Raw genomic sequence first — 72,089 nt, 5'->3', positions numbered from 1 at the left:
TCGCTCGGAGGGACCAAATAAATATTACAAATTAATTAACTACGCAAGCTAATTAAATATTACAAATTAATTAATTAACAAATTAACTAATTAATTAAAGCAGGAAAACGCCTCGGGAAGCGTGCCACCATGCGCAAGCTGCCTCTGTTTTCCTTCCTTTCCTCCTCTGGAGGCTGTCAAAGCCTCAGGACTGCATCCTTGGACAGAGGGGATCATCACCGGCTGAATGAAACTTCCACCGGCAGTGTAGTATGGCCATCGGCACAAAATAGGGTCTGTCGGCAGAGAAAATTGTGCCGGTCGGCACATTACACTGCCGGTCGGCAGAGTATTCCTGCAGAACCTGCAACTCACAGCAACAGAGGGCAAAACAAGGCATGACAGCACAATTCAAGGCATGTATGCACCAAACATGTCTCTTATCATTGTAATGACTCAAAGGGACATGTGCCTCGGTTCTCGGGCCACCAATCACGCATTTCCATGCATGATGGCCCAAGGAACCAAGCATGCAACTTTGGTTTCAAATGCATGCAAACCAATCAAACAAATTAGGCCCAATTCCTATCACCAATTCAAGGAACAAGGCATGCATGCAAGATGCAATGCAACCTAGGCATACAAGCTAAGGATGCAACATGGCATGGCAAAACACTTATGCAAGCATACAAGCATGCACATGGCAATACAAATGAGTGCAAAGATGGACTTAAACATGAATTAGGCGACTCTAAAATAGGCCTAAAACAGTAGCCAAAAGTGCTAAAGAGTGAGAGCTAAATGGCATGCACACACACATGCACATAAGGACCAACACTTAAGCATGAATCAAACAACATTCAAGCACACTTGAAAGGAGGGATCATGGACTAATTAGCATGCAACATGAGCCCTAAAATCATGTTATAAAATGATGCCAAATCAAGTTATAAATCAAGCCAAAACATACAAAGAGTAGTCCAAGTGTTCAAGGCAAATCAATAATGCATTGAACTACACTTATCATGACCAAACATGGCATGCATTAAACAACTAAAAACAGATTTTTAGCATGTTAAAACAAGGCCAAAGGACTCCTTAGATGGCATCTAAGTGGCCCAAATACAAAGGCATACACCATGGCCAAAACATGGAGCATTGCAACACATGCTTTCAAAGCATTAAAGAGACATGCAAGGCAATCCAACAAGCATGGAAATGGGACTGAAATAGCATGTAGGATGATTCCAAATCATCAAAACAATGCAAAGATGGCATGCTACACATGCACATACTCAAGGCCAACAAGCCCAAATGCAAAGGAGCTCTATAATGCATGCAAAGATCAACCCAAACGATTATGGACAGAGCTAAAGCATGGAAAAATAAGCACATAATCTTCACAAATGCAAGCCTAAAACATGCTCCAACTAAGGCTAACAACCTAGATCATGTTAAGGCACAAACATGGCATTACATGGCAACTATGCTAAACATGCATAAGGTTCCAAAACCAACTTTAAATCATGTTATATCATGGATATATAAGCATGAAAAACAAACCAAACATGCTCAACACACACTCAAGCATAGGCTTCCTTAGGAAGGCCAAAATGTGCCCTTTTCAAGGACAACAAGGAGAGGGGGTGGCCCTCTCCTTCTTGGGACTTCAAAGGATCATCTTCACCACTGAAATCCCTCAAGATTTCAGTGGTGAAGAGACCTCAACACCAAAATCCCGGAGCTAGCACAAAATGGCTCAAAATGAGGCCTTTTGAGGCCTAAGGGTGGTCAACACCCCTCAAACAACAAAACACTCTTAATAAACAATAAAGAGGGCCTAAAAACAGAACTTTTTTATGTTATACAACAAGCACGAAAACAGCTCTAAGATAGGTATAAAATCAAAGCGAAAATAAGGGAAAAAAGGGACTAGTTTCTTACCCTTGTAGTCCTCTTCAACAATGGTGCTCCAATGGCCTTCTTGAGCTTGAATCTAACACCAAAATCTCAAAACACACTCTTTGGAACCTCAGCTCCAAGAGGAAGGTGAAACACTAGGTGTTTGTGTGCAATAGTAAGGCACAAAACACCTAGTGTGCAAAATGAGAGGGAAATAGAGATAGAAAGTGTATATCTAACCCTAACCCTAGAAAAACCAGAGCTCTCCTCTGTCTTTTCTCTCTCAAAAATGTCTAAGCCTCCCTCTTTTGCCTTAGAGAGAGTCCTCTCTATAAGCCTCTTGTAAAGCTTACCAAACAAGCTTTGCAAGAGGGAGATCCCTCCATACACGTGTATGGAGGGGAGCAAAAGTTATACAGCTGTCCAAAAATATCTGCAAAAGCAGATGAACAGCAATCGGCCGGCAAAAAATGCCATCTTGGCCAAACAAAGTGCCGACCGGCACAAAAAAGTGCTGACCGGCAACAAATAGTGCCGACCGGCAAACTAAATTGCCGGTGGCAGCAAAAACTAGCCGGTGGCATCTAGCCACTGCCGGTGAAGGGTGGGGATGGTCTACAAGCCCCACTCTGCCTCTCAAAGGCAAGATGCAAGTGTTTGGTGCAAAACCAGACACTAAACGGTCGAGTTCGGGGATCCTGAGGCGGGGCGCGCGAGCCGAGACCTCCGGGAACTCCAAACGAACACAAACATGGATAATCACCGAGTGTTCAAACGGTGACGTCCAAGTCTTGAGGACGGTCAAAAATGGGGTGTCTACAGTTGCCCCTCTTTGACAGAACTCGAAAGTCATAACAATGACGGGAGTGAATGTCAAAGCCCAGAGACGACCCATTTTTGACAAGGCCGAAGACTTAGACAAACATGCAATACAAATAAGATATGCGCCCGGAGGCAGGGGCAAAATGCAAGACAATGCACGGAGCCGAGCATAACTTATGATCATGCAAAGAAAGCTGTAACGAAGCAAACATGCAACAGTTTTAAGCTAGCATACCAAACTACACTACAATGCAGAAAGGATGTAAGAGAATTATGGAATTCTCAAAATGTCTCACTCGGGAGATACAATACCTGTCCGGTTCGTCTGGTCGCACTAGCTTCAAATGAACCGTACATACAATATCGTGCCTGAAAAGAAAACAAACTTAACAGGTACAATATCGTTAGCAACATGCATGACAATGCAAAATGGATGCAAAACGAAATGCAATATATACAAAACAATGTATAAACAATGCAAATGAAGATGCAATGTAATTGAAACAATGCAAGCTACATGCAAAGCAATTGAATCGTGATCCAATCACGAACGGTTCGAAACCACACCTATGTCAAATAGATTGATGGAGGTAACAAGTCTGTCTACCATAGAACGGTCAACTGAACTATGAGTATTGTAGACAGACGCAAGAACAAGTATTGGGTGGAATGACACAAGTGGGGAAACAACCCGCTGGAGAAAGGACTACGATCCTAATGCCGGATGCAAAAATTACACTACAATGTAATGGGTGGATATGGCACGCAGGCCAAACCAAATCTTGCCTAGGAAAGGCATGCATACATACAAGCCATGTGTAACACAGAAAAGGTGCCGCAACCCTCAACCAACATATCAACGTGGAATCGGCGCGATACACATACAGAACTGTGTTCTAACATGAAAAGTAAGGGCACATACCAGACCAAGCTCAACATGGAAAGGCGCAAGCCAAAGGCGGAAGGTGATGCAATGAATGCATGCAATCTACAATGCAATATTTACAAATATGCAATGGAATGGATACAATGGATATGGCATACAAGCCAAACCAAATCTTGCCTAGGAAAGGCATGCACACATACGAGCCATGTGTAACACAGAAAAGGTGCCGCAACCCTCAACCAACATATCAACGTGGAATCGGCGCGATACACATACAGAACTGTGTTCTAACATGAAAAGTAAGGGCACATACCAGACCAAGCTCAACATGGAAAGGCGCAAGCCAAAGGCGGAAGGTGATGCAATGAATGCATGCAAACTACAATGCAAATGCAAGACAATGCAAATATGCAATGACTATGATTGCAACTTTCCCTATCTTACCAACAGGGTGATATACTAGGTTGGTTCAGTATCCAGAACTGAGGCGTAGACATGCCGCCTCAACCTATGGGGCTTCCATACAGATTTCAAGCCGAGGGTAAACCTCTGGGTATTTAAACCAGACTTTAGTCTCGGAACTCCCGAACCTTTGCGTTCTAGGCATAAGTCGTTCGAACTCTAGTTTCCACCGTCCCAGTTGGTCTTCTAGGAACTCATCGCAAGCATAGGCAGGTGGCTTTACCAGACCACCGAAAGTCGTTCGGGCACGACAAACACCAAAGGAATTGCACCTTCAGAGGATTTAAGGTCTCCTAGACCGTGCGTGTTTAAGGTCTCGCCAGATCGTGCGTGTTTAAGGTCTCGCCAGACCGTAAAATACCTGTCCGGTTCGTCTGGTCACTCCGGCCTCAAATGAACCGTACAATACAATATCGTTCCTGAAAAGAAAACAAACTTAACAGGTACAATATTGTTAGCAACATGCATGACAATGCAAGAATGAGGCACGCATGCCGTATGGAATGTAAGTTGATGCAAATGGACTTATATGCCAAATAAAAAAAAACGTGCACATCAATGCACCGGAGGTTTCGCACCTCCCAAGGATTTAAGGTCTCCTAGACCGTACGTGTTTAAGGTCTCGCCAGACCATGCGTGTTTAAGGTCTCGCCAGACCGGGGGTATTTACAAGACGCGTGACAATGCGCTGAAGGTTTCGCACCTCCAAAGGATTTAAGGTCTCCTAGACCGTGCGTGTTTAAGGTCTCGCCAGACCGTGCGTGTTTAAGGTCTCGCCAGACCATGCGTGTTTAAGGTCTCGCCAGACCGTGGGTATTAAATGTATGCATGTGTGACACGTATGCCACACGGAATGCAAAATTTTGAAAATTGGACTTACACGCTTCGCGAAGCCGGTTCGTATGCGAAACAATGCAATGTACTAACAAGTACATGTGAGGTGCGCAAGATAGCGCGATAGAATGCATGCAAAATGCAATGAGATGCGCAAAACAGCGCGAAATTGAAATGCACAAAACAGTGCGGTGCGCAAAACAGCGCGAACAATTCAATGCACAAAACAGTGCGATGCGCAGAACAGCGCGAACAATACAATGCACAAAACAGTGCGATGCGCAGAACAGCGCGAACAATTCACTGCACAAAACAGTGCGATGCGCAGAACAGCGCAAAATTTGAAATACACAAAACAGTGCAATGCGCAGAACAGCGCGAAATTTGAAATGCACAAAACAGTGCAATGCGCAGAACAGCGCGAACAATACAATGCACAAAACAGTGCGATGCGCAGAACAGCGCGAACAAAATACAATGCACTAACAAGTGCAAGTAAGGTGCGCAAGATAGCGCGAACAAATGCAATGCACTAACAAGTGCAATTGAGGTGCGCAAGATAGCGCGAACAAAATGCAATGCACAAAATAGTGCGATGCGCAAAATAGCGCGAAGAAAATGTGATGCACAAAACAGTGCTATGCCGAGTGTGACGTGCATGCCACACGGAATGTAAATGGGCTCAAATGCGCAACAACGCATGTATTCGGGAATGCATGACAATGCATGGAATGGAAATGCAATGATGATGCATGAGAAATGTGCACGACAATGCAAAGGGGTGCGTGTTGCAACGCATGTAACACGTGCATAACAACGCAAATGTGTGACGCACGACAGCGCGATGTAATGTACCGAAGTAGTGTGATGAGTTCGTGCAACACACATGGGGCAACTTTTGAATTTAAAAAGGATACAAAAAGGATACACCTTGCACGAATTCGAGTGCCACGCACTGAAGACACGGCCCGAAGTCAAAACAGAGGCCGGTTGAACGTCGGAGATGCACTTTCTTGCACTTTCTTCAGCTATGAAGACCCAAAACAATTCAAATGGCCTAAACAAGGCTGTGGGAACCCCACCGGAAGAAAGAGGAGGCCACCGGCCGGCCATCGGCACAAAAACAATTCCATCGGCACAAAAAAGTGCCGGCCGGCACAAAACATTGCCGACCGGCAAACAGTTGCTGGCGCGGGGCAGTTTTGTCTTTTCACCTTGGGTGTTATAAAATAGGGCTTCATGCCCTATTTCTTTACTTTTCCACCGCCGAAATCCTTCACTCTCTCTCTCTAGAGTGCTTCTCTCTCATTTTTCGCCCGTTTCTTCGCGTTCTACGCTCGTTTCGTCGTCGGATTCGCGATCCTCTTCGCGTTTCGGACATTTTCCACCGATCACATTCTCGTTTCGGTGCCTCGTTCGGCGTTCTCGCCTTCTCGGGGTTTGTTCCCCTCACTTTCCTCTTCATTTCCGTGCCTCTTCACATTCCGGCCTTCCCGGCCATTTTCGAACCTCTCAGGAGTTGACTTTTCGGTTGACTCTTCGCATTCCGGCTCGGTTTTCCTTTTCCGGCCATTTTCACACCACTCTCTACATGGCGGACGACATTCCACATGTCGGGACTCCCCCGGACCACGAGATGGATCCCGGGGTCGAGGTCTTACCACTGACCGAGCGCCCGTTCGACCCGGCGACCTACCGGCCGGCGATTCACGTTCTGCCCCCAGACGGCCTGCGTCAGTTCCGGAGCTTTGAGAGGTACGCGGCGCCTGAGCTACTACTACGCGAGCCTACCTCCCACCTTTCATTCGGCGCTCCCGAGGTAACTCTTCATCTTCTGCTTTACTTTCTGCAATGTAGGATACAAAACTGCCATAGTTAGCTGTATTCTTTAATTGCTGAAATCTGATATGCCGTAGACCGTAGTTGACTGTAAACATACATACAACTGATATCTGCTTGAGACTGACACATGCACACACACTGCACTAGCCCTGAATCACCCGAACACACGGCACTCACTGTATTCTACTGTACATACACTGGCACCCAGTATTTGTCTGAATCTGTCAAACTTGCATACATGCCATATCTGTTCTGAAACACCCAAACATGCTGACACAGCACACGTATTTTCTGTAAGCACACCGGCACCCGGTATTTGCCTGAATCTGACAAACTTGCATACATGCCATATCTGTCTTTTCAAAACTGCATTTTGAATGTTGTCTTGCCATTGTTGTTTTCTGTTTACAGGAGGGTTCCCATACCATTCGCGGGTATGGGAATACTGGTGCACGGGAGTGGTATGACGAGCTCCCTGATGCGGTCCAGCGCATCATGGACCGAGCGGGCTTCGGCACCTTCTGCCGAGGGCTCTCTAGGCTCTCCACATGCAGACCTCTCCTTGCTGCTTTGGCGGAGAGGTGGTAGGACACCACCGATTCTTTCCATTTTTCTGCTGCAGGGGACATGACGATGACCCCTTATGACTTCTCGATGCTCACAGGCATCGGGGTAGGGGGTGATCCGATCCCCTTCGACATAGCGATGGATGAGTGGACCGCCGCTCAGGTTCATCTACTGGGGGAGGCCCCTCCGCTAGCTCGCCCAGGCTTCGTCCGCTATTCCTGGTTCGAGGCACAGTTCAGGGTCCTGCCTGCATTGGGGGAGGAGACTCAGATGACCGAGGAGGACGTGGAGAGGCATGCTCGGGGCTTCCTCATGTTCCTGTTCGGGACTACTATCTTCGCCGACCGGGCGAACACCGTGCCTCTCTGCCTTCTCAGCGCACTGGTGGACGTCCGAGATATTCTGCACTTCGATTGGGGCGGCGCTGCTCTGGCCACCTTGTACGGATATATGAGCTCGGCTTCTCGCGGCAGCGGCCAGCTGCTTGGAGGTTACTGGCGGGCTTGGGAGGTACATTTCTTCTCCACTTTTCATTTCTGTCCGATATTCTCTGCACTCTGTACACTGCACACACTGCGGTCTGCTTTACACTTGCTGTACACTGTACACACGGCACACACATACATTCTGTTTTACACTGACTGTACACTGCTCACACTGTACACTACAAACAATACACTGCACAACATACGGCTCTGCCATTTCTGCTTTATTCTGTATATCCTACTTTATCTGATGGTCATACCGACATCTGTTTTGCAGTTGTGGGTTTACGCCTATTTTCCTAGGCTTGCACCCGTACCAGTCGCGGAGCCTCCTCCGGCTGTTCCTTTCTCGAGTCGCTTTGACGGGGGATGCACCCGGCGACCACGGGAGACGTTCGGCTTCTTCCGCCGATATTTCGATACCATCACCCCCACGGAGGTATGCTTTACTTTCAGTTCGTTTAGCTTCGCTTTCCCACTGCATGTTTCAATAACAGTAGATAACAAACTGTCTGTTACTTTCAGATCACATGGCGGCCATGGGCTTCCTTGCCGTCGGCGATGCGGGGTCGGTTCCCTGGTGCTGAGGAGACCTCGCGTTTCCGGATCTTGCTAGAGGGCCCGGTCTGTCGGGCTTGGTACCTGGGGGAGCGTTTCCTACGCCAGACCCGCGGGTTACCTGAGCAGATAGTCCCGGTTCACCCTCCTGCAGAGATGAGGGAGACCGAGGGGCTGACCACTGAGCAGTTGGATGATTACTCCATCGGCTGGGAGGAGGCCGGCTTCCGAGGCACCGGCGACTATCAGGAGTACGTGCGGACGTACCTGATGCGACCTTTGAGCGGCCGTCGAGCAGGGGGGGCGAGGCCTGTAGCATCGGCGGCTGGGGCCGGAGCAGGAGTAGGGGCCGGATCTTCGAGGAGGGCCCGGGTCCGTGGCAGGGGCGGAGTGCGGGGTGGACGAGGAGCTGGGTGGCCTGCCCTGCCCGCTGTGCTGACTTTCCAGGGGCAGGGTGGGGCGACCTATCAGATCCCCTTCGCCCCTCCACCGGCTGGGCATGAGTTCACTGACATCCCCGACCTTCCGCCGGTATGTATCACTGCACTTCGTACAGTTATTTCATTTCAGTTTACTTGATATTCCACAGAATACTAATGCATCTGATACCTTTGCAGGCTTCTTCTGAGTACACCCGTCAGTCGTTGGCGATCAATGCCTCGATGATGGGGATGCTTCAGCGGACATTTGACCTCCTGGCCGTCTACAGCATACCGGTATGTCCTTCTGACACTGGCCTCAAACCATTCATTCACTGCTTTACATAATCTGACGCACGGCACAACACCCGATACACTGATCTCGCAGCATCTGACACACTGCATACACTGCATTCTGCACTGTACTCTATACTGATAAACTGCTCACGGCATTCATACCCTGTACTCACACATTGCATTCTGCACTGATAAACTACTCACGGCATTCATACACTGTACTCACACACTGCATTCTGCATTGCTAAACTGCTCACGGCATACTGATGCATTTCACTTTTGTGCACTTTTTCAGCCTCCTTTCCAGATTCCTATGGCAGGAGGTGCTCCAGCTAGACCTGCTGTCCCTGCTCGGGGGAGAGATGAGGAGGGCAGGATATTTCCCCGCACTAGGGGTGGGCGTACTCACGTCGGGAGCAGCTCGCGAGCTCCAGCCCCGGACGACGACGACGACGAGGAGTCAGAGGCGGAGGCAGGGTCATCGGAGGAGGAGACCGGAGACGGTTCTAGCTCGGGCTCTGATGACGACGCTGTTGATGCTCCTGGACCCTCGTCCAGGAAGAGGACCAGGACAGACTGACGGCCCTTCGGAGTGCTTGACACAGATGCAGATTTTTGCTATCTTTTCCTCTTTGTACTTTTCTTTTTGTTGGTAGATAGATTACCTTGTACTGCCACAGGCAGATTTTGTTTTCAAAGCTTGTACATTTGAAAAGATAGTGAAATGAAACAGACTTTTTATCTGAAAAAGTGTTTACATTTACACATTTCATGCATTGCATCGCATCTCATCATGTTACACCTCAATGTAAATGGAATTGATTGGTTGTCTGAAAATTGAACACTTGCACTGTAATAATCAGATAACTTAAACAGCCAACAGCAAAATAACCCAAGCAACCCACTGCCTGATTCTTGACACACGGCCCTTACTCTGTTGGGGATTAATCTGTATACAGCCCTTAGTACAGCATTCGGTTCATCATGCACACAGCAAATTCCAAACAAACAGCCCAATCTGACAAGACGGAGCTCAAAGACGGAATCGGTTGGAGTCGAAACACGCTCGAATGTAGAGAATGGCACAGCATTCTGAGCATAAATGATTTTTGAAATCAAATGAGGGTTTTTCAAACCGGGATATCGAGCCTACCACTGAACACAGCGGAAAGGACTCAAATAAAGGTACACGACCTAAACACAACGAGACATGCTCGGGAGAGACTCAAAACAAAAGACGAGACCGTCAAATGAAAGAGACACGACACACAGACGCGCAAACGAAGATGGGGGACCTCGGACCACGAGGAGCCAGTTCAAACTGGGTATTGTTTCCCACTTTTTCTGATTTGTGATTCTCACATCACTCGGCTCTCAAGCTCGGATTTTCTCTCAAAACCCTTTTCCTCACTTTTCTCTCAACTTACACCTCTCTATTCTTCAATCTCTCATTTTTCATCCCTCCCCAGGGTGATTGATGGATGAACAGGAAGTTGCGGGTTCACGCCCGATGCCGTTAGCTCACCGCTATTTCTTCTGGCGGGCAGAGCGCTCTTCTGGCAAGTACGTCGGTGACGGGGAAAAGACAGAACGCCTGGCTCAACTGTGCCCCTAGTTCATCATTTTAACCATTTTTTGTTTTTGCTTTCTACTAAAAACAGTTTTGATCAAAATGAGAGTCGGATTAACGTACTCGTTCGATTTTTGATTTGAAAGGCATGCAAGTCAAGCTGCAAGCACTGAAAGTTTTCCTTTTTGGATCCAAGACAATGGTCCAGTTTTGGAAAATGAAATAGTTTTCGAGAAAATAGTCAACCTCAGTAAAAAAATTTCAAAAACTATTTTTCAAACAACTGATGCTCAACAAGCATGAAACTTACCCTTCGAGATGCGCAACCTCGGATCGGAGGCAATGGAAAATTGCCCCTGGTTTGAAGGAGGGTGGGAGGCAACGGAAAGTTGCCCCTAGTTTGAATGGCGGCTCGCGGCGGGTGGTGGCAACGGAAAGTTGCCCCTTGTTTGGGATGGTGCCGCAGCAATCCGCAGACAGTCTTCATTGGCGGTGGTTGATCTCTTGGACACAGCGATGACGAAGACGGTCACAACAAATATATGGACACAGTCACCTTGGAAGGTGTTGGCAACTGGACCTTGGGATGAAATCGAAACCATTGCATGGACTGAGACGCTATGAAAGCGTTGGGGGCTGGACTTCATGATGAAGTTGCCTACGTATCCCAAACATGGGAATCAAGCCTTACGTAGTTCCGGTTAAGGTCCACTCGGGTATTTTAACCTTCACTTTGTTTGGCTCTCACTTTTGCCAAGGCGCCCAATGCGGGTTTTCGACCTTGCGAGCTTCTTTTCATTTTCTTTTGTTCGTTTCTTTTTCTTTTCTTTTTTTCTTTTCTTGCTTTTTTTTTTTCAATCTTTCTTTTTGTATTTTTCTCTTGCTCTAACTTTTGCCTGGGTCGCCCTTCCGGGTTTTCGGCCCAGCGAGCCTCTCAAGGGTAAAAGTATAGCAAGTCCATGCCAAATGGTTTCTTTTTTGAAATTGAATTGAAGCCTCTCTGTGTCCAGGAGAACGGCTGTTGAACTGATTTGCGGAGAATCCATCAGGGTTACTCTACGAGCTTCTTCCGGCGAGATCTACTCCTTCTGATTCGGCCTTGGTGCCTTCTGCTCGAGGGCTGTTTCGAAACCGGCCACGCGGGCCTTTCATGGCGTTTGTCCGTTGAACTTTCTGAACATTCTGAACGGGTTCAAATTCGGAAAACAAATAGGTTGAATCTTGAGACTGAGAGCGATCCTAGGCTGCGCAATCTCAAGAGTGATTCCACACAGGCCTTCGCAGGGCTGCGTAAAACATTTGCTTTTGAAAGTTTTTAAGAAAGCGACGAATCGCTCGCGCCGAAGATAGTGTGGAACCAATCTGGATCAGGCCAGGGTCCTTCTCAGTACTCACGCCGACAAGCATGATTTCATTCATAAAAAGGCTTAGCACGCCTCTCTTTCTCTCAAAATGATCAAAATTTTGCAAAACCCGAGGAATTCCTTCCCCTTCGTTTTCATCACCGCAGTGTTCAAAAGTTTTTTTTTGAAAAACTTAGGTTAATGCTATGAGTTTGGCGCGCAGGAGAGCAGGCGAGATGTACTGTCAGCCCATTCAAATTCTCTGGTCCTTATGCTGAAAGCAAGCATGAAGGTTGAGATAGCAACAGCTGTTTCAATCGGCTTTGTTGGTGCGACTGGCCCCTCGGTAGAGACAGACTCAAAACAAAAACAGATAATTACAAAACAAAACGGTGTTCGAGGCAACAACCCCAGAATCACCTAGTATTATATACAACGGGGACTGACTCGATACAACAAGACAGACCCTTAAGCAAAAAAGACTGACTCAAAACAAAGAGACAGACTCAAAACAAAAGACTGACTCGACATCTAAGCCAAGATTTACAAAACTCGATTTCACCGATGCTCAAAAATGCGTGCCAGACGCTTCATCCAAAAATGTACCAAATGTTGCCCGCAGGCGGTTCACTTTACATACTCGCAGTATCTGAGCCCTCGAAATCCAGCAACTGGGTGGTAACGGGCTTGCCTGAGGTGGGTGGTAGGATAACCTTGTTATTGATCAAATCCTGCACTTCATGACGAAGGCGGGAACATCCATCGGTACTGTGACCGGACTGCTGATGGTACGCGCAGTACAAGGTAGCATCATGGGTGGCGGGGAGATTCTTCGGGAGCGGCCGGGGCTCCAAAGGCTTAAGATGCCCATTCTTCGCCAATATTAACAATGCCCTAGACAAAGGCATGTGGAGGTCGTGAAAGACCCTGCGCCCTCGGGGCAGGTACTTTGCAGTTTGAGGATTCTTGCCAGATGCGCTGGCGAAAGGATCGGCTGGCGCTGCCTTGGCTTTTTGAACCTTTCCCGGTGCAGGGTTGGGAACAACAGGAACTGTCTGGGCATGACGGGGCCCATCCCGGTTTTCTGCCTGGCTTGAACCGCCTTTGGTTGGAGCGGGGAAAGCATCATCTATAGCTTTGGTCACTATTGCAGATGTTTGTTGCTTGTTCATCCCTCTGGCCTTCAGAGCCTCGACTGCCCACAGCAGTTGTTCAATGGGGTCGGCGTCTACCTTTGCCTTGTCCTTTCCCCTGGCCTCAGCCTGATCGAGGGTCTGGGTTGGTGCTGACATGTCGTGGCTATAGCCGGAAGTTACATCTGGCTGGCTGAGCTCTATCACAATCCGCCCCAGTAGCGGGGGCTCCTGTGGTACAAAATTCCCGGCATACGGTGCCGCTGGCGGTGAAGCCGACATTCCATAGGCGAGGTCTGCCACAGACCTTTGGAGATCGCCTATCATCCCCATCAATTCGAAGGTGGTGGGCTCACGAGCCTGGTATAACTGGGGAGCCCAAACCGGGTGCACAACGGGCGACCTGGGCGGGTATGACATACTGATATTGGCCTCACTCTGCGGAGCGGTCCCCTGCTCCGATACAGCTGCCATAACCATAATTTCTTCTGAACTTTGTGCCGCCATAAATCTTGCCTCAGCAAAGGGGGACACTGGCTATTCTGTTTCAACTCTGCGACTCTCTGAACTGAAAGGAAAAACAGACAGCATTTCAGCCCAAACTGATCAAACACGGGTGTAGCTAAACAACTGTTCCCTTCTACTGATCACTGTTCCCAGAAATTACTGTTCCCGAAAACTGAACCGATACCCGCGGATAACTGATTCTCACAACTGATACTGATACTGGTGTCCCCAGGTTTGATACTCAAACTTGCAAACTGACATGTGCGTTCCTGTAGAGCAACACTCTAAAAGCACATAGCAAGTGAAAGAGAACAAAACACCCCTATGTTGGGGTAGGGTTTCCCTGTCCTATTTTGTCAGGAGCTAGGGTTTCACTACGCACACAGCGGTTTCAAACAACTTAGCATCGGGTAAGCAACCTGTCCTAGCTTGGAATGGTCACTATGGATCCGAATATGCACTAGGTCGAATGGTCGAAAAGGGGTGCCCCGGTAAAACCGAGGTTTGCGTTCCCATACTGTCAGAGCCCATAGCCGGTCAGCCTTATGGACATGCCTTGACAAGACAAGCCTCCGGCAAACCGTTCAGGAATGGCAGATGGCAAACACCGTGTTCCTAGGCGCACCAATGCACATGCAATGCAAAGAAACACATAAATGAAATCAAAACAGGATATCACGAGTTCAAGTCAAGCTCTCTAAAACTCCCCAGCAGAGTCGCCAGAAACTGTAGACGGCGCCCGCGTGGGGACCTCGTGCTACAGTTCGGACTCGACTTGTGTCACGGTTCTTAATCTGAACCAAAGAGTCCAAATCTGGCAAATCGTTTGAGAAAACAGATTTTGTTGAAAAAAGTAGTGCCAAACATGGACTGCTTTGCCAGATACAGAGTCGCCACCTAAATATTTTAAAATGGGGGAATTTAGGAAACCCTGACTCGGTGCCGAAGGCCACATGTCCGTCATCACCGGAGTTGTCTCGGCTCGGGAGCTTGGGTACGATCGGGGAAGGTCAGCTATGAGCACCCCCTTTCGCCCGGTCCGAAGACCGGCCTCTACTAACCGTGATATCCAATTTTGAAAACTTTACGTGTTCTCAAACCGATTATCAGCCTAGAATTACTATGTTATGCGCACAGCAAACAAGTATAGACTAGATTGCCTAATTTGGAAATAAACATTGCATATCCGTTCGGTTTGAAAATGCTTTGGAATTTGCTACTCGCAAGTAGGCTAAAATGCGGATTTCAACGAGTCTTTCCAACTCAAACAATCCAACCTTCACCCACAGGCATTCAAAACAGTTTAACACATAAGCATCTAGCCACATGTTAAGCATGCTGTTATGGTAACATTCACACTCATGCGATATGCTAAAGCGGAAATACTTACCTAGTACTCCGTGCCAAAACAAAGAACTTGTTAGCAAACATGCATGATCCAAGTCCATGTGAAGTGCCTAATGCATCGCATACAAAATGTCGCTAAGATAGGCTCGGCTAATCCTAGACATGTCATGTGAAAATGCACAATTATCACATATTCAATTTGGAATTGAAGTACTGATGCAGTTAGCATGATGTTCCGAGCCTAATGCATGTCAACAAATGCATGAATGCACGCATGCATAGCATAAGGTATGCTAAAATAAATGTGCCCTAATCTACCATCATAAGCAGGTAAATAAAAGGGAGGAAAGAAGTGGGGATTGGAAGACATTCACACCACCCACACACACTTATTACAGATTTGCCCTCGCTCGGAGGGACCAAATAAATATTACAAATTAATTAACTACGCAAGCTAATTAAATATTACAAATTAATTAATTAACAAATTAACTAATTAATTAAAGCAGGAAAACGCCTCGGGAAGCGTGCCACCATGCGCAAGTTGCCTCTGTTTTCCTTCCTTTCCTCCTCTGGAGGCTGTCAAAGCCTCAGGACTGCATCCTTGGACAGAGGGGATCATCACCGGCTGAATGAAACTTCCACCGGCAGTGTAGTATGGCCATCGGCACAAAATAGGGTCTGTCGGCAGAGAAAATTGTGCCGGTCGGCACATTACACTGCCGGTCGGCAGAGTATTCCTGCAGAACCTGCAACTCACAGCAACAGAGGGCAAAACAAGGCATGACAGCACAATTCAAGGCATGTATGCACCAAACATGTCTCTTATCATTGTAATGACTCAAAGGGACATGTGCCTCGGTTCTCGGGCCACCAATCACGCATTTCCATGCATGATGGCCCAAGGAACCAAGCATGCAACTTTGGTTTCAAATGCATGCAAACCAATCAAACAAATTAGGCCCAATTCCTATCACCAATTCAAGGAACAAGGCATGCATGCAAGATGCAATGCAACCTAGGCATACAAGCTAAGGATGCAACATGGCATGGCAAAACACTTATGCAAGCATACAAGCATGCACATGGCAATACAAATGAGTGCAAAGATGGACTTAAACATGAATTAGGCGACTCTAAAATAGGCCTAAAACAGTAGCCAAAAGTGCTAAAGAGTGAGAGCTAAATGGCATGCACACACACATGCACATAAGGACCAACACTTAAGCATGAATCAAACAACATTCAAGCACACTTGAAAGGAGGGATCATGGACTAATTAGCATGCAACATGAGCCCTAAAATCATGTTATAAAATGATGCCAAATCAAGTTATAAATCAAGCCAAAACATGCAAAGAGTAGTCCAAGTGTTCAAGGCAAATCAATAATGCATTGAACTACACTTATCATGACCAAACATGGCATGCATTAAACAACTAAAAACAGATTTTTAGCATGTTAAAACAAGGCCAAAGGACTCCTTAGATGGCATCTAAGTGGCCCAAATACAAAGGCATACACCATGGCCAAAACATGGAGCATTGCAACACATGCTTTCAAAGCATTAAAGAGACATGCAAGGCAATCCAACAAGCATGGAAATGGGACTGAAATAGCATGTAGGATGATTCCAAATCATCAAAACAATGCAAAGATGGCATGCTACACATGCACATACTCAAGGCCAACAAGCCCAAATGCAAAGGAGCTCTATAATGCATGCAAAGATCAACCCAAACGATTATGGACAGAGCTAAAGCATGGCAAAATAAGCACATAATCTTCACAAATGCAAGCCTAAAACATGCTCCAACTAAGGCTAACAACCTAGATCATGTTAAGGCACAAACATGGCATTACATGGCAACTATGCTAAACATGCATAAGGTTCCAAAACCAACTTTAAATCATGTTATATCATGGATATATAAGCATGAAAAACAAACCAAACATGCTCAACACACACTCAAGCATAGGCTTCCTTAGGAAGGCCAAAATGTGCCCTTTTCAAGGACAACAAGGAGAGGGGGTGGCCCTCTCCTTCTTGGGACTTCAAAGGATCATCTTCACCACTGAAATCCCTCAAGATTTCAGTGGTGAAGAGACCTCAACACCAAAATCCCGGAGCTAGCACAAAATGGCTCAAAATGAGGCCTTTTGAGGCCTAAGGGTGGTCAACACCCCTCAAACAACAAAACACTCTTAATAAACAATAAAGAGGGCCTAAAAACAGAACTTTTTTATGTTATACAACAAGCACAAAAACAGCTCTAAGATAGGTATAAAATCAAAGCGAAAATAAGGGAAAAAAGGGACTAGTTTCTTACCCTTGTAGTCCTCTTCAACAATGGTGCTCCAATGGCCTTCTTGAGCTTGAATCTAACACCAAAATCTCAAAACACACTCTTTGGAACCTCAACTCCAAGAGGAAGGTGAAACACTAGGTGTTTGTGTGCAATAGTAAGGCACAAAACACCTAGTGTGCAAAATGAGAGGGAAATAGAGATAGAAAGTGTATATCTAACCCTAACCCTAGAAAAACCAGAGCTCTCCTCTGTCTTTTCTCTCTCAAAAATGTCTAAGCCTCCCTCTTTTGCCTTAGAGAGAGTCCTCTCTATAAGCCTCTTGTAAAGCTTACCAAACAAGCTTTGCAAGAGGGAGATCCCTCCATACACGTGTATGGAGGGGAGCAAAAGTTATACAGCTGTCCAAAAATATCTGCAAAAGCAGATGAACAGCAATCGGCCGGCAAAAAATGCCATCTTGGCCAAACAAAGTGCCGACCGGCACAAAAAAGTGCTGACCGGCAACAAATAGTGCCGACCGGCAAACTAAATTGCCGGTGGCAGCAAAAACTAGCCGGTGGCATCTAGCCACTGCCGGTGAAGGGTGGGGATGGTCTACAAGCCCCACTCTGCCTCTCAAAGGCAAGATGCAAGTGTTTGGTGCAAAACCAGACACTAAACGGTCGAGTTCGGGGATCCTGAGGCGGGGCGCGCGAGCCGAGACCTCCGGGAACTCCAAACGAACACAAACATGGATAATCACCGAGTGTTCAAACGGTGACGTCCAAGTCTTGAGGACGGTCAAAAATGGGGTGTCTACACACGAAATACTGAAACTGTGAAAACCCCGCTCGAGCGCAAGAAGACCCGCTCGAGCGGACCATTCAAAAACTGGGCAACAACAATGGGAGCTAAAGCTCTAACAACCTGAAACAACCGAGCCCAACACATTCTAAAACTCAAACAAAAGAGTTTAAAGGTTGACAACATGATAGGTACAACTACCAACTCCACGGAACCGCGTCCGGAAAATGACAGAACAGTAAAGGGATAACCGGGATCGCTATACTTGTGATCCTTATTTGGAAACTTTTTCCTTTGTTTATTTGTCAATTTCACAACAATGAGATTTATAATCTGCAGTGCAAAATATATGAAATTTATGAATAGGCAAAGTAAAGTAACTTGGATGATGGAATGGTAGCAAATAAAATAAGAGAAGGAGAAAAGTCTTACACACGAGGATATCCACTGATATGGTTTCAAGGACCACAATTCCTTCCGCGTGGCAGATTGTGCTTCCACGTAGTGCAGTTTCATCCGTACAAGACATTCCCTAGCACATGGATAACTACGTGAGTTAGAAGGTATAGTACTTCATACATAACAAGTTAAAGGTAGTCAAATTGTATCCTTCTGAAAGAGATTCATCAAATGCATATCGTAGAACGAGACTGTCATGGTCATTTAATGGGTCTGGCAAAGGCACGAATGACTTGTAAAGGTATTGAGAAGAATAGTGCATAAAACAAATCAAGCTTGGTTAGTGTATGTTCATGAAGATGGTTAGTGTATGTTAGCGCAAAATAACCACATATACAAAAGATACTATAATAGTTAGTTCCAAACCTTTGGGATTTCAGGAACAACATTACCCCCAAGTTGATCAAGTAAATTATCAAATAGCTGATACAAGTAAAAGAAAAGTAAGAAACAAACACTATTTGTTACACATATATCAAATATGTTTTGAGACACAATCATTTAGTTTACTTCATCGAGATTGTCATGAATATTATTGTCAACGTTGTTGTCAGTTGATGATGGCTTCAACTGTGGTCTTTTCTTCTTTACATCAAATTTCACAAAAGGTGTACGCAACCACTGACTGGCTTTGCAATTCTGGGTCCCTCGAGTCTGAGGACCACGAACAACACTACATGATGATGACATTGTTATAGCATTCATTTCGACTGCCTTTGTATCGCTCTTTTTTGCGCGCAATCGCCCCTTTTGTGGAATAGAAAGTTGTTCATTATTTAATGCTTTCCCACCAACCAATTTGGCTCGTTTCTTTGCAACTGCCTTTGCATTTGGTGGTGTGAGGATTGGTTTTGTTTTTCTCAAATGCAAAGTTTCCATTGGTTTTTTGTCATTCATATTCCTTATCTCATCCTTATCTACAAACTTCGGGGAATTGGCTGCAACCTTTTCGATACCACTATCATTGAGACCAACCATTTCATTGTCAATTCGATGCTCCTCATGTAGTTTTCTTGGTGGTGTTTTAACATGTCCACCATCAACTGGAATGCGTCGTTCTAACAACTCAAGAATTTGACCAACTTGGTTCTCCATTTTGACCAGTCGCTGCTCCGTAAGTAGTTTGCTTGGTGGTGTTTTAACTTGTTCTCCATCAACTGGCATGTGTTTTTCTAACAACTCAAGAATTTTTTCAACTTGATTCTCCACTTTGGTTAGACGTTTCTCATCCTCATCTTGCCTTGTGTCCTTGTGACCTTGGACCAAAAGGGCATGAATTTCAATGACTTGTTTCTCAACTTTAGCCAATCGGGAGTCATCATTCTTGTCAATTCTTCCCTGGCTAAGAGTTACTGCATTGGACTTTTCACCAATGTTAGGCAAAGCCACCTATTCACAGATATACAATAACTTGTTAATGTCACAGGTGTAATGTAAATTGAGCTATAATTATAAAAGTCATGTGTTGTAAATATTTACCTCAACATTTAAATATCCTCCCAAAGCTTTAATTTGATTCAAACCCTGCTTAATTTCTGAATTGCCCCAATAGGATAAGAGAGGAATGGAGTTGGAAGTAGCCACCAACTCCCTTTTGCGAGCAAATTGTTCCAAGTAAAATAACTACATGGGAAAAAAAATAAAAAAAAGAAGTCATTTTAATGTGTGTTAGACAATATACAATAAAAAATAATAGATGAAATAATTACACATCAAGGGGAAGTACCATTAGAAGAAGCAAACAGCCGCACATAGTAGACCGCTCTTTGACCTTGGCAATAGCAATGCGGTCGACAAGAAAATCAAGGGTGTGCTTTGCCCAATTGAATTGACTGATGGACTCAACATTTTTAACCATTTTAATGAATGATTGGTGTACGCATGCCTTTGTGGTGGGGCACAAGAGGGCTCCAATGATGTATAAGACAAATTTCCTTTTAAATTCAGTTCCAGCATCTTTTGTTTCAAGCAGATAAGATTTCAAAGATGTGAACGGAACAAATTTATTCTTCATCGCAAGTTCATCACATAGGTTTGTAATTTCATCTACGGACTCTGTTAACTTCACAGGTAGACCATTGGAAGGTAATCCCATCAACTCATGAACATCTTCTACGGTGAGAAGCATTCGAAGACCGTGGACATTCAATGAATGAGTTGAAGGATCAAAGTTCTGAACTAACCAATGACACAAGTCATGATCTATGTGCGTGCACCTAAGGCTTAGGATGCCATGAAACCCCATATCACTCACTGCTTGTTGTTGTGCTTTGTCCAACCTTCTAATAATCTTACAAATTGATGTAAGCTCAATTCGGGTTTGAATTTTTACTTTTGGAGGCTTTTATTGGACCACAGTTTTTAATTGGGCATATTGTTCAGATTGCAGCTTTCCCATTTGTATATACTTATTTTTTTCTTCTTCAGGAAGTTGATTCCATTTGTCCCCAATATCCTACATTACATGCATAAAATCATACGAACAATTACATACAAGCTTACAAGTACAAAAGGAATACTACAAACAACAAGAATACGTTGCACTTACCTTCACGTCTACTTTCATTTGGGTTTTTTTTAACTCCATTGATTGTTCTTGGCTATAAACATATGAAAATGAATATAAGAATTCATATAATGGAAAATATATAACTACATACAAATAGATATTAACGAAATACCAAAAGAAAATGAATGGAGTGATCGGGCGCTTTGGAGGATCAGTCGGCTTATCCATTAGGCTTCAATCAGAATTCCTTGTAAAGAAAGACAAGAAAAATAAACTCATAATATCTTTGATTAGGAAAAAAAACAAACAAACAAAAATCTTAAAGGTTATAGTACATTCATCAAATGCACGACATGCACACATGAATGGATTTGTTTTATAATAATGTAGTTAACAAAGACTATGTTTCCAATGTAAAAAGGAAAGACACTAAAAAAAATTCTAATCATAAACAAAAAATGATACCCCAGTAGCTTAGGTCACATTACCATAAAAAATAGATTAAAGAAGTTAATTTTTTTGGACAAAATTTGTAATTTGGTAAGGAAATTTTTTTGTCGCAAAAAGGAGCCAAATATTTTGGCACCATATGAATTGATAATAAAAACGACATTGTTTTTTATTTTATTTTTGGGACTATTGTAGAAAAAAATAAAAAAGGATGTCATGGTTATGTATAGCTCCTTTGCTCCTTCAAGTCTCACTTTAGGTGTACAGTCAGAAGCTTGAATATCTTTATTAACTGGTTTTACTTGCTTTGGTTTTAACTATGTTGTGGTTCACTTTCCCATATTTTATCTTGCTAATTTTTTTTTTATTCTCTGCATGGGTTTGGGGATGGCTTGAACCACATAAAGCACTTGAAAATTATAAATGTTTAGGAAAGAAATTTGTTTTTTAGAATACAAAATACAAGAAATTAGAAAATGGGAGAATGATTTGATACAGTTGTATTCAGTAATATACATACACTAACTAAAGATTTGATGCACTAAGGACCCTTGCATACTGCTATACCCACTACCACTCACAATTGAATCTTGGGTTGTGAATAGAGGTTCTCTTGTATTAATGCTATGCTTATTATTTGATTTTATTATTTATATTTATTCTGTCATTGATACTTTAGATTCATAATAAATAATACTAATATATGAGCACTACTACAAAATTGGTTAAAGGTCACAATTTTTAACTTTGACCTTATACTTTTAGTCTTAGTTTTTTTTTTTAATACAAAAACTGTGATGAATGAGGGTGTGACTGTACAAGTTATATCATAAATATTTTGCTTTTTAATTTGGCCATCACGCATACCATATAATTTAAATATATTGAAGCATAGAGGACCTTGTAGGAAAAAATATGTACCTGTCGAAGAAGTAGTTCAGCAACAACACAACCAGCAAACCAAAAGTCAATAGCTGTAGTGTACTCCGTCGATCGAAATATAAGCACAGATGTAAGAGGTATTGGCCTCTCCTTTTACCTGCCAAAAATAAGGAATGAAGCATTTCAACCAAAACACAAAACTAAGGGAGAGGGGAAAAAATTAAAAGACATAAACCAACATGTCAAAACTTTAAAAATTCCAAAATGAAGTTGTTATTTGTAAAAGAGTTAATGAGGTGGTGGGAAAATAGCATATATGAAAGGGCATCATTAGTGATGAAAAGATGTAAAATAATTACAATTACACATGAGGGTTTATAGAACTCTAATAAGTATATAGCGTATTAATTAGGATACATGTTAGAGTGTAAATCCTTTGGAAATTAGGCCAAATGTTATAATTTGCATATGGTACACATCTCAAAAGGGGTGTAGTAGCATGACCATACATACCACACATAAACCCATATAAACTCTAGTTTGGAATGAATCAATAAATCAAAGACCCCAAAAATAGAAGAACAATAATTTTTTAAAGGCATTTTTCTGTTTCATGTATCTTCATGCTTTTGTAGAAAAAGCCTTAAACAACAAAGAAGGGGGGGGGAGAAAAGAAAAAGAAAAATAAGAAGTAAATTAATAATTTAGTGTCTTTGAAGTTTGAGGGTTTTGAATGAAAATAGGTTTTTCTCGAATCAAGTAATTTTGATATTTTTTTAATTATTTAATGGAAAATCAAGATGTGTGTATTTGCTAGTTCGATATGCGGTCAGATGTGTTATTTGACATGAATGTTGGAGGTAATCCTATCATCACTCTATTTCAATCCAGATGATTTTTTATTTTTTTATATTTTCTTTATTAATTTGCTTGTGTTTATCATTATTACTTACCTTCAAAAAAAAAAAAAAAAAAAAAAAAAAAAAAGAAAGAAGAAGAAGAAGAAGAAAAAGAAGCCAATGATGGTTGCTAATCCTGCTAGGAAGAGTGGGAGTAACTAAGTTGGAAGTGGGAGGGGTTTATCGAAGGTCATTATCTTTTGTTGTGCTTTTTGTTGCTCTTTCGTTCCTTATGGTCACCTTGGAGGATTAAGCTATCTCTCTCTCTCTCTCTCTCTCTACTTGGGTGATAAAAAAAATAAATTAGACCATGTAATGCCAAAGGGATGGCAATGAGGGGAAGTAATGAAGGCGGCGGTGGTGGAGGTGGCAATGATGGGTTGACTAGGGATTTCTTACGTCTTAGAACAATCTCTCATAGAGGGTTTCCAAACATGGTTGGGCTTGATCATATGATAGTAGTTATGACTAATATGGTATTGGTTATGATATAAAATCATGTAAGTTCATAACTAAATGTATGGTACATCTAAATGTACCATAGCATCACCCATGATGTGATGAGATACCTCCATTTAATGATTGTTATTGATAAAAAATTACAACGTCTAGTGAAATTGAAAGTTTAACCCCTGAAAAAACAGTAATCACTATTATCCACCTGTAATTCATTAATTGCAGAGTCTAGAAAGAGGAGCACGTAAACCGATAAGATTCTCTGTGCTGCAAATTCTCTTTCTCGCATCGCAACAGCTTTTTTTTGGGTTTCACTTTTTGGTGCCTCTGTTTTTTTACTGGGTTTGGAGCCAATTCTTGTCGGTTGGCTCTTCTCTTCTCTTTTGGTTAATAAAAAGAATAAAACCAAACCAAACACACCACACAATTCATATATATATATATATATACTGACACTAGTGTATCAATTCAATTCAAGCCCACTTCTTATTTCTGTAGAAGACTATTGTTTTATCAATACTGGGTTTGGGTTTTCAAAGCTTGTTTATATCGAAATACTCATCTGGGTTTTATTCTCTATCAATAAAACAATTTATTCTCTATCAAATTTCCCAATATATTCCTTGTAATTTAATTAAATTAATTATTATTATTTATTTTTTTTTTGGGGGTTTCTCTGTTATTTCCATATAATTCTTAGAATTTCAATGGTATGGTATGTTTAACAGAGGTGCATAATGGCCAATGGGAGATTAGGACAATGGTTGCAAATGCTAGTTTGTGTACTAATATTGCTCAAAACAGAAGGCTTCTATGTTGGCATAACTTATGTTCAGAATGCTGTTGCAAAAGGAGCAGGTTAAAATCTTCTTCATAATAAGCCAATTTAAATTTTTTTTACAATCTTGACTATAATGTGTTTGGGATTCTGATATTGTGCAGTTTATTTGGATGGGTCTCCCCCGGCTTACCATCTTGATGAGGGGTTTGGAGCAGGAATTAACAATTGGTTGATTCATTTTGAGGTTGGTCCTTCATTTACCATTTTGTTTTACAATACAAAAATGATTTGTTTGTTGTTACGAAGATGATTGAAAAGAAAAATAAGAATTGTGAAATCATATAAGATACCCAATTTTCTGCAGTTTTATTGGAAATTGAATTGAGAACTGATTTTGTTTTTTTTGAAATGCCAATTTTCTAGTGTATTTAGGACATGAAAATGTAGTCTGATAAGGGGAGGGGAAAATGTAATCTCTATTACACCCTTTGTTACTTGTCACTAAGTAGATTGATGGTGGAAGGAAATGAAGTTTATACAAAGTGCTTACAATCCCTCCAGATATAAATGTAGAATATACATCTTTTATCTATCTATTTGGGATGATAAAGTAGGAGCTTGAAATGTAGATTTAATGAATTTGGATCCATACCTGTTATATTAGCAACCTATATATATGTTTGCATATAAAATTTACTAAAATTAAAAACCGAAGAAAAAAATGGGAGCCAAACAGGGGTAGTTAATATCAATATGCTTCAAGAATTATATAGAAGCTTACCTTCAAGGATTATATACTGTCTTATACCAGTATAGAGAACTAATTATAGAAGTATAGTAGTCTATTGAATATTTTCTAAACTAACCGAGCAGGATGTCGAGCAGCCGAAGTGATGTCGCAGCCGGAGTGAACAACGGTAAGAGTGGTCAGAGTGATCCACGGGAGCTCTGATGAAGGCAAAAGCTGAGAGAGGAAAAAAAAATTCAAGAAGAAGTTAATAATACTTTTCCATATATGTATAGATTGGTCTGTGCAGAAGTTAAAAAATTCAAGAAGAAGTTTAGCTTATTTTATGTTTGAATTCAAGTAAAAGAAAAGAAAAGAAATGTAACGCCCTCAAAATTAACCCATTATATATATCATTGACATTCATTATTTAAAGAAGACAATCTATTAATTCATTCATCAGAGTATTACAAAATAAAGCATTACATGTATCATCGAATAAAATGCCCTACAGGCTTACATCTTTCCAAGCCAACACTTGGATACAAAAATATGAGTTCTAACTCAATACAAGAAAAAGCCCTAGGCTTGAATGTTTACATGTACTAATAATTTAAGACAGTTAACTAAAAGTAGTCTTCTTCAATCCAGAAGCCAAACCCTCCCAAGCTAATTCCTTGGAGGTAGTTTATCACCTGAACCTGAAAATGATGTTCCCATAAAGGGTGAGCCACAGCCCAGTAGAAATATACTAAACCACATATAAGCAATGAATAAAGCAATAGCATTCAACAGATGGTTAACCAAGATAATCAATTACTTTATTTTACAGTCTCATGACACTATTGTCTAAGATACGTTTTATTTTCCAATTTTATCAACATGGCTCAGAACCTGGCCAAACTTACAACAGTGAATCACATATATCATATTCACATCCTTCCAATATCAACAAACAAATGAGACTCAAGCTCAAATCAAACACTTCATACTTCCAGATTGATACACATTTTAGTGCTGTATCAATAAAACACTTCAATATAAATAAGCACACATAAAAGTGATGCTAATGGAGTCCATCCCCTATCTCCTCCCAAACAAAATCCGGTTTAGAGGTCCATCCCCTATCTTCCCCTAAACCGTGGAGTACATCCCCTATCTCCTCCCACACACAAACAATGTATGCAAATGCAATGCTCAATCAATACACGTATTTTCTGTATCAATGCCACAGTCAAAATTAATGACTTAACCCATGTGATTAGTTCCAGTTATTCCTAATCCACATGCAATGTCTACAACAATCATGACTATCCTCCACCGATAGTCCAAAACAGTTATTTCTAAACTGAAAATAACTATGTCCACAATTCAATAGACAAATTATTCAAATTATCCAATTATGCCATTTAATCAATGAATTCCCCAATTCCATGATTTTAACCATCTTTTCCCAATTCCATGAATTACTTATACAAATCAATTCAACTAAGGTTTTTCCCAAAATTTACCAAAGTATTCCCAACATATTAAAATACCAAAACTTAGAACATAACCTATAAAATGGAGTAGGAAATCCCTACCTCAAAGAAAACAACCCAAAAAGGTGAAGAAAGAGATGAGTGCCCAAAATACCAAAGTGCTCCAAATCGTCAAATGCTCAGATTAAATGGTAGCCCTTGCCTCACTCTATCTTTTTAATGAAGGATCTAGGGTAGAAACACACCCTAAGTGGATCAAATCTAAGAAAGAAGGTGAGTAGGGAGAGAGAGAAGTCGAACCTGGGGTTTTGAATCAAAAGAATATGAAAAAGACTGATCAAATCCCGCTGCTGTGTATATAAACTGGACAGGCTCGCTCGAGCGAAGACTTGGTCGCTCGAGCGACCAGACACAGAGAAACTACGCTCGAGCCAAGGAAGCCTTGCTCGAGCCAACAACTCAAATGCTCGCTCGAGCGAAAGAAAGCTCGGTCGAGCGAAGAACTCAAACCCTCAGGTCTGAACCCAGACACACGCTCGAGCGAAGGAACTATAGCTCGAGCGAAGGATGAACTAACTCGCTCGAGCGAAGAAAAGCTCGCTCGAGCCAAGAATGCACAGCTACAGGTCCAAATCAAACACTACCTCTCGCTCGAGCGAACAACTCCTCGCTCGAGCGAAGAACCAAAAACCTGGACAGCAACACTTGGTTTCTAAACCCAACCAACCTGAAACAAACCTGCCCAACACATCCTATAATTCCAAAAGAGAAAATAAGGAATAACAACAACAACCATTATACAATGACAGAATCTACGGAACAGTCCGGATACAATAATTAAATGGGAAAAGACCGGGGTCGCTATAACCTCCCCCCCTTCAAAGAATTTCGTCCCCGAAATTAGGCACAAACTTGAAAACAGGTTTTTTTTTTTTTTTTTTAATACCCAAAGATAGTATATAACAATAATAAACAACTTGACCCAATACTGGTCACTTCATCTTTTATCAAGAGGTATCCCATAATATATATAAAACAACATATATTTCAACCTGCACCACTATTATGCATTATTCCCTTCAATGTTAACAATTTCCATATCATATTCAATTGCATGATATATATAACACATCCAACAATGTAACCAACATATACAATGTTACACTAATCTTCTATAATGAAACAAGTTTCAAGATACAACCAATTACCAAAACATACTCAATGTTTTACAACTTAAGACATATGTAAAGCTCTTAAGTTCAACAATATAACAGAATCTAGTTATAAGATTACAAATCAACAAACATGTCCGGATATTTTTCGCGGACTTCAAATTCACGTTCCCAAGTGGCTTCCTCCACTCCGTGGTGTTTCCACAAAACTTTGACCAAAGGGATGGTCTTGCCTCGCAAGACTTGATCCCGCCTATCCAATACCCGAACCGGTCTCTCCTCATACGAAATATCCACATCAACCACTAAATCGGTCCAATCCAACACATGTGATGGATCCGGCTCATACTTCCGAAGCATACTCACATGAAACACGTCATGTACTCCAGACAACTGCGGCGGCAAAGCTAAACGATAAGCAGCCTCGCCAATCCTCTCAAGGATCTCAAACGGACCAATGAATCGAGGGGACAACTTCCCACTCTTCCCAAACCTCATCAAACCCCGTCTAGGTGATATCTTCAGAAAGACATGATCACCCACCTCAAACACCAAAGGTCTCCTCCTACGGTCGGCATACGATTTCTGACGACTCTGTGCTGTAACAAGCCTCTTACGGATAAGCTCAACTTTCTCCGTAGTTTCCCTCACCAACTCTGGACCCAACAGAGGTGCATCACCCACCTCGGCCCAACACACAGGAGATCTACACGGTCGGCCATACAAGGCCTCAAATGGTGCCATACCGATACTAGACTGGAAACTGTTGTTGTAGGCAAACTCCACCAACGGCAAGTGCCTCTCCCACGACCCACTAAAGTCTAGAACACAACCCCGAAGCATATCCTCAAGTATCTGAATAGTACGCTCGGACTGTCCGTCAGTCTGAGGATGATAAGCCGTGCTAAAGGTCAACTTAGTGCCTAAGGCACTCTGCAAACTCTGCCACAACCTAGCAGTAAAACGAGGATCTCTATCTGAGACGATCGTCACTGGGACCCCGTGCAATCTCACTATGTCCCGAATATACAAGTCGGCAAGATGATGTACCGAATCTCTCATGCGCATAGAAATAAAGTGCGCCGACTTAGTCAACCGGTCTACAACCACCCAAATAGCATCACTACCCCGCTGAGTCCTCGGAAGACCTACAACGAAGTCCATAGTGACATGCTCCCACTTCCACTCGGCAATAGGCAAGGGTTGCAACAAACCCGCTGGCCTCTGATGTTCGGCCTTCACTTGCTGACAAGTAAGACACTTAGATACGAAAGCTGCCACATCTCTCTTCATACCCCGCCACCAGAACTCACGACCCAAATCCCGATACATCTTAGTGCCTCCCGGATGCACCGCAAGGCGTGAATGATGAAACTCTCGGAGTACCTCCTCTCGGCAAGACTCCGGCACAAACGGACGGTCTCGGTATCTCACACTCAGGTCGGAATACACCGTCAAACCTTTCTCAACCTTTCCACTGGAAATCTTCTCACGGAGAGATTCTACCTCAAGGTCACCTCTCTGAGCCTCTAACACTCGAGTCACAAGTGTAGGCTGTGCAACAACAGAAAACAAGGCCGCAGCCTCAACGGATTCGCCCATAAGTAAATCAAACTCCCCAAGTGCACCCAACATCTCCCACTCTCGGATGGCTATGCTAGCTATGTCACCAACAGGTTTCCTGCTAAGGGCATCGGCCACCACATTGGCCTTTCCCGGATGATAATGCAACTCAAAGTCATAATCCTCTATGAACTCCATCCACCTCCTCTGCCTCAAGTTTAAGTCTTTCTGTGTAAATAAATACTTCAAACTCTTATGATCCGAGAACACCTCGAATTTCTCACCATAAAGATAATGCCTCCAAATCTTCAAGGCAAATATCACAGCTGCTAACTCTAGATCATGTGTAGGGTAATTCTGCTCGTGAATTTTCAACTGACGAGAACCATAGGCAACTACTTTCCCTTCTTGCATTAACACACAACCCAGACCCTCTCGTGAGGCGTCACAATAGACTGCATAACCCAACCCTCTCTCTGGAATAATCAATACTGGAGCGGTAGTCAGTCTAACTTTCAACTCCTGAAACGACTTTTCACAAGTCTCACTCCATACAAATTTGACTCCCTTCCGAGTCAGTTTAGTCAACGGTGATGCTAACCTGGAGAAATCTTTCACAAACCGACGGTAATACCCAGCTAACCCCAGAAAACTGCGGATCTCAAATACACTCTTAGGCTGTGCCCAATCCTGCACTGCCTCTACCTTGGATGTATCAACAGACACTCCTTCACCGGATACCACATGGCCTAAGAATTTGACTTCTTTCAGCCAGAACTCACACTTCCCAAACTTGGCATACAGCCTATGGGCTCTAAGTAACTCAAGCACCACCCTCAAGTGTGCCTCGTGCTCCTCCTCAGAAGGCGAATAGATAAGGATGTCGTCCACAAAAACGACTACAAACCGATCCAAGAATTCCCGGAAGATCCGGTTCATCAAATCCATAAAAACTGCCGGTGCATTGGTGAGCCCGAATGGCATCACCAAAAACTCATAATGGCCATACCGCGTACGGAATGCCGTCTTCGGAATATCCTCTTCCCTGACCCTCAACTGGTGGTAACCCGATCTCAAGTCTATCTTAGAGAAACAACGGGAACCCTTCAACTGGTCAAACAAATCATCGATACGAGGCATAGGGTACTTATTCTTAACCGTAGCCCGATTCAATTTCCGATAATCTATACAAAGTCTCAAAGCACCACCTTTCTTTTTAACAAAGAGGGCCGGTGCTCCCCACGGTGAAACACTAGGACGTATAAAGCCCTTAACTAACAACTCCTGGAGTTGGATCTTCAACTCAACTAACTCGGCTGGGGCAAAACGATAAGGTGCCATGGAAATCGGCGCCGTGCCGGGCACTAGGTCAATAGAGAACTCAATCTCCCGATGCGGTGGCAAACCAACAAGATCCTCGGGAAAGACATCCGAGTACTCACAAACCACCCTTGGCAACACAATCTGAGTCTCATTATCCTCACTAATCAAAAGGTTAGCTAGTAGCCCACTAAGCTCACTCCTTCCTCGCCGAACATACCCCGGTGGCAACACATCACCAACCCGGTCCCCCAGAAAATGAAAATACTCTCCGCTCACGGTACAACAAGTGACCCTCTGGCGGTAGCAATCAATCACTGCCCGGTATGATGATAACCAGTCCATACCCAAAATAACATCGAAACCCCTCATAGGCATAACTACAAAGGAAAATGGGATTCTATGATAATCAACCTCTATATCACAACCCCTAACGCCTTGTTTCAAAATCAATTCACCCCCAAGAGGTGATACTACACATATAGGAGATGCTAACTGTGCTAATTCCAACTCCAAAACAGATGCAAATGCAGCAGACACAAAGGAATGAGATGCACCCGTATCAATCAAAACATTAGCAACCGAGTTGCAAAACAAGAAGGTACCTCTCACAACTGATGGTGCTGGCACAAGATCCTGTGCGGTAACAGCATACACGCGCCCAGACGACCTCTGATCAACCTGCTCAACCCTAGGAGCATAAGATTGCTGCACCGACTGAGACGATGAAGCCCCCTGATTGGCCTTTGAGGCCTGACCCGACTGAGCTGGCTGCTGACCCTGAATCGGCCTCAAACCAGATGTGCCAGATGTGCCACCCAACTGCGGGCAATACCTCTTCATATGCCCTTGCTGACCACACTGATAACACGAGAGTGGCTGACCTCTACCCTGACTCTGGCTCTGAGATCGAGCCGAAGAAGATGCTGCTCTCTGAACTCCTCCCCTCTGAGGACAAACTGGAGACTTGTGGCCCAGCTGGCCACACTTGAAACAGGTAATGTCTCCCTGGCTGCCTTTCCCCGAACTAACACTCGGTACAGGAAAAGTCGATCGAGAAAAGCTACCCTGAGACTGCTGGGGATTAAAACCCTTCTGTCTCCTACCATCATTCTGACCATCCTGACTCCTCTTGGAGCCCTTCTGCCCTTCCTCCTCCTCCTGCATCATGATCTCCATATGGGCTGCAGCATCAACCATACGCCCATAATCTCGAATCATAGTTCCCCCAACTCTCAGCTTGAGGCCACGCCTCAACTTCTTCTCAAACTCAATACAACGGCGTTCCTCAGACGCCACCAACTCAGGTGCAAACCTGGACAAACTAGTAAATGCAGCCTCAAATTCGGCCACTGAAGAACTCGCCTGCTTAAGCTGACAAAACTGGTCTCGCAGCTTCTCCTTGACTGCCGGAGATAAAAACTTCTCCTGGAATGCATTCACAAAAGCCTCCCATGTACCTCCTATACGCCCCTTAGTAAATTTCCACCACTGACCCGCATCCCCCTTCAACTGGAAAGATGCCAAGGTCACTTTCAACCCCTCGTCTTCGATGCCAAGCATCTCAAACGTCTTCGTTGTCTGTTCGAGCCATTCATCTGCCTTAAGTGGCTCTTTAGGATCACCCACAAATTCATCCGGATTGGACCGGAAGAACTCCCTCTTCAGAAAGGAAGGTCCTGCATCCGCAATACCAGCCTGAGCTTGATTCTCAGCTCTAAGAATGCCTACTGACTCCCTGAATGCCCCTGCTATCTCTCGGGCGAGAGCGCCCATAGCCTGCTGGCCTACTGGCTCGGCCACATTGACTTGGCCAATTCCCTCCTGAACTGTCGGAATCTCTTCTGGCACAGGCAACTCCTGTCTACCCGGCCTACCACGCCTACCGCGTCCTCGTCCTCGTCCTGACATCCTAATAAAGGAAACAAAGACATTAGCACATTAATAAATGTGCCGAAGCTAAACACTCGCGTCCTAATTCAATGGACAACAATAATTCATTCCACGTAAGCACATAATCACATAAGCACCTACGAATTTCATTCCCGGATAATGATAGTCCCAATGCGTTACTATAGTTCCGGTTGGAAGCAGCAGTGATCAAGTGCCTTTCCAACAAGACTACAAGAAACTCAAGGGTCCAATCAACATCCTAGAAACTACATTCCATACCCACATAATCACATAAACATGTTATCACATAAGCATATAACATTACACTAAGTCTCTATCAAACGAGACGAACCCAATGTGATACTAATCACTTCCACGTACCCAAAGTATTCAAACCCGGTACGCTCTGATACCAAGTTGTAACGCCCTCAAAATTAACCCATTATATATATCATTGACATTCATTATTTAAAGAAGACAATCTATTAATTCATTCATCAGAGTATTACAAAATAAAGCATTACATGTATCATCGAATAAAATGCCCTACAGGCTTACATCTTTCCAAGCCAACACTTGGATACAAAAATATGAGTTCTAACTCAATACAAGAAAAAGCCCTAGGCTTGAATGTTTACATGTACTAATAATTTAAGACAGTTAACTAAAAGTAGTCTTCTTCAATCCAGAAGCCAAACCCTCCCAAGCTAATTCCTTGGAGGTAGTTTATCACCTGAACCTGAAAATGATGTTCCCATAAAGGGTGAGCCACAGCCCAGTAGAAATATACTAAACCACATATAAGCAATGAATAAAGCAATAGCATTCAACAGATGGTTAACCAAGATAATCAATTACTTTATTTTACAGTCTCATGACACTATTGTCTAAGATACGTTTTATTTTCCAATTTTATCAACATGGCTCAGAACCTGGCCAAACTTACAACAGTGAATCACATATATCATATTCACATCCTTCCAATATCAACAAACAAATGAGACTCAAGCTCAAATCAAACACTTCATACTTCCAGATTGATACACATTTTAGTGCTGTATCAATAAAACACTTCAATATAAATAAGCACACATAAAAGTGATGCTAATGGAGTCCATCCCCTATCTCCTCCCAAACAAAATCCGGTTTAGAGGTCCATCCCCTATCTTCCCCTAAACCGTGGAGTACATCCCCTATCTCCTCCCACACACAAACAATGTATGCAAATGCAATGCTCAATCAATACACGTATTTTTTGTATCAATGCCACAGTCAAAATTAATGACTTAACCCATGTGATTAGTTCCAGTTATTCCTAATCCACATGCAATGTCTACAACAATCATGACTATCCTCCACCGATAGTCCAAAACAGTTATTTCTAAACTGAAAATAACTATGTCCACAATTCAATAGACAAATTATTCAAATTATCCAATTATGCCATTTAATCAATGAATTCCCCAATTCCATGATTTTAACCATCTTTTCCCAATTCCATGAATTACTTATACAAATCAATTCAACTAAGGTTTTTCCCAAAATTTACCAAAGTATTCCCAACATATTAAAATACCAAAACTTAGAACATAACCTATAAAATGGAGTAGGAAATCCCTACCTCAAAGAAAACAACCCAAAAAGGTGAAGAAAGAGATGAGTGCCCAAAATACCAAAGTGCTCCAAATCGTCAAATGCTCAGATTAAATGGTAGCCCTTGCCTCACTCTATCTTTTTAATGAAGGATCTAGGGTAGAAACACACCCTAAGTGGATCAAATCTAAGAAAGAAGGTGAGTAGGGAGAGAGAGAAGTCGAACCTGGGGTTTTGAATCAAAAGAATATGAAAAAGACTGATCAAATCCCGCTGCTGTGTATATAAACTGGACAGGCTCGCTCGAGCGAAGACTTGGTCGCTCGAGCGACCAGACACAGAGAAACTACGCTCGAGCCAAGGAAGCCTTGCTCGAGCCAACAACTCAAATGCTCGCTCGAGCGAAAGAAAGCTCGGTCGAGCGAAGAACTCAAACCCTCAGGTCTGAACCCAGACACACGCTCGAGCGAAGGAACTATAGCTCGAGCGAAGGATGAACTAACTCGCTCGAGCGAAGAAAAGCTCGCTCGAGCCAAGAATGCACAGCTACAGGTCCAAATCAAACACTACCTCTCGCTCGAGCGAACAACTCCTCGCTCGAGCGAAGAACCAAAAACCTGGACAGCAACACTTGGTTTCTAAACCCAACCAACCTGAAACAAACCTGCCCAACACATCCTATAATTCCAAAAGAGAAAATAAGGAATAACAACAACAACCATTATACAATGACAGAATCTACGGAACAGTCCGGATACAATAATTAAATGGGAAAAGACCGGGGTCGCTATAAGAAAAGAAAAGAAATTCTGCTGGAAAGAAATTCTATAATATTCAAGTTAACTGCTGGAAAGAAATAATATTGAGATACATTTTTTGCAGCCTGTTAATATTATAGATTTGAAATCTGTTAATATCAATAATGAAGGCTGCAAAAGAAATTCAAGTTAACACCATAAGAAATCTGCTGGAAATCTGCTAAAGTCTTGATAATGAAAACAGATATTAAAAATCTAATGCATTTCATACTTCACATTCCTTCTATTTAATAGATTTGTACACCATACTTTTGCTAGAAAGGAGTTTATTGTGGTAGCAAAATTTTAAGGTCTTAATCCACACCTTGAACTGCAAACTACATTCTATTCAATTGGAAATTTACTCACAAAACCAGTAGTATAGAAGACAGTTTTCTTACCAATCAACAAAAGAACATAAAAAAGCTCATCAAGATAGCAAACATTGAAAGTATTTAAATAACAGCACATGTAAAGTACCACCTGGCACCCCTGGCCCAAGAATGCAAGGAGTTTTGGGCACAACTGGCACTGCCAGGTGATTTTTGTAAAGTTTCCTATCAATGGTCATCCGTATAGGCAATTTTCAGACCATAAGTGTTTTGATTAATTTTTATTTTGATTCATTAAACCCAGAATTTCATCATAATGAAGTACTTAAAATTTAATCTTTTTTTTTTTTTTTTTTTGTAGTTGAAGTGACATACTGCTCACAAAACAACATAAGGAAGTTAGGAAGAATTAGGATTCCTTAATGTTGCTTCTAGTCCAAAAGCTATAGGAGAGGAAACACTACTAAAAAAAACACTTTTTGCGACCGTTGTAAACCGTCGCAAATAATAAAAAAACAGTCACAAAAGACTTTTTGCGACGGCCCATGCGACGGCAAATGGGGGTGGCGAATGTGGGGGTGGCAAATACTTTTGCGACCGCCTAAACTACTTATGGTGACCGCTATTTTGCCATCGCAAAAAACAAAGAACAACACATGATTTTTGGCGACCATCTTGTTACAGTCGCAAAAACAAAAAAAAAAGAAACATAAAAGTGCAACGTTAAGCACTCTAGGAATAGCAATGACAAGAATTTAGACAATATAGCATTGTAGTTTAATTAGGCATTCCATTTGAGTCTCAAAATTGGAGCCATATGTGAAAGTTATTACAACTAAAACCTTGGGAAAAGTTCTTTTATGAAAAATATACAATCCAGATAAAATGCTAGTAAAGTCAAAATTTACAATGCTGGTGTTCACCACTGTACAAGGTACCAGTCGAGTTCTAATTTGTAACCATGGAGATATATGTTCCTCAAATCCAAGCTTGCACCTGATCAATACACATTATGAGGAGAAATAGATCAGAACATAGAGTATCCAATTTCTAGATCTTTCTTTAGACATAAAGCCTCAAGCAAAGCGGAGAAAAGGCAGAGATTGCAAATAAATAAAGAAAACTTAATAAAACAGCAAAATAATTCAATGCTTGTGTTCACTATTCTAGAATGTGTACCTTAAATCTTCTTCTTAGGTTCCTAGAAAAGTTAAATGCTATGTATGTGGGCTAAATCCAAGCTGCCCGATTTTCATCCTGCCAAAAAAAAAAGAACAGAGCAAGTCAATTTTCTACTAATTTATATCTATACTTTGGGGCATTCAAATAATAGTCCAAGCACATAACCCTATCAGACACCATACAAATGCTGAATAAATTTGTATTTAATCACTACCTAGAGCTATTAATATCATAATGCAGCCTTATGTCATATATATGGGGAGTTCAAGAAATGGTGATGGATGAGGCAATGCCACTGTTGCAGAGTAAGTAGCACATCTGCAACTATTATCATCCATCATTCCAAGGTTGTTAATCTTGTGATCTTTTTACAATAATGAGAACTAAAAATTTGGATGCATTAATCAACTAAACACATTGCAACAACTCAAAAGATTAATTTGCATCTTGCAAAGTGTATGGTTAAGGAAGACACCTTGCATGGAAAATTAGGGTCCAAAACCCATCCCCACAAACACAACTATAAAATCTCACGATTTCATTTCACGAGAACTCATAAACACAACCATTCCAGTAAGAAGTGTTGCCTTTGAACAAAAAAGCTGCCAAAAACAAAGTTCAGGTTGCATGTACTCTGAAATACAAGATATTTTCCTTGTCTTTTCTTTTTTTCTTCTTTTTGAGTTGGTACAAATGCAAAATCCATGCACACAAAGAACAACTCCAAAAGCATAATGTTTCTTTTTTCATAAACATATCAAATGCATTGAAAAAACAAAATTAAAAATAAAACCACATCAATACATGAAAATATATTAAATAACAATAAAAAAGAAAAGGAAACAAGGAAGGTAGAAGCCTGTAAAATTCAACAGAGAAAATGAAATATGACAGCTACCCTTTAAGAAAGGTGCTAAATATTGAAACAACTACAATTGTATTGAAAAATAATCACCAGAACAATGTCATTGATAAAACAGCTCACCTTGAGACAGCAATTTCATAGAGAAAGGAGACACCTTCAAGATTCGGTATGGGTGGAATGTGATCTTTTTTCCCATTCACAAATTTTATTATCTAAAATAAAACCTCATGAAGAGATGCTTCAAGTGCTGCCCTCCGATGACTTCTCTCATCCAGAGCACTCTCTACCATCATTCACAGGGAAGCATACATCATTATGAGTTATTACTAAAACATTAATAAAAAGAGAGCAACGCACTGCAATGAACGTACCTCCCGGGTCTACTACTAATTTGGAATGATGAGAAATGACAGCGAAATGAATCAAATAATCATGTCAGCGAAATGAATCAACTAAACATGTATTGTTCTATTACTTCAACTTTCTGTTACCATATAATTTGACAATCCATGTTAGAAGTATAAATTAGTTGATCATTTCAACTTTCTGTTACTTCAATAACGTCAATTGTTACACAGTGCCAAATGCCAGTGGGCAGTGGTCACTTTCTGTTTGATGCATTTCAAATTTGAGAATTTATTTAGTACAAGCCTTTCTATAATTTGATAGCAGATCTTTGAAGTACTAGAATGAAAACAAATAATCAGCAACAATGAGAGCTAAAAGAATTTCAGCTAACATGGATTGCTCCACCAATAGCAAGAAATGACAACGAAAGCTGAACTCCTAATCATGTATCATATGGAACATTTCAAAACTAATCACATTTTTCTCTAGTCTCTACTATAGGAGATAGCTAATCCATAAGCATTTCATGGTGAATGATTGCAACTTTTAGCTTTAGAATCTTAGTCCAGGTGAGATGAATCAGTCCAATAGTTTTATCCGTGGGAGAAAAAAATACAAACCTAATTTCAAAATCTTTGATCATATAATATACATAATTATGTAGAGTACTAGAAATATGAATCAAATATTTAGTGAAAGGTTTAAAACTTGAAGCAAGAGTGTTTTACATGTTTATGAGTTCATAGCCCACGAGGTTAATCAGTCTGTTGCAGACTAGTGAACTAAGGTCAGTTTTGGTGAGTATACAAACATATATATATTCATATATATATATATATATATATATATATATCATTTGTTTTTTTTCTAAGTGGGCTCGTTAATCAAGCTTCAATTCAATCATCATAAAGGCACTAAGTAGTGATGCAGAGTGATATCAAATTGAATGAATTGAATTAGGTGTTTCAAGTTTTGGTTTGGGCATTTCATTTTTATTAGGGATTATTAAAATTTACACTTAAGTGAATGGCCATTTAATTGCACTTAAGTCAATTAAAAGCTTAAAATTAGTTTAAGGTCATCCTATTATGAATATTTTTTTTTTTTTGGTATGTGAGAATTTCATTAAAAGAAACAAAGAATACAAAAATCAAGGGAGGCATACCTTTCAAATACCAAAATCAAGAAAAACACGAAGCAGCTAGACTAATTTGGAGCAAAAATTCTCTCACAAATCTACCAGTTTTTACACAATAGTAGATTAGAGTAAGATTGCTTAATAGATGCAAACTGAGAACATTGAACTCTAATATTAGAACTAATCTGATTCATCAAATATGTAGGCCTATGACATCCTTTGAAAGCCCATGATTTCTCTCTTGCCAGATTTAGTATACCGTTGCAGCCTAAACAATTTTCCTCACTATATGGAAAAAAAAAATTCCCACTAAATTGGTTAGCAATCCATGATATCTAATTATCCCTAGAATGTTGAGCCTTAGAAAAGCAGCAAATCTGCTCCCAAATTGCTCTAGAGAAGGAACAATTAAAGAAATATGAGGAAGAGACTCATCGTCTTTGTGGACAAACGAGACAAGTAGTGAATCAATCTCCCCCCAATCTTTGAGCCTGCCTTAGTCCTAAGCCTGCCTCTAATGGCCATCCAAAAACAAAGCCGTGTCTGGGAATGTACTTAGGGAACCAAATAATCTTATGCCAAATCACAGAAAGGGAATGAGGCTTGATAGCATCCCAAGTGTTGTAGCTTTGTATTTAAGAGAGGAGGAAATAATGCACTGAACCTCATCATCTCTAGAACAATTGGGCTGAAAGAAAGGCATTACAGAGGGAGGGAAAAGCCAGGTCCAACGATATCCTTAACAAAAGGTCTGGCAATGGATCTAAGATTAAGAACCTTTCTCCAAGTCCAGGAGCAGTCAGAAAGGACTGTAAAAGCCCAAAAGCATTTGCCTCTAATAAGATATCTATAGCACCATTGAATTTATGGGTGTAAGAAAAACCAATGAAACTAGACTGACTGCTCAAGATCAATTGAAATTTTGGTTTGTGATCTATTTTTCATAACGTGCGATCTGTTGTGGTTTTAAAATTTTATACACTCATACAAACTAAAATGACTGAAATATTATATTTAAAAAAATTGAGCATTAGAAGATAATTGACTAACAATACACAATTTCTAATAAAAATTAAGGAGGAAGACATTTATAGAGCAAATTTCACTATTTTACTTCATTTATTCTCAATGTGTGATTGTACAAGTTTTTATAAAAACCCTTTTAAAATCTCATGTTCCCTTCTCTACACCAAACCGAGAAAACTGAACCGTAGAATGTGGTCTGCTTTGGTTCCTTAACCAACAAAACTGAAAGGTTCGGTTTGGTACTAAACTTTCCCTTGAACCAAACCGCTTACACCCCTAATTGAATTCACAGTTGAATGATGTTTAGAGTAAATGATCCAAATATGCTTGAGGAAATAAGAATGGTTCCAATCTAGAAGATTTCTTATGCCAAGACCTCCTTCTATTTTGGGCAAGCAAAGAGTCCCTCAAGCGAATTTATTAGAATGAAGGTAAGAGTTGGTCCCTGTCCACAAAAATCCTGAGCAATTGCTCTATATGCAAGCATACTGACTTGAGGAGGATAAAGTGCATAGACCAAAAAACTTGCTGAAGAGAATAGATTGGATAATGTGAAGTCTACCAGTGTAGGAAAGAAACTAATTTTATCAATGAGACCTTTACAATTATCAGCTGAGAGCTAACTAGAAATAAGGGGCACTCCTAAGTATTTGACCGGAAGGGAACCAAGTTGAACCCGAATTAAATTGCAAAAAACTATCTTAGATTGATCATCAATACCAATAATGTAAATCTTGCTTTTGCTCTTTTTTGGCGGAAGGCCAGAAAATTTATTGAATTTAAGAAGAGCATTAAAAACTATGTAAAAGGACTGATCATTCGGATAACAAAAAACAAAGAAATCGTCTGCAAAGCAAATGTGCCTAATGTTCAATTCATGAATCATGACACTTTGGATGAGAGGAAAACAAGCCAGAACTGATATGGTTATGAAAGATTATGTAAAAAACTCCATAACGAGGATAAATTCAGTATATTATGAATTTATTTACAAAGAAGTTAAAAGTTTTTATTTTGGTTAGTCATTTTTAAGCTTTGTGGAAATGTTCCACAAATAAAAAGGTTGTGCAGAGTTGAAGTAGCCGAGGCTAAGACGACAACACATTTTAACATCTCCATTGGAACACCCGTATAAACTACTTCATGAACAAACCCTTAACATACAAAATTGGACTCCACTTTTTGTCATATAATACACTTTAACAAACATTTTTAACATTTCCACTAGCCTTCTTAGTTAATATGGAAGAATGCATTATCAGAATAATGCATTGTGATAAAAAAAAATAATAATAATAAACATGGAGCTAAAACAGAAATATTTGTGATAAAAAATATCAGAGAAAAAAAATTCAGATGTGAATTTTAAAAGAGTCTGCCACATAGGACCAAAATCAATCCTCTATAGAGAACACTAAAGCAAAACAGAGGAGTCATAAAATCAACATCTCCATCAATCAAATATAACTCGAATCTTCTGAATATTTCATAGGTATATACATATAAAACTCAAATTTCACATTCTACATGAACACAGATCTCAGAATAGCACAATTCGATTAACACAAAAAACAATTGAACAATACTAATTTCACATTAAAAAAAAATTAGAAATTGACAAACTCAAATCCATCTAAAACAATTCCACAACCTTGAGCAATTAGATTCAATTTTCAAAATCCAATTCACAAAAACCTCAATCAAATTCACCAAAACACATTTATATCAACATCAACCCAATCTTTGCCGACTAACATTTAAACTTCACACTACACAATCTGAGTCATACTTCATAGATACATGTAAATATGTATGTATAGGCGCAGAGAGAGAGATTGAGAGAGATAGAAATTGGGAGAGAGGAACAGAGAGAGATTCATACCGCCGGATATCTCAGACGACAATGGTGAGTGAAAGAGCGAGCGAGAGAGCAGAGCTATATAGGTTTGTGATACGAGAGAGAGAGAGAGAGAGAGAGAGAGAGAGAGAGAGACAGAGAGAGAGAGAGAGAACAATCGGTGTTTGAATTTTTCTAGAACTAGGGCAAATATAAGGAAAACGGGTAAAAGGGTAAAAAAAAATAAAAAATAAAAAGGAATGAATTGGTTATTTGCGACGGGTAATCAAATGGTCACAATTATATAGTAGCAAAAGGTCACTTTTCTAGTAGTGAAAGGAAAGGAAAGGAAGAAATAAGCTATAAGTGGCTATCAGTTCAAGTATGAAACACATTAGCTGAGTGAACAAACTGCTAAAGGAGTTCATCACAGCCAAACCGTATAGCTCAATAAAATCTGCAAACACCATAAAATCTGCAAACCGTATAACTCAATAAGCATTCAAGATCCAATAAAATATGCACACACCATAATAACTCAAAAATAAAATCTGCACACACTAAAATTTGCACACACCATAATAAAATCTGCACATAATAAAATCTGCACACAATAAAATCTGCACACACGGGTAATCCAAATCCAAACCGTATAACTCAAACCATATAACTCAAAAACACAAAAACAGAGCAAGGAAGACAGATGGCAGACACAGGGTATGGGGGAGACAGAGAGTAGATACTGATATAAACACAGACAAATCATCCATATGGCGGGAACACCCATTGATCTAAACCATCCATAAAAATTAATATCAGATATTCATTCTTCAGTTCTAAAATCAAAGTGGCACAGCTATTGGATATAGATTTTAATTTTCATTGAGAACCAAACTTAATATCAGATATTCAATAAGGGTTAGGGTTTTCAAATCAAAAGCCCTAATGTAAATGAAGTTTAGAGTTAGAAACAAACCTGAGCCACAGAAAATATCTCTTGGAAATATTTGATTTGAATGGAAGAAACTCTAGTTCTTGACGTCAAGAGAGTGAGAGGTTACACTGAGAGAATGGTGGTCCCAACGCCGACGGGGCTGGTGGTCTTCGGCAATGGCTGAAGCTCCAACTATGGTGGAAGAAAGGAGGGAGGAGAAGAGAAGAGCAAGAGCAAGAGCACGAGCCAGAGAGGGAGGCCAACTGGCTTCGGGACTGTTGGACTACTCTGACTTTGCTCTGTTTGGTAACCGGGTACACCGGTTGCCTAATTTAAGAGAAAAATTATTTAATAACTTAGTTATGACCTGGTTATGAAGTAATATGGTATAAGTAAATAATTGAATATAACTAAGTTATGAGTTAATATGGTGGTAGTTATGACTAATATGGTATAGGCTATGATATAAAATCATATAAGTTCATAACTAAATGTATGGTACATCTAAATGTACCATAGCATCACCCCTCAAACATATTTTGATCTTCCTCCATGCCGAAAACAACAATACCACTGGCTTCGATGAGTCTCGGCTTCGTCTTTGGCCTCGGCTTCTTCGCACTCTTTACTCTGCAGAATATATCATCGAATCTTTCCTCCTCAACACCCAACAAAAGAGACCATGGATCCAAATCCAGTTCACCTACAAAATGAATAAAATTGTACGGAGCTTCAGAGATGTATCCACTCAATTATTCCCACATCAACATCGACCGGCAACACAAACAGACCAATACAATATCCTCGATCATAAGAAATTTAATCAAACATTCGCAACGCACGAAAAAATGCAGCACGATGTACTTGTTGGACGTGGAGATGTCGAGAAGGAGTTAATAGCTCGATTGACCGACAACGAGGAGGAGAAAAGCCTCCGTGTGATTTCTCTGGTGAGCGAAGAAGCGCTTGGAAAGACGGCACTGGCAAGGAATGTCTACAACAGAGTAGACATTCGGCAGCATTTCCAGTGCCGTGCTTGGCTCCACGTCGCCAAAGATTTCACATACAAGGATCTGTTGCTTGCAATAATCAAACAGATTCCAATATGTGGCGTATTGGCTGACGTGGAGCTTATGAGCGAGCACCAACTGTCGGCTTTGCTTTTCCAGATTTTAATGGAGCTTAGGTTTCTAATAGTATTGGATGGTATCTGCACCAATCATGTCTGGCTCATGTTAGCACGTCCCTTCGCTGATGCCGCGAATGGAAGCAGAGTCATCCTCACTACTCGCGACTCTAAGGTTGCATCCGAGGTTGACCCGTGGGGTCACCCATTGAAACTCATGAGGTTATCTGATGAGGAGAGTTGGGAATTGTTCGTGAAGGTGGTAAATGGGGCAAATTATGATAATTTGAACAATTTCAAGGTAGGAATTGTCAGAATATGTCGCGGTTTGCCTCTAGCAATTGTCCTGCTTGGAGGATTGTTGTCGAGCATACAACCGAATGATGAGTGGTCCGGTGTAATTGATCATCTTTCGTAGTACTTGGGGGATGATGATCAATCAGTCGATCTCTTGACTATCGTAGCTTTATGCTATCATGAGCTACCGTATGTGTTAAAGCCGTGTTTCCTTTATTTTACTCTCTTCCCTAAAGCGTATGAGATTCCTATGCGGAGGTTGTTGCAGTTGTGGATTGCCGAGGGATTTATTCAAATATCAACTACTACCACGACTAGTGTCCTTGAACCTGAAGATCTGGCCAAGGCATATTTGGAAGAACTAGTGTCGAGAAACATGATTGAAATAGCGACATGGAAAGAAGACGGAAGCCCCAAAACGTGTCGAATGCCGAGCTTTCTTTACGATGTCTTCTTGCCAAAAGCCGAGGATATAGGATTTCTTCAAATCCGCCATTGCAATTCACATGTACATGAGTCTAATCAGATTATTCGAAGGCTTGCAGATCATTATGTTGGGGTCAAGTCTACTTTGGAGTCTCATACTCAACATCTATGTTCGTTTGTTTCATTCGAAGCCCAAAAACAAGGTACATCTAACAGAGAAGTCGGTACATTGCTTAACACAATAATCAGTAAGAGGAGATCTAGAGGTATTGTCCTGATGAAAGTGCTTGACCTAGAGGGTGTCTACAAACCTTTGCTACCCGAGAAACTCGGCCAATACTTACAGAACCTAAGATACTTAGGCTTGCAATGGACCGGTCTAGAATCATGTCCGGAAACAATTGGGGATCTACCATGCTTGGAGACTTTAGATTTGAAGTATACTAATATAACCACTTTGCCGGGTTCCATTTGGAAGGCAAAGAACCTTCGACATCTCTTTATGAACGAGGTGTCAATTGCGAAGCCATCATCAAAAGAGTCTTCACCGACAAACCTTCAGACCTTAATGGGGCTCCTGCTTGGTGCTAAGGACCCTTATGAATACGGCTTAGACTGGTTCACCAGCCTTCTGAAATTGGGAGTATCATGCCATCCAAAATCAGCAGAGAAAACAGCCAAGTGCATATCAGGACTTGACAAACTCCAAACCTTAAGATTGAGATCAAAAGATCGATTTGGTCAACCTTTAGACCTCGAGTTGAGTCCTTTAAAGGACCATCAGTCTCTTTCGAACTTATATTTGTTTGGAGTGATAAAGGATGGGATTAAATACCTTCCCCTGAATCTCAAAGTCCTAACATTGTCAATGTCAAAACTCACAGAAGATCCAATGCCGGTGATAGGGAAGCTGCTGCCTCAACTGAACGTCCTCAAGATTCTTGCTTTCTCTTATCTAGGGTCGGAAATGAGATGTGTTTCGGGGGACTTCCCTAAACTCCACGTCTTGAAATTGTGGATGCTAGAAAACCTAGTTCAGTGGACATTGGAGGGATGTGCCATGCCCCAACTTGCGGAGTTAGAAATTAGAGGTTGCAAAAAATTGACAAAGTTGGATGGATTAGAGCACCTGCCTGCCCTGAAGGAATTACTTTTAACAAACATGTCGCCGGATTTTGTTGCAGATGTTAAAAAAAGGTTGGGAAGCAACATTTTACTCACCAATGAGTGGGAGCCTTCGTCCCTCGCATGTAAGTTTTCTTCATTTGTAATATACTGTCTATCATTTTTTTTTAATGAACCAAATGTGAGCAGATCACTAAGGATCTTCTAATTATATTAATGTTTTTAATGAAGGATTAATGCTCGCGGATACTGGAGACTGGAATAAAATGCAGTTTTAATTTGGAGTCAAGACTGTCAAAAGACTTCAAAGAGTTGATGTGCTGCAAAAAAAAAAATGCAGCTTGTTGTATCTCTGCTGTTCACAACACCGTTCTTTTTATGTAAAATACACTGCAACTCTATTTTTAACTTGTGTTTGGCTTAATTAAATAAAATTCATTTGTATGTTCATGAAGTGGCTCACTTTTAAGGCTGAAATACTCATAGAATTTAGAGCATTCTAACATGTGGATTTGAAAGTGAGATTGAATCAGCATGGTTCTTAAATTAAGAATGATTAATTAAAAAAATTTGACATCATGCTGATTTGTTGGTTTGAATGAATTCAGTCTTTCATGTAGGAGATTAACAACAAGTTTTGGTTTCACCTTTATCGGTTGCACCATATATTATGTGCAAATTTAACATTTCACCACTTGTGGCATCATCAGCCACAATAAAATAAAAAAGAACTTGGCATTGATTGAGGCTTCTTCTTCTTCTTTTTCTTCTTCTTTTTTTCTTGGTTGAGTATACATGCTAGTTGTTAGAATAGTAGAGAGAGAAAAATTAATATGTATTGTATTCAATTAATTAATCATATACAATAGAAGACCTGTATATATAGACTGAGAAAAAGTATCCTATAAACAACATAACTATGACAATATAAATATATCTAGAAAATCAATACCTAATATATCTAAAAATATATACTATATATACAGTAACATCCCCCCTCAAACTCAAGATAGGAGGATAAACATCTTGAACTTGGAGAGAGAAACTAAAACATGAAATAAAACTAAATAAAATAAAAGGTAAATAGATTGCAAAATCCGAACGGAAGCGCAAGGGCACTTAAGATAGATTAGAGACTGGAGCTAATACCGAGAGACGGTTTATGGTCATGTCGGACCATTGTAGGAACTGGTCGGAACTAATGCCAGAACAGCTTAAGGTCGTGCCAAACCGTTACAGAAATTGACCGAAACTAATGCCGAGACAGTTTAAGGTCGTGCCAAACCGTTACAGAAACTGGCCGGAACTAATATCAGGACAGTTTAAGGTCGTGCCGGACCGCTGTAGAAATTGGGCAGATCTAATGCCGAGATAGTTTAAGGTCTTGCTGGATCATTATACAAACTGGTCAGAACTAATGCCGGGACAGTTTAAGGTCGTACCGGACTATTGTAGGAGCTAACTGAAATAAATGTCGGGATAGTTTATGGGGTTATGCCAAACCGTTCTAGGAACTGACCGGAATCAATGTCAGAATAATTTACAGGGAACTACAACAAAAAGCATTTTTGGCGGCTTTTTTTAGCAACCAAATTAAATTTAGTTGCCAATTGTATGTTTTTGGCGACAATATACGTGTTCGTTGCCAAAAAATACACCATTAGCAACAAATATCTCAATTCGTCGCCAAAAATTGTTGGCGCCAATTTAATTTTTTGCGCGGGAGCGCTAAAAAAGTTTTGGCAACGAAATTAATATATGGCGACAAAAATGTTTGTCGCCAATTTGGACTTTTTGGCGATGAAATTAAAATAGTCGCTGAAAGGTGAATGATATTTATGGCAACATAATAATTTTCGTCGCCAATAAATTTCTTTGTCAAAACGACATCGTTTTGAATCTGTCTTTTTTTTTTTTTTAATGACCGAATAAACAAGATTGACCTAAAATGAGTCTTCTTCGTTTTCTCATTCCACAACCTGAAACGGCACAACAGAAGACAGAGGTATGTCCTCTTTCCCTCTTCTTCGTCTCTCTTTCCCTCTCCCTCTCCTTCTCCCTCTCACTCTCACTCTCACTCTCACTCTCTCACATTGTCTCATCTTCCTTTCTTTCTTATTTATCATCAATTTCATTCGGCATTGCAGAACACAACACAATCAATGGGACTGATTTTTCCCTCACACTCTCACACTCTCTCATCTTCGTCTTTTTCTTCTTTTTCATCAATCTAATTTTTCGGACTGATATTCTGATTTTTCGGACTGATATTGTGATTTTCGGACTGATATATTCTAATTTTTGGACTGATTTTGGAACTGATTTTCGGGACTGGTATATTCTGAATTTCGGACTGATTTTGTAACTGATTTTGTATTTTTTTGGGGACTGATATTATAATTTGGGTATCGATTGCACAAATTTGCTGGCATGGAAAGGTGCGCTCAGATTTTTCGATATATCACCTTATAGATTTTGATTCTTGTGAAATCTGGTTTGAGTTTGGTAGTTTGATCATTTGTTAAACCAATGTTTTGTGCTAGGCATTAAGCTTTGATTTTGGTAAATATTTTGAAATTTTGATGATTTCAGAGACATCAGAGTAATTATAGGTGATCTTGAGTAATTGTTTTTTGGTGTGCATTTTGTAAGTGGTTTTTTCACACCCACCACGTGTCTGTGTGTTGGTTTGAAAGAGACAAAAAGTTGCAGTGGACTAGAATTTGAATGAGCAATTTCTTTGACTATGTGACTAATTAGAGTCATTTTCATTGTTTTCTGTTTTTATATTTTCTGGGTTGTGGATGTGAACTAGAATTTGAATTTTTGTACTGGATTCTTGGCTTTTTTGATTACTCCCTAATAATATATATATATATATATTAATATACACATAGCAAACAAGCCAATGCTATCTATATATAAAGCTTTTTTCTTCTCATTGTATAAATAAGTTGGCTAGCCTTTATAATTTGTTGAAATGGCTAATTATTCACATCAAGTGTTCTCTGTGAAAACATTTGTTACTACAAGTTGATGTAACTTTTGATTATCATAGAGCACTCTCATATTTTTTGGGGTTTCAATTTTTACTCTTTTTCATATAGATTCTTTAGATGATATTATTTTAGATATATAATAGTACATACTCATTATTCTTGAACTTTTTTCTTTTCCTCAGTTTCTTATCTAGTTTTGGATGAAGAATTTCTAAAAATAGAGTTTTGAAAAAACTTGAATTATGAGACCTTTTTATTGAGATGCACTATATTTATATACAAGAATTACATTTAATCATACATAATTTACTGAAATTCTGTACATATTTAGCACGTGATAAATAAGGAGTCAACTACAAGATTCTCATTCATGAGCTTCATCTTTGACTAGTTCTTCTCCTTGATTTCAACATATAGATTGTCTATATTCTGCGACATATTTTCAGCACACTACTGCTGATTTTTAGCACTTGTTTTATAAGAGAAGTTTCTTTAGATGTAGAGATTGTATTGTACACGGTTGTCCCGTTAATGAAGGATTTATGGACAGCCAATACAAAAGTGTCACATCAGCCAAAATACTCTCTATTATTATCTGGTTAGTGGATCCTGTCTTCTCTCCAGTCATACCACCACCAAACGCCTCTTCCTTTTTCCTGCAAGAACAATTATTCAAAGACTATATAATTGATGATAAGTTGAAGGAGATTTGCATAGGAAACAAAGAGGGAATTCCATTTTATCACTCTTTTGAAACATTTATTTCTACTGCTTGTTTTAGAGTTCGGATTAGAAGATTGAGTTGAGTTGAGTTTCCTAGCCAGAGTTGAGTTTCCTTTTCCCACCATTTAACCTGAAATTGTTGTTAGAATGAGTGTAGTCTGTGTAAAAGCTTATTTTTTTGCTGTGTAGTCTGAAATTATGTGGCAAAATCTTGATAGTCAAACTGTGTGCATCTTTGTTCAAAAAAAAAAAAAAAAAAAACTGTGTGCATCTTGATTTAAAAATTTTCATAATTTTTAGTTTCTGAAAGATTTTTTAATGCCAAAGTCTGTTAAAACTTTGTACAAATTTCTATTTTCTATAATTATTGTGTGATTGATGGACATGATTTGCTCTTGTTCCATGTGTTTTTTCATTGTTTTATCTTTTATGATGAAGGAATTAACTTGGTATTCAGGGGCATGCCTTTTTTTATCACCTCATTCCTCATTATTAGTTTATCAGTTCATTTTCTGTGTGAACATCACAAAGGCATTGGTAAGATGAAGTGTGTAATTTGAAATTAGCAAGTTTGACAAATTAGAGGTTCTAATGTATGAGTTATGATGGGTTTAAATGAGTTGGGCATTTAAAATAACTCAAATGTGCAAGTTTTAGTCTTTGGGGTTAAATTTGATACGAATTGGACAAATTAATCCGACCAACCCTCTTATTCTAAAGCTCCTAATAAAACACAAGACTTAAAAGGCCCGTTCGGGGGCCGAAATTGCGAAATGACTACCGGAACCACCAAAACTTGGCATGGACGGATTTTTCAAGCCTAAATAGACTTGTAGGAACAAACGGGACCTCGATTGGATTTCCGGTTAAAAAATTAGAAGGAAAAATGTAAAACACAAGACTTTAAAGGCCCGTTCGGGGGTCGAAATTTCGAAATGACTACCGAAACCACCAAAACTTAGCACAGACAGCTTGTTCAAGCCTAAGTAGACTTGTAGGAACAAACGGGACCTCAATTGGATCTCCGGTTAGAAAGTTAGAAGGAAAATTGTAAAACACAAGACTTAAAAGGCCCATTCGAGGGCTAAAATTGCGAAATGACCACCGAAACCACCGAAACTTGGCACGGACAGCTTGTTCAAGCCTAAATAGACTTGTAGGAACAAACGGGACATCGATTGGATTTCTGGTTAAAAAATTAGAAGGAAAAATGTAAAACACAAGACTTAAAAGGCCCGTTCGGGGGCCGAAATTTCAAAATAACCACCGAAACCACCAAAACTTGGCACAGATAGCCTTTTCAAGCCTAAATAGACTTGTAGGAACAAACGGGACCTCTATTGGATCTCCGGTTAGAAAATTAGAAGGAAAATTGTAATACACAAAACTTAAATGGCTCGTTCAGGAGCCGTAATTGCGAAATGACAACCGAAACCACCAAAACTTGGCACGGACAGCTTGTTCAAACCTAAATAGACTTGTAGGAACAAACGGGACCTCGATTGGATTTCCGGTTAGAAAATTAGAAGAAAAAATGTAAAACACAAGACTTAAAAGGCCCGTTCGGGGGCCAAAATTGCAAAATGACCACTGAAACCACCGAACTTGGCACGGGTAGCTTGTTCAAGCCTAAATAGAGTTGTATGAGCAAACAGCACCCGATTGGACTTCCCGTTACAAAATTAAAATCAAAATTGTGAAGTTCATATCAAGTTTTTTTTTTTTTTGTCAATCTAATATTGTTTTTTCTTTTTTCATGTGACAGATTGGCAATGGTGGAAAATAGTTTGGGCTGCATCAGAAGATTTGATTTTGTGTTTTTGGAAATATTTTGACATAGGATTTTGGTAAATGATTTATGGATTAAATGTTTAGCATCAAAATATTTGGTGTTGTGTTTTTGTAAATATTTTGACATAGGATTTTAGTAAATGACTTGTTGGTTAGATGTTTAACATCAAAATATTTGGTTGTAATTTTGAAAATATTTTGAGATAGGATTTGGTAATGTATTTATGGGTTTGATATTAGTAGTTTGTAAGTACTTTGGTATGCATGTTTTAGATTGTCAGAGAATTGTAATTATGTTTATTGGGATTTTTCATAGCTATTAATTTTGAATTAGTATGAATGTCATGCATAGGTGTATTATTATTTACATTACATTTGTGTATATATTGTGCACAGGAAAACAAGTATTTTGGATTATTTTGAACAGGAAAATTATTAAAATCAAAATTTATGTACTGAATTTTTAGTGACAGGTGGTATTTTGGTCGCTGTTAATATATTTGGCGACAACATATTGTTTTTGTCACTAAAAGTTGGTGGTTATTCCAAGAACTTTTAGCAACCAAAACTAACTCGTCGCTAAAAACGTGATTTTTAGCAACCAAATTAATTTTGTCGTTAAATAGTACTTTTGGCGACGCATTTATTTGTCGCTAAAAGTACATAACCTATTCAAATTTTAACCTTTTAGCAACAAATTGTAATTTTATAGCAACAATATATGATTTTTGGCGACCAATTTTGCTTGTCGCTAAATGTCTACATACAGTGACAACTTCTGATTTCGTCGCCAATACTTTTAGTGACAGGCCTTTGGCGACAAGTTATATATTTGTCGCCGATTCTTTTGGCGACGGAATTTGTACTTTTGGCGACAAATTTTTGGGTCACCAAATGTGTTTTTTGTTGTAGTGGGGTCATGTTGAACCGATGTAGAGACTGGATGTTGAACCAGCAAACGTGGTACACACATAATTTATGACATGCTGCTGAACAATGATGGCAATAGATGACTGAGTAAGCCAGGGGCAACTTGGATGGTGCGCTAGGGGGTTATTTTGATAGTACTCCAAGGAATGGCTTGGGTTGTCATCAGAGGATTTTGTTTTGTTTTGTTTTGTGTTTTTAGATATATTTTGACACTATGTTTTGTATCGGTTTGTGGCTTGGATGCTTCAGATGAATCTACATTTGTACTTATGTTTTAATGTTTTGAATTGTATAGAATTCGTAATTATGCTGGTTTGTTTTAGATTTGATATTGATGTTTGATATGGTGTTAGTTTTGGATTATTTTGCAGGTGTCCTAAATTATGTACAGGAAAGCACGAAACTTATATTTTAAAAAATTTTGGCTCAATGACTTTTTAGGTGGTAGTAGGTATTTTGGTGGTCATTAGTTGAATTTGGTGACTGATGAGATTTGTTGCGGGAATTTTAGAGTAAATTTTAGTTGCTAATTAGGTAATTTGACAATAAAAACATGTAGTTGTCAGTAAAAAAAAAAATAGTATTGAACCAGGGCATCTTGCTTCTTTTCTCTCCCTGATATATAGTTATTGGCGACCAATGACTGACGACCACCATCGATTGCGGTTTACCACCGACCACCAACTCCTTACTTCACCATTACCAATGACGAAGGAGATGAATTTCCAGCGAAGAAAATGAGTAGATCCATATCAAATCCAACTCGATCTAAACTAAAAATAGTTGTCGGAGTACAATCATGTTCCTATATATGTTTCTCTTATTCGATCTCTCAATTTTTCTACTTTTTCTGTATTACACACTTCTCTTTTATTGTTTTAATGGAGAAAATTTTCAAATTCTGAACAAGTTGTTTACAAATTTTAGTTACAGGCGGTGAAAACTATAGAATTTTACAGTTTCAATTTTTTTAGTACTAGAATGAATCATGCTTTAAAATTGAAAATTTTTGCAGTTTCATAACATTCATTAGAACTATAAAATTTTACAATTTCATAACATGTTTTTCAGTTTAATTAATAAGGATAAATGCTTAAAAGATTTTTGCTTTCAAACTGTAACATTTTACAGTATCAAAATTTACTCTTCAGTTTGATCAATATTTGAGATTATTTGCTTAAATACTACAAAAATTGAAAAATAATATATATTTTTTCATATTGTTGTTGCTTGTTATTGTTACGTTTTTTTTTTTTTCATTTTATCAATATTTAGTACATTTTGCTATATTTTTTGTTTTAATTTCTCCATTTATTCTTTTTTTTTTCCGACAATATTCTGGATATTTCGGTGAGTCTCTGATGATATTCTTAACATCCAGCAAACGTTCTGGACATTTTGGCGACTTCTAATGTCTTTCAAAACACTCCGGCGAACTTCTAATGATACTTCGGCGACTTCCCAGTGATATTGAAAATTCTGACAAGTCTCCAGTGACTGCCTGACGAAGGTCCAGTGGTGGTAGGATGTAGGAGCGTCTATAAATTAAAAATAAAATAAATTTTTTTTGTAATAATTAAAAACATACAGGACTAATTGATGCAAGTGTTTTGTTTTGGGACTAAATGGGTTTTGAATTTTGTGCATGGGACTTACCGGTAAGTTCCCTAATTTTTAGCTATTGTGGGTTAATAGTGTTTGATGATATAATATTTTTCATACTTATAAATTTATTTATTTTTTTTCAATATTCATTTCTATTGAAAAATATATATATAGTATTGGGGGCGAAGAAAGACAAATGTTTTTAGTTACAAACATTTTGGTGATGAGTTCATTTGTCGCTAAAACTTCACTTCATCTCTCCTCTATAAACGACCATCATGAACAAAGACTTGAAAATTCATTAAAAGTTGACTTTTTAATTTTTTTTTAACTTTATTTATAAAAAAAAAAATGTGTACAAAATTAAAGATGATTATATGACCCAAAATAAATTAAAAGCTGATTTTTAATTTTTTATATTCTTCCTAAAAGAGGTCAAAGTTTCAATAATTTGTGACAAATTAATATTATTGTAGCCTCCATCATAAAATGAAGGGAGGTAAATTTCCTCTCCTCTATAATTTGAACTTAAGTGCACTGCTTGGGCCTGTCAAATTCATCACAAATTTCATTTTGATAGTTTGAATCGTTTATTTTATTGGCAATTTCATGTATATCATCTCTAAAAATATTATAGAGAGATTATAATCGTAACCTATTCGATTTATTGTAATTATCACAACAAAAAAATGAACAACAATTATATTTTTAAAAATAAATCATCCATTAAATTAAATATGTTACAATTATGGAAAATTTATTAGAAAATTCATTTTCAAGTGTTTCTATCCCAATTAGTCTATGAGATATTCTTATATTCTAATAAGTCCTATTATTTAGACATTTGATCCACCAAATACTAATTCTCATATTTAAGATATTTTATAGACATTACTACCCTTACAAATGTTTTTTGAACAGTTAGCAATTTGGTGATGTAAACATTCATATTTTACAATGTGAATATTCACATTGACATATTAACATTCACATTGATGGTGTGAACATTCATATCACAGAACATTCACACTATAAATGTAAATATTATTAGGGGTATTTTGGTAACTATGTCACCCGTAGGATTTATTAGAATATAAAAAAATAATGTACACTACATGGAACATAAGTAGGAAAAAAGAGATTTATGAAACAGTATCCCTACAATTATTGGATCGATATTTTCTTTTATAAATAATATACACAAATAAAATAAATAATATAAATTATCTAAACAAAACATATGATAAACTCTACAAAATCAAACAAATTTAAATTATCGAAACAACATCCCTGATCAGTGATGCACTCTATGAAATCGTACTACCTCCACTAATTCATATTAATTTTCAAAATAAAATACCTCAAAATAATAATATGAATGTGACATCTAATATTTACCTAAATTTTTGGTGGGATAACCACTGTTATATTAAACAATCCGCCGAGAATATCCGCACATTGACCGTTTTAGCGTAGAAAATGACATATAAATTCATTTTTTAAACTCATTTTATAAAATATTGATGTGTTAAGTAAATAATTGATTGATATTAACTAATCATTTTCTTGTCTAAAAATTGAATAATTTTTTAGACTATACTCTTTAGAATATAGGTAGTAAAGCAAGGCGGCTTGACTCTTTTTGACTTCAGAGTGTTTTTAATGGGGTAGTTAGAAATTTTGTAAAACATGTGTTATCTAATAGAAAATAATAAGTGTATTTTAATTTTGTGCGTAGATTTAGGCCTAGTTTGGGAAGACTAAATAAGTGCACTTTTTGACTTTTTATGAAATATGGGTTGGGTTTGGGTTGGGTTTGAAGTGATGTGTTAGAGAGGTGATGTGATTTAAATAAGATGATGTGACTTAAATAAGATAGTGACTTTTTGACTTTTTGTCTTTTTTCAATCATGCCAAACTTGGCCTTATACTCTTAAAATATAAATTTATAGGTATAGATCTGAATATAAATAATAAGTGTTATCTGACAGCTTTAGGTCGTGAAGACTATACTCTTTAGAATATAGGTAGTAAAGCAAGGCGGCTTGACTCTTTTTGACTTCAGAGTATTTTTAAGGGGGATTTGGTGATAGTCCATCATTATCTAATTTATCTTTCAAAATGATAAGAATTATATAAGTACTTTCAAAATTTCCTAATATTTTAAAACTTGTTTCTTTTACTATATTACCCTCATATCTATCAGCTCTCCTATTAAGCCTTCGTTTGGGAAGTGGATTGGTTTTTTGTCTTTTTTACCTTTTTTGGCTATTTTTGTCTGGGTTAAAAAGTCTAGTTTGGGAAGGACTTTTTGACTTTTTTGACTTTTTAGCTTTTTGGTGAGGTGTCCATATATAATATTACTAAACTGCCCCTGGTATTAAATTTTGTTTTTATTTGGGCGGCTGTCCTGACAGTGACGTCACCAACCCAGGCTAAGTTTTTTTTTTTTTTTTTTTTTTACAAATAGTTTTTCATGTGGTTTTTATTTTTATTCTATTTTTAATTTCAATTTGTTTTCATTTTCTGTAAAATAATAAAAAGTGAGGTTTTATTTTATTGTCCTGTGTATTTTAAGAAATTATTTTTAAAACTCATAACCAAACACATAATTCGAAACTCCATACAACTTTTATAACTCTACACTCAAATCATAACCAAATACATAACAAAAAAATTAAAATATTTAAAAAATATTTGTATAAAATAGGGTTTGAACTTTTTGTAAAAAATTTTAAAATTAAAAAAATTTAAATCGTAAGTGTTTAAAATTTAAATCGTAATATTTTAAAATTTAAATCATAATATTTTAAAAAGAATCGTAATATTTGAAATTTAAATCGTAATATTTAATTTTTGTCTTATTTATTTATTTTTTTGCCATATTTATTTTTATTTATTGTTTTATACATTAATTATTTATTTTTTGCCTTATTTATTTTTATATTTATTGCCTTATTTAATTACGTGGCGAATGGTAATTTATGTTTTCATGTTTTCTTTTTTTTTAAAAAAAAAAAAAAAAATCAATGAGCCGTATCAAACACATATCAAAATAAAAAAAAAATTATTTTAACAACAAAATTTAAATAATTTAAATATTCAAAAAATTTAAATAATTTAAAATGTTAATATTTTAAATTTAAAAACAACTCTACACTCAAGTTGTAACCAAACATATAAAATGAAACTCAATTAATAAATTATTGAGTTAACTCATAACCAAACACATTACTCGAAATTCCATACTACTTTTACAACTCTACACTCAAATCAGAATATGTTAAATCGTAATATTTTATTTTAAATATTTAAATAATGTAAATAATCTACAAAATTGAATAAGTAAAAAATTAAAATAAATATTCATAAAATTGAAATCGAAAAAATTTAAATAATTTAAAATGTTAATATTTTAAATTTAAAAATAACTCTACACTCAAATCATAACCAAACACATAAAATAAAACTTAAGTAATAAATTATTTTTAAAACTCATAACTAAACACATAACTTGAAACTCCACAGTACTTTTACAACTCTACACGTAAATCATAACCAAATACATAACAAAAAAATTGAAATATTTAAAACTATTTTTATAAAATAGAGTTTGAATTTATTTTTATAAAATATTTTAACAAAAAACAAAAAAAAATGTTTCTAATTTTTTTTTTTCAACTTTGTTTGTTCTGGGAAAATGTGTTTTTTGGAAAAAAAAAAATTATTTTTTGTTTGTGCTGCCGCATGCCCCTCTTCATGAGGGGTAGTTTCGTAAATTCCCCTGACCGTTTATTGCTGCCAACCAACTGTGGCTCTTTTGTCCTTTACTGGCTAAATTAGCCTCTTTTGGCATTTAGTGGCTAATTTAGCTCGGAAGCCTTTCCCAAACGACCCCTAAGTCATCTTCACTATATATTTCAGAGTAAAATTTTACTCTGTATGAAAGTAAAATTTTACTCTGTATAAAAGTAAAATTTTACATTCTGAAACTAAAAGTAAAATTTTACTCTGTGTGAAAGTAAAATTTTACATTCTGAAACTAAAAGTAAAATTTTACTCTGTATGAAAGTAAAATTTTACTCTGTATAAAAGTAAAATTTTACTATGAATAAGAGTAAAATTTTACACTCTGAAACTAAAAGTAAAATTTTACTCTGTATAAAAGTAAAATTTTACTCTGAAAAATAAATAAACTGTAAGACTCTGAAGTTAAAAGTAAAATTTTACTCTGTATAAAAGTAAAATTTTACTCTGGTTCTGTCAAATGAAAAAAACAGAGCAATAGAACCTGAGTAAAATTTTACTCTGGTTCTATCAAATGAAATTTGATGTTTACTCTGAAAAATCGATGGAACTTTGAGCTTTGAGCTTTGAATCAGGCCTATAATCCTTGAATCAATCGATGTTTACTTTGAAAAATATTGAATCATGCCTATAATCCTTGAATCAGGCCTATAATCTGAAAATTTTAGAGAAATCTCAATTTTTCATACCCCGGTTCTTTAGATTTTTCAGATTTTACAGATTTTTCAAACTTTGAGCTTTCAAAAATCTATATATTCGAATTCAAATCTCAAAACACACAAACACACACACACACACACACACACACACACACATATATATATATATATATATTACAGATCGGAATATGTAGATATATATAAATATATTCGAATTCAAATCTCAAAACACATATATATTCGAATTCAAATCTCAAAACACACAAACACACACATATATAGATATATATATATATATATATATATATATATGTATCAGTGCGATTTGCAAGTTCTCCACAGCTCCGGCCATGGAGGAAGCTAGGATTAGAAGAGAGAGACGAGATAGAAGATGAACAGTTGAAGGAGAGTTGAAGGAGGAGAGTTGAGAAGATGCAGAGAGAGATCGTCGGAGCTTAGGAATGACACAGCTCCGGCCATAGAGGAAGCTAAGGTTAGAAGTGAGAGACGAGAGAGAAGATAAATTTTGTATCTGGATTATGTATATGTGAGGGTATAATAGTCTGGTAAAATATTTAAATAATAAATTTTGTCCTTTATGCAAGATTTTATAATTATGAGGGGGTTTAGAAAGTATAATTTTTTTCTTAGTCCTTCTAATAATGAAAGGAAGGTAAAGGGGGTTTATAGCCAAATTTCCCTATTTTTAATAGGGTAGTTAGAAATTTTGTAAAACATGTGTTATCTGATAGAAAATAATAAGTGTATTTTAATTTTGTGCGTAGATTTATACTCTTAAAATATAAATTTATAGGTATGGATCTGAATTTTTTTATGTCTGAAATAGGAGTTTGAGTTTTTTTGTTTTTTCTTGATTTTGACATAGATTTTTAGATTTTCGACATCCATAATAGTTCTCTTCTCTCTCCAGCCTTCTCTTATACCATTATAGGTATCCTTCCTCTCAACTCTAATTCCCAGTGATGTCCGAAGTATGATAGTGGCAGCGGAGTTGAGCAGTGGCGACGGGGATGACGTAACAGGGACAACGGGCTTTCAAGAAAATCTTGCTTGGTGTAATGTAGATCTTACTTTCTAGATCACATCTTTGAAAAAATCAGTGATTTTTCTTATATCATAATTGGTTTTTTTGAAGAATTTATTTATTGTTTTCCGTTTGTTGTATAGTTTGTATGGTCCTTTGAGATCTTGTTTTTGTAGGTTGTTGTTTTAATATAAATGTTTTCTATATTCTAAAAAAAAAAAACCTTAGAGAGGGAGAGTATTTTATTTTAATAGTGTAATTAAAATGTGTTATTAAAATATTTATTATGTAAAAGTGAGATCCGCAACTATGCCCTGGTTTGGCAAATTTCCTAGACTAAATAATCACAAAAAGACCAAAAAAAAAAAAAAATCAAAAAAGCCAAATAGTCAAAAAAGTCAACAAAAAATTTGTCATTCTAAAGCCAAAAAGTTAAAAAAACAAAACAAACAAAAAGTTAATTAAAAAAAATCGTTACCAAACAACCCTTATATATTTACGTCAAATATAAAAAAATAAAAGAATAATTACCAAACCATCACCAGTATACATTTGCATATCATACATATAAATCTTGCTTTTTGTGATATAAAACAACTAATTAAGTTTTTGAATGCAAGTTTTTCTGACATATCCTTCCAATTGATATTGTAGTTAATTTAGGCCTCATTTGGGAAGCAGCTGGATTAGTTAAAAAGTCAAAAAATTATTAAAAAAGTCAAAAAGCTAACAATCCATACCAAAAATTCAAAGATTCTATTTTCTCTCTACTTTTTGCACATCTTTTCATAAAAAATCAAAAAATCATACCAAGCATACAAGTTTTTTTAGCTCATATTTTAGCCAAATAACTAAAAAATTACTAAATTAGTCTGTTCCCAAACGAGGCCTACTTAATTTTCTTGTGACGTTGATATTAGGTATGATTTTATCAATTTTAGTTTTAGTTTTTTTTTTTTTTTTTGGGCAAAGTACAAGTATTATCGATAGGGACATGTTCTTCTCCTGTTTGCAAATGGATCGGAGGGTGTTGTTAGATTATGGTGGGTCCTAATTTAAGCTCATTTTGATAATTCAAACTGTGTAATATTTAAGACCCATCTAGTACATCATACCTATAAAAAATCAATTTGATCAAATATCGATAATCACTTGATCAGATCATATGTCTGTCAATAATTTATTTTGAAAATCATACTTGTTATTGACAGAAATATAATCTGATCAAATGTCTATTGATATTCAATTAATATTTTTTTCAAGAATAATATACTCGACAAACTCTATACAATAAATTATTTGTATCGTTGAGATGGATCTACATCAAAGCCCACTATTTCTCAACAACACCGATTGGCGGCCTGGAGAGGAGTGTATCCCTTATTAATAATATATGCAACCATTGGGAATAGATCTAATATATTTTTATATATAATTCAGTAATAAATTCGAGTGTTTTCTTTACTTTAGAAATATCTTCTAGAGTAATTAATTTTGAAAACAAAAACTATCATGCTTAGAACGTATTCAAGATTAAGATAATATTTTTCAAACTATTATCATATAATGATTTTAAATTTTTGAAGTTAAATAACAAATCAAAAATAATTGAAAAAATTACCAAAAAAAAATCCTAGAGTTTAACCTTTATAACAAATTAAACCTTGAGTTTTAAATTTTATCAATTTAAATCTTAAAATTTTAATTTATTTTTAATATAAACTATTTGCCTATTTTCATTAAGTAAAATTCACGGAAAAAATGGTAAATTACAAATACACCCACTGAAGTTTCCTTAAAGTACAGATTGTCTGCTGTAGTTTGAAAAATTACAAATTGTTAAAAAAAATTATTTAACAAAATTAACTAAAAAAAAGAAATTCATAATCACTCTCCTAAATAATAATAAAATTACCTAAATTATTGATTGAAACATATTTATAACATTATTAAAAACTATTAATTAACTTAATAATTTATTAATAAAATGGGCGATTTGTTAGAAAATTAGAAACCTCAGGAAGTGAATGTAATTTTCAGAACCACAGGAGGCGATTTGTAGTTTAATCAAACCTCATGGAGTTTATTTGTAATTTATCCCAGAAAAAATGATATTTTAGTCATAAAAATCAATGAAAAATAATATTTTAGACATTCTATGTGTACCTATATTGAGTTTAATGACTAAAATATTTTTTATGTTAATTTTACTAAACAAAAATAGATGAATTGTTTAGATTTAAAACAAATCAAAAGATTAGGATTTAAATTAATAAAATTAATAATTCATGATTTATTTTGTTACAATACTCAAATCTCGGAATTTTTTTATAATTTTCCCAAAATAATTTTGTATTTAATTATGATACCCAAATATATGATCATTTTAATATTATTATTATTATTAGTATATATAAGTGCAGAGGGTTTATTTGCCTGAGAGCGTCTACCACAAACTGGTTCTTTCCATTTTACTACTGCGAAAAACCCGCTAAAACGTCTCCCCTGCTTCAATAACCCCATATGCCCGTTTGTTTGGAGTTATAGGGAGGGGATTGAGATTATTAATTGGGGTGTTTGTTTTGAGAGATGGAGAGGGAACTATTAATCCCTTGATATTAGTAGTCTCTTTGGAAGGGGGATTAGTAAGGAGGAGGTAGAGATGGTATTAGAAAAATAGTGAGGGGATTAGAATTTTTTTTATTTTTTTTAAATATAATGTTTAATTTTTTTATTTGTTTTATTATTTTGTATAAAAATAATTTAACAATTCCTCACTATCAATTCCCTTACTATTAATCTCCTCCATTCTATCTCTGAAAACAAACGAGGCCATAATGTTGTGCACTAATTTAATATTTATTTTAAATTTATCATCTAGTGTAAAATTGCTATTATGCAAACTTAGATTGAAGTCTTTATTATTAAAAAAGTTTAGTGGTGATATAGACTATTAAAATTGTAACACTAATGTTAGCTCTAATAAGCTGGCAGTGTAAGAAAAAAAAAATAAAAACAAAAACAAAAAATAAAATAAAGTCAAACCATCACATAAACGACAGGGTTCATATAATGTCACCTCATTAGTGATATATTAATAGTATTAAATTAGTGATGTAAAACATTTTTCAAAAAAGTTTTTGCTATTGTTTATTTGAATAATTTTTAACGTAATCAACATGTTCAACGGATGGAGTCGTCTCAATTTCATGGTGGACCCAGCGCATGGGACCACCGGCGCACTACTATGACCTATTACTTAAATATTTAATTAAAAAAATTCATTTTTATATAATTTCTCAGGTGTATTGTAATGCAACGTTCAAAGTTGAAAATTTTGATAGAACTTAAAATTTTCGGCATGTAAAAAACATGAGGTGAAAATTTTGATTTCTTGACTTAAGACTAATTCAGCCTCGAATTGAGGTATACCTATAGAAAATGAAGCAAGTGGATGAAACAAATATGGTGATAAATATTATTTCTTTTTTCTGCAAAGTAGGTGCCAGTTTAGCTGTTCTCAATTTTTTTTTAATCTATTTATATTTGTTATAATACCGAGAAGGAAAATATTATATTATGTATATATTTAATATTATGTGTATATAATAAAAAATTCGGATAGGTTAGTGGAAGCAAACCCATGCGATGGTTGGAATAAAAAAATAAATAAATAATGTGTAAAAATATGAAAGTGGAGAACAAAACTTATGTGATAAACTAAGGAGAAAAATAGAAAATTGGTGGTTCGATTGGTTTTGCCGTTGAAGGTAATGAAGAAAAAATAATAAAATATGTAATATGATATTGAGATGGCAATGGGTTTGTGGGCAACGGTATGAGATGGTGGCTATGGCCGGAGTTGGGAGATGTAGCGGAACTTTGGTTAGTAATAGAGGAATATAGAAAAATTAATTACTATTACAAAAATAGATAAAGATCACACTTTTTTTGTTTGATATATGTTATGTAATCACACATTTTAAGTTTTATTAAAGTGTGATCTTTGACAGTGTGATTAAAAGGGGTCATTTTTAATCACACCTTTTAAGTGTAATTAATAACATTTAGATTACACCTTTTAAGTGTGATTAAAAATATTTAGATCACACCTTTTAAGTGTGATTAATAACATTTAGATCTGAAAAAAAAAATTACACTAAAAATATTTATATCACACTTTTTAAGTGTGATTAATAACATTTAGATCTGAAAAAAAAATTACACTAAAAATATTTATATCACACTTTTTAAGTGTGATTAATAACATTTTGATTACACCTTTTAAGTGTGATTAATAACATTTAGATCTGAAAAAAAAAAATTACACTCACTTGCTCTTGTAGAGATTCGAACCACAACCCTCTCACACCATAAACTTTATACAACACACTCTTTCCACTACACCTCTATAACACTATATGATTATATATGCAACATATATTATTTATATAGTACATAGACCCGTATTAATATAAAAGTATATATATAAAGATAATTATTTTTTATTGAACATAATTTATGTAAAAATAAATTATTTACTAGAAAAAAAAAAGACCACTTTTGGCGACTAAACATAATTTTAGTTGCCAATTCTATACTTTTGGCTACTAATTATTTTTTAGTCGTTAAAAAATTTAATTCTTAGGCTAAAATTACTACTTTTGGCGACTAAACTTCTTTTTAGTCCCCAAAAAGCCTCACTTTTGGCTACTAAATATCTTTTTAGTCTTGCAATACCTCAGTTTTTGCTACTAAATTTTTTTTAGTCGCCAAAAAATCTCACTTTTGGCTACTAAAATTTTTTTAGTCGGTAAAGGCGTCACTTTTGGCGACCAAACATCTTTTTAGTCACCCAATACCTCACTTTTGGCCACTATTTTTTTTTAGTCACCAAAAATCCTTACTTTTGGCTACTAACATTTTTTTAGTCGATAAAAGCCGTATATGGGCAACCAGATAGATTTTTAGTCGCTCAAACCTATACTTTTGGCTACTAAATTTTTTTAGTCGCCAAAAATCTTTACTTTTGGCTACTAATGCTTTTTTAGTCGCCAAAACCAATACTTTCAGCGACCAAATGTGCTTTTTTAGTCGCCAAAGATGCTTTTTCTTGTAGTAGAGTGTGATTAAATATATATGCATATATATATATATATATATAATTACATTTATTTAAAAAGTGTGATTAAAAAGTAATAATGTATATATAATCACACTTTAATTAGAAGGTGTGATTAAAAAATTTATAAATAATCACACTTTAATTAGAATGTGTGATTAAAAAATATATATATAATCACATTTATTTAAAAAGTGTGATTAAAAAGTAATAATGTATATATAATCACACTTTAATTAGAAGGTGTGATTAAAAAATATATAAATAATCACACTTTAATTAGAATGTGTGATTAAAAAATATATATCTAATCACACTTATTTAAAAAGTGTGATTAAAAAGTAGTAGTGTATATATAATCACACTTTAATTAGAATGTGTGATTAAATATATATATATATATATAATCACACTTAATTGAAAAGTGACATAAAAAATGAATATTATCACACTCAATCAAATTAAGTGTGATTAAAATATCAATCTAATTTTTTTTATCACACTTCCAATAAAAGTGAGATATTTTTTTTTGTCAAAGTGTGATCTTTAACTATTTTTGTAGTAGTGAACGGAGAAAGGAGGAGATTACTATGAAACGATACTGATAGAAAAATATGACAGTGAATCGAGTGGAGATCCGAGGGTGGCCAAGATAAGGTTGTCACCTGCCAGTAAACAAAGAACACCAAGAGTTTAACCTATAACTTTGATATCATGTTACAAAAGAGAGATAAAAATAATAATATATTATGTATATATTTAATATTATGTGTATATAAGCCTTATTTATATAGGAGAAGAGAAATTTAAATATGATAATAAATATAATATGATGTGTATGATAAAAAAATATATAACTATTATATTTAACAATATTATTGAGTGGTCTTATCTAATCTAGTTAAATGAGGGGAGATGGTCTCATTTATAATGGGAAATGTGGGATTAGAATATACAACTTTGAAAATATAGTTGTTGAAGAAATATGATCGATGAAAAAATATAATTGCTGAAAAATATGACCGCATTTGAAAAAAAATAAAAAATATTGTACGTAAAAATAGTTAAATAAGATAATCTTGTCAGCATGCATATTGAGAACTTGACCAACGTTGGTTATGGAATTTAGGAAGTATTTTGAAAAGCAAAAGAGAAAAGTTAAGTGAAATATGAATAAAAATATACATATATTTTACTTAATTTCACACATTTTTTTTCCTTTTTTTTTCAAATCTCTTTTCAAATCTCCTAATCAAATACAGCGTAATTAAAAAATGTGAGGGTTACAAAATATAGTTTATTAAAAAAAGAAAAAAAAATTAAAAATAATTAAAGTGAAAAACTTTGGGTGAACTTACGTATAGGTCTTAATAGGTGGACTTATTGGTTAATAGGTCATATGATAATTAATGGCTTTTTTATCAAACACTATTAAAAAAAAGTCACTAATTGCTAATTTTCAGCAACAGTCTAAAAATTTTGTCGCAAAAAATGTCACTAATTATAAATTTTAGCGACAGTTAAAAAAAAACGTCAGAAAAAAGGTCACTAATTTTTAACTTTCAGCGACAGTTTGAAAAATTCGTCATAAAAAAAATGTCACTAATTGTAAATTTTAGCAATAATTTATAAAAATTGTGATAAAAAAGTTACTAATTATAATTGTCAATTTTTAATGACATGTAAAAAATCGTTATAAAAAATTATTTTTAATAAGAATTTTACTATGACTTATTTTCAATAGAACTTGATGGGAATTAAATTCAATTATTAAAACCTATTGATAGTTTACTCAAAACGTTATTAAAATACATAGTATAAAAATGACAAGTTAAAATAGAAAAATAAAGTTTTAAATAGGTATTTTGACTAAATTTACTAGAGATTATGGTGTAATGAAGGAGTCGCAAACGAGTCAAAGTTAAGCTTATCATAGGGTCAAGAAAATTACGTGATCGTGTGCTGTATTAATTAGAAACATCACCAATGTAAAATTCTTAGAAGTACAGGCCGTTCCAATGCCACCTACCCCTGAGATGCCCAAAAAAACGAGGTTTATATGTGCTGTGTTAATTGCTTGCCGGCTCGCTTAATATAATACAAAAGTGAGTTCTTCAATTCACCGGACACTCCATCCTGCTGCTTGATTTTAATATAATAGTGGTGGGTGAGAAATTTTATAACATATATTTTGAAAAATGAATGATATGTTTTGTTACGATTTTTGTGATTTTTTATTATAATTAGCTGTAATGTTTATTATTATTCATCATATTGTTATGTTTGTTGATTATTACCCATTATAGTATTAGTTATGCCTTAATTATGATTTATTATATTTGTTATTTTATTTATGATTGCAAAGGTTTTTAGTTAATGTCTCAAATAATATTTAGTTGCGACTTATTTTAGTATTAATTATGACTTGATTGGTCCTGTTTGGTAGAGCTGTGGGAAAGTGCTTATAGCTTATGCCTAAACAGCTTATAACTTATAACTACGAATGTAAGCTGATTTCTGACTTATAAATTAAGCATCTCTTACCCCATTCAAAGAATAAGCTGATTTCTGACTTCCAAAAAACTATAAGTTATAAGCTATAAGTTAAGCCAAACACATCAAAATAGCTTAAATTAAACTGAAAGTTGAAATAAGCAGTTTTTAAGCTGCACCAAACAGGCACATTATAAGACATTACAATTATGATGAAAAATATATTTGATTATATTTCAAGTGTTATTTATTACTCATTTTGTTTCTTTTAATTATGTCTTAAGTGTTTTTTCCCTTTTTTTTTTTTTTGGTGTGATACACCCAAAAAAGAGGGGTGTGTCGTACAATGACCCGTGATAATTGTAAATTACTTTAATAGGTATTCTGAGTTGAAATAAAAAGACATGTTATTCACCCAAAAAAAAAAACATAAAAAAAGACGTGCATATGTCACTTCATTTTATATGTTTTTTTTGGGTAATGCCAAAAAAGGTGGGTATTATATGTAAATTATAATATTTTTGAGATTGGTTCTCAGAAATGTCATAATTCAATCTCATGGAAATCATAACAAAAAAAAAATAAAAAAAAAAGAGTTATAACTAAACATCACATAATATATAATCAAAGAGTTCTTAGATTATAATTAAAAAATTCTTAGATCATAACTAAAATAACAACATAATTAATATCGCAATAAATCATAAATAATGCTACAATGTGTATAATCAAAATCATAATCAAATTATAATTAAGATCACAATAGGTCAGAATTAAAAATCAAAAAAGTCATAATTAGGGTTGGTTTGGCAAGGGCTCATTGGGCTTTTTTGGCTCAATGAGCCCTAAAAGACAGAATAGGCTCATGAGCCACAACAGACAAAACATCGCATCCAATCCCATAATCATTACACTCTTCTCTCACAAAAAAATCAAAAAAGCCAAAAACCCTTCTCAAACTAAGCTTTTGAGCCCAGGCTTATATAGTCAAAAAAGCCAAAAAGTCAAAAAACTAACCCACTTTCCAAACGGAAGCTTTGCTTAGAATTTTTCATGAAATAAAACTAAACAATTTCAATATCCATTTTAGGTTCTCCTACACCTTAAACCCTAAATTCTAAACTCTTACCCCTATCACAAAATATATAACTTTATCATAAAATTTCATAACATCAATCATAAAATGCATAATCTTGTCACAAATTGACAAAATAAAAAATATAGTAATCAAATAAATTTTTACCATATCAATTATAAAATTTTAAATATTTTATTATGTGAATTTGTGAAGAGATTTCATATTTTATGACAGGGAGCATGTGAGTGCCCACGATAGCATTTCCCATGTGTTTTATTGACTTGACTGCATGAGATACCCTTCACTATTTTCAGTCGCCTCTCTCTTCCCCTCTTCAGTTCAGTAACCTTCATTTGGTACCCATATATTTTGAACACAGAGAAGGTCTGCATATCAGCTATTCTGGAAGCAGAATTGCCAATGATGCTGTTTCATGCAGGTACTACTTCAGTAACTTTAATTAACTTTGAGAAAGAAACATGGTGTTTGATTCATATACGTGCAGAATTATTATCGCCTTTTTTATCCTCGAATTTGCAGTATTTTCTTGTATTGGTGGTTAGTGACGGATTTAAAAATTTTACTCAGGACATTCAATAAGTTCAATAAAAATTTATATAAAAAAATATTTCACTTATCTATATTTATTTATCATTTACTCCTTATGAATCTCCTAATTTGAACTTCTCAAATCATCACAAACAGAAAAAAAAAAAAAAAAAAAAAAAAAAAAAAAAAAAAAATTACAATAGATTGATATTATTGTTTCAATCTGAAAAATAAAAATAAAAATAACTAACTATATGAAAATTTTCAATTCATTGTTTTCGACTAGTCAGGCAACTCATACGGACTTCGATGGAACTTGGAAGGTAATTTTTCTCAAATTTAGTTTCCCAATTCATCATAAACTACCCAGTCTCTAACATGCGGCCACCCCTTTTGGTGGTGTACCGAATTTTTTCTTTTTTCTTTTTTATTTTATTTTATCGGCAAAAGAAAATTTTATTAAAGACTGAGAGAAAATGAAATACAAAAGTGCAGTAAGTCAGAGATAGACCAAACAAGCAGTGTACCCAGAATTTGTTGACTGCTGATTAAATTGTTTATTACATGTAGTAGTTCTAAAATGTAAAATAATGAATTTTCTTTTCCTTTTTCTCTTTTTCCAAACAGTTGTTGGCAGTATGATAATACTCCAGAACAGGCGGGCGATGACGATGCTTCCTTCAAATTGGAGGAAAATGTGGAAGGAATGGGAGCTGCGAGGAATGATTCTGTTGAGCCTCACAACCCAAATAGTTCTAGTCCTTTTAGGAAATCGCAGAAAGTACGTTTCTGGAGCTTGGATCAGAATTATGGTGTGGTTAGCTTACTTACTCGCCGATTCGGTAGCAATAATGGCAGCAGGAATACTTTCCAATGATCTAGGACATGTCTACGGGGGAACTTCTCTTGGTGTAGAGTATGAGGTTAAAGCGTTTTGGGCTCCCCTTATGCTGTTGCACTTGGGTATAGTTGGACCATCATTTTAAATTTCAAAATTTAAATTGTCATGTCTTCCAGGGTAAAAACAAATATATGCCTAGTGAATGAATATTTAGAATTAGATATAGGTCCATTTGATGTTACTTATATGTTATCTTTCATAATTATAGTGTGGAAGGTAGAAAGTTCTCCACAGGAAAAACAAGATAAGGTGCTCTTTCCTTTACTCTGCAAAGAGAAACCAACTTGTCAGTGATCACTTCCGACCAGAGATGGTTGAGAGGACCCTCTGACGATCAAGTCAAAAATATGACCAGCCATTTAGTATTTAGTTAGGAAGAAAGATTTTCTTTTCTTTTTTTGTTTTCTCCTTCGCTTTTTCCTTACTCTTCTGTTTATAGTGTTATTGTCTTGGGCCTTAGTCGTTAGATTAGCATCTTAATCTAAGGGTTGTGGTTACTACTAGACTTTGGTCGGCCAAGTGGTTAGGTTACTTTGATCCTTTGTCTTTGGATCATCTTGCCATGTACGATTTAGATTATATCAGGAGTTAGTGGCCAACTTGCCAATTGCTTTATCCATCCGATTAAGTTCATCGGATGGTTGTGTCATTTAAGTAAGTTGAGCCTATGCCCCTATCTCTGATGATTGTGATCCTTGCCGTTGATTATGAATGGATCTAAGGGCATCCCTGCATTCTGCAAATCTCCTTCTAGATGATGATTTTGCTCAGGCTTTGGTCACGTGACACTGTCCTTTCATCTAATGGACCTATCGATGATTTAGGATTTTCTTTTGATTCGTGCTGCTTGGCTGGACTTGGGCTTTGGGCCAATGTTTTTACCTCTGGGCTTTGGGTCAATGTTTTTATCTCTCCACAATTGCCCCTCTTCAACGATCTTCTGTAGCGGATTGCCAAAGACATCGTGGTCAACCTAATTGAAATTTGGGTCACTACCTCTATCAGTGACACCCGTCTTTTTTGTGGTTTTAAATTTAATGATGATGCCCATCATTTCGTCTTTCAATGCACCGTTTCACTTCTAACACATTAATTGAGGGGTTGTCCCTTGCCTTTCGCCACTTTGCTCATCGTCTTCTCAAAACCCTATACATGTTCTTTCTTATCCTTCGCCTAAAGTCCCAATCTGTAATCCTTGTAAGTTTTTCCTCTCGTTGGCTTCTTTCGATTTTGAATTTCTTTTTGCTTGTTCTTCTGTTGTTTTTCCTTTATTTTCACCATGAATCGTCTGAGAGGTTTCTTTGAGTCTGAGGAAAGTATTACGAAGTTTAGAACTCAGTATAACATTCCTGATGATGTTGTTGTTCGTCTTCCTTCTTCTGACCATAGAGGGATCAGAGGAATGAATTCATCTCCCTCTAATAAACATAGTCGATGAAGGAGTTCAATTGCCCCTACATCCTCTTATTAAGGAGGTGCTTCATTTCTATGGGATACCTCATTCCCAGCTTTCGCCTAATTTGTTTAGAATTGTTATAGGTGTAATTGCTTTGAATAATATCTTAGGGATCAATCTACGCCTTTCGAGATTAGATATTGTTATAATTTTGTCCCAACTACCAAATAAATGTTAAAATTTTACTTCAAGCCCAGATAGGCAAAACATCAACTTGTTCAGATGCTTCCTAATTCTTTAGTGGTAAGTGCTTATCATTACCCTGCTGTGAGGTGTTTTTTGAATTCTTGTCAGCCTTACACTTTTCTTTTCGTTTTACAAGGTCTATACTCTACTTGTGATGCCATGGTGTGCCATGACAAAATAATAAGGGCTACTAACAAGCTGAAAACCTTAAATGACAAGCAAAACTAGAGGATGAAGGAGCAGGAACTTTGGCTAGCTGCTTTGGAGGTTGAGGTAGCGGAGGCTGAGAAGAAGCTTCAAACGATAGACTCTGTACTAAAGTCTTCGGCGTAGGAGATCAGTGGTTTGAAGGAAGAGAATGAGCAACTCTCTATAAATTCGTGTAGAGATGGGAAAATATGCCTACTTGCTTAGTAGTAGCCCAGAGGGTATAGCTCACTTTCAAACGACTTGTGATATTCTTGACGATGTGAATATAAAACCTTCTTGCCCAAATGATAATTTCTTGTTTCCTAGTGACGATAGGGTTCCTTGGTTAGTTTCGGCTGTAGTAGATGGCGAGGTTAGGTGTTTTCTATATCCCCATCTTCGCGAGATCTTGTCGCACTATGGAGTTTCTCTATTTCTGCTTAATACAATTTTTTTCAAAATTGTGAATGAGATGCTTTCCATAAACAACATGCCAAACCTAGATTTAGGCTTGAAGGAACTAGAATACTGTTACAGCCTCTATCAATCCCTCGAACACCGCGATCGGGATAGGTCACTTATTCGGCTACTTCTTGGAACCTATGTCGCAGAGATAGAAGATGTAGTTATGGTTTCAGGAGGTTGGGAATTTTCATCTCCTCTTTTTGCCGAGGGTACTGCTACTGTGCTCCGAGTGTTGAGTGCAAGTGAGCATTATCCCAAAGAGTCTTACGGTTTAAGCTTTCACAATTGTGTTTGTAATGCTAATCAAAAAAATTCTTTGTGCCTGCAAATCATCGCTCTATATATATGGATCGGCATAACAAGTCGTGAAGGGTGAATTTACAAGCTCTATAGGCAGTTTGGAGGTACACTGCCACGACTTCTTGATAG

General features: G+C 37.3%; 3 protein-coding genes and 2 long non-coding RNA genes across 5 annotated transcripts in view; 3 read left to right on the top strand and 2 right to left on the bottom strand.

Moving 5' to 3' along the window:
* Positions 1 to 20,857: 20,857 nt before the first annotated feature.
* LOC114294556 (uncharacterized) lies at positions 20,858 to 25,444 on the bottom strand. Its single transcript, XR_014363012.1, has 4 exons — positions 25,347 to 25,444; positions 21,185 to 21,259; positions 21,052 to 21,103; positions 20,858 to 20,958 (listed from the first exon to the last, which is right to left on the bottom strand). It is a non-coding gene; the product is annotated as an uncharacterized LOC114294556 (long non-coding RNA).
* A 12,053-nt stretch (positions 25,445 to 37,497) lies between these two features.
* On the bottom strand, positions 37,498 to 42,079 carry LOC145820969 (uncharacterized). Its single transcript, XR_014363011.1, has 3 exons — positions 41,912 to 42,079; positions 41,800 to 41,853; positions 37,498 to 37,688 (listed from the first exon to the last, which is right to left on the bottom strand). It is a non-coding gene; the product is annotated as an uncharacterized LOC145820969 (long non-coding RNA).
* Positions 42,080 to 42,864: 785 nt separating this feature from the next.
* On the top strand, positions 42,865 to 44,232 carry LOC145821467 (disease resistance protein RPP13-like). Its single transcript, XM_082917989.1, has 2 exons — positions 42,865 to 42,994; positions 43,208 to 44,232. Exons 1-2 carry the CDS (start codon positions 42,865 to 42,867, stop codon positions 44,230 to 44,232), a joined length of 1,155 nt encoding a protein of 384 aa, XP_082774115.1.
* LOC114316750 (putative disease resistance protein At1g59780) lies at positions 44,115 to 46,113 on the top strand. The gene is made up of 2 exons (XM_028263423.2): positions 44,115 to 45,787; positions 45,894 to 46,113. Coding segments are annotated over exons 1-2 (1,428 nt in total). The 5' UTR covers positions 44,115 to 44,361; the 3' UTR covers positions 45,896 to 46,113.
* Positions 46,114 to 68,165: 22,052 nt separating this feature from the next.
* The window catches only part of LOC114285573 (uncharacterized), a 20,489-nt gene continuing 16,565 nt past the window's right edge, over positions 68,166 to 72,089 (top strand). Inside the window, exons 1-2 of the mRNA XM_028228613.2 lie at positions 68,166 to 68,353; positions 69,091 to 69,426. Coding sequence (XP_028084414.2) covers positions 68,335 to 68,353; positions 69,091 to 69,426 — 355 coding nt within the window. The 5' untranslated portion in view covers positions 68,166 to 68,334. The remainder of the gene's footprint in view (positions 68,354 to 69,090; positions 69,427 to 72,089) is intronic.

Source organism: Camellia sinensis, chromosome 3 (genome assembly GCF_055761805.1).
Source record: "Camellia sinensis isolate YWXY chromosome 3, ASM5576180v1, whole genome shotgun sequence".
Classification (NCBI taxonomy): Eukaryota; Viridiplantae; Streptophyta; class Magnoliopsida; order Ericales; family Theaceae; genus Camellia; species Camellia sinensis.
Note: the sequence above shows the minus strand (reverse complement) of the source record. Positions and strands in the feature narration are given on the sequence as shown.

Bases quoted from the DNA above. Each gene is read 5' to 3' on its own strand.
- LOC145821467 (XM_082917989.1), top strand. From the start codon at position 42,865: ATGGCTGAAGCTCCAACTATGGTGGAAGAAAGGAGGGAGGAGAAGAGA. The intron at 42,995-43,207 runs GTAACCGGGTAC...AATGTACCATAG, and splicing joins CTCTGACTTTGCTCTGTTTG to CATCACCCCTCAAACATATT.
- LOC114316750 (XM_028263423.2), top strand. From the start codon at position 44,362: ATGCGGAGGTTGTTGCAGTTGTGGATTGCCGAGGGATTTATTCAAATA.